Source organism: Adiantum capillus-veneris, chromosome 14 (genome assembly GCF_014529385.1).
Source record: "Adiantum capillus-veneris isolate H3 chromosome 14, ASM1452938v2, whole genome shotgun sequence".
In the NCBI taxonomy this organism is placed as follows: Eukaryota; Viridiplantae; Streptophyta; class Polypodiopsida; order Polypodiales; family Pteridaceae; genus Adiantum; species Adiantum capillus-veneris.
The window spans coordinates 97,341,601-97,413,689 of NC_140944.1; the positions used below are offsets into that span (position 1 = coordinate 97,341,601).

At 41.3% G+C, this 72,089-nt stretch overlaps 1 protein-coding gene and 3 pseudogenes across 1 annotated transcript; 1 reads left to right on the forward strand and 3 right to left on the reverse strand.

The window, feature by feature from the left end:
* Positions 1-2,418: 2,418 nt before the first annotated feature.
* On the reverse strand, positions 2,419-2,930 carry LOC147442802 (uncharacterized). The gene is made up of 2 exons (XM_086529439.1): positions 2,512-2,930; positions 2,419-2,431 (listed from the first exon to the last, which is right to left on the reverse strand). Exons 1-2 carry the CDS (start codon positions 2,928-2,930, stop codon positions 2,419-2,421), a joined length of 432 nt encoding a protein of 143 aa, XP_086385565.1.
* An 8,884-nt stretch (positions 2,931-11,814) lies between these two features.
* Positions 11,815-35,346, reverse strand: LOC147442803 (uncharacterized; annotated as a pseudogene).
* Positions 21,515-34,289, forward strand: LOC147442804 (uncharacterized; annotated as a pseudogene).
* A 3,136-nt stretch (positions 35,347-38,482) lies between the features above and the next one.
* On the reverse strand, positions 38,483-41,522 carry LOC147442805 (uncharacterized; annotated as a pseudogene).
* Positions 41,523-72,089: the final 30,567 nt, after the last annotated feature.

Sequence of the window (72,089 nt, forward strand, 5' to 3'; positions counted from 1 at the left end):
GTCTTAATGGGCTGAACCTTAGGGTCTTTTTAGCCCATTGTTGCACATGGATCTTTTTCACATGGCCCCCCCTTTGGATCCCTATTTTACCTCCTTTGGATCCCTAGTGTGGCCGGTCCGCTAGCTTAACCAATATTCTAGCTTTTTCTCCCCTGGCACTTCCCCATATTAAATGATCAGTTTAACATGAGAAAATCATTTAGGAGAATTAGATATTGATTATTATGACACCTAAATGCCATTCAACATCAAACACCCCACGTCCTGGAACCATGAGATTCTTACCGTTTATTTGAGCTTTAATGACCTTTGTGACCCATGGGATTCTACTGAAAATCCATGCAAGGACTTCATGTGTCTCTTTCGGAACTTCAATTGCACCAAGCCACCATATATCCTTCTCTGATTGCACACTAAAAGAGGGCTTTGTGGCTTCACTCGAACTGCAAGATTGCTTGGCATAAGCTAGGGCTTCATTTATAAGCGTGATGCTCATTCTCTTCAACTTTCTCCCTTTGATAATTACACACTCATCCAACTTCAGCACAAACACAAGCTTGCCTTCAAGAACTACCAACAATATAAAGCCTCAGAATGCATGTTATGACACATCATACAGCATGTAGGCAACCCTAAACTAACCTGTAGCACTCAAATTGTAGAAAATAGCCATGGACTGCTGCAATCGTATCAAGTCCACAAAGATATTGTTGAATTTGGTGTAAACAAACCCTTTGGTCCGCAACACACTGTTAGAAACAGCACCGTTTCCCTTCCCGTGGCCCTTCTTTCCTTGTGATTTTCTACGGAGCGGATGAAGAGGCATCGTGTCTTCAATATACAAGTAGTCCCCTAATCGGTGAACAACATCTTCATTTGACACCCTCTTGGCAATCGCCACTCTATGAGGAAGTGGGGATAGGTTTTCCGTGACTCCTCGACTTCTTAATGCATCTTTTAACACTTGATGTATTGCTTGATAGCGCTTCGTACTAATCCCAATAGCATCACAAATATCATGAACATCTAGATCGTTGACAATATTAGAAAAATCACTAAGAACTGTCTTAGTGATTGCGTCTTTCAAGTGTTTTGCCTCTGGAGCATCAAGCATCCCAATAAAGTCCTCTTTGTTGAGACAAGAGCGAAGTAAAGAAGCCCGAGCTGACGCATTCTCGCCGCCGCACGTTTCTTGGACGAAGTTCCTACCACCCAAAACAACAATGATGAGTGGTATTAGACTTAAACAACATGAGGGGCAGAACATCTTACCTCATAGCTATCACCCTTTGTTTTCTTGCACCACCACGTGGTGCAAGAGTCTGAATTTCGGACAACTCTTGTTTCCTCACCCTACCTCCCATGGCAGTACTCTTCATGTGTGAAAGAGTATCCTCAAGCTTTTTAATTACATTTTCCTTGGTTGTGATGGTGCTCTTTGCCTCCTCAAGCCCACTAGTAGCTGTTTGCATCTGATCTTGAAGATTATGGCAACTCCCATTAAGCAACTGCCAATGACGCAAGTAGATCTCGGACCGCGCAATCTCGTGTCTGTTGAGTCTCTTGCAGTAGCCCAGCAAAGCTTGCTCTCCATTTCCAACCTATTGCAACAGTGATGGAATGTTTGTAAAAGGCGGATGGACATTGAGAGAAGGATTCTTGGGGTACAAGCATCCGTCTGTCCAGAGATCCACATTCTTCTCCCCTTGAGTGCGGCATTTGTTGGCTGAAGGTAATGTACCCAAGCATGTTTTCTTTGTCGGAACATACTCTTGAGGTAGGCGAAGGAAAAGCCCTGGAGACCTACCGCGTGAAAAGCTTGCTGGGACATTGGTCACGTTGTCAAGAGGCATTTTAGAATGGAGAGATGGAGCTTGAAGGATGGAGAGATGGGTGTCTAGGTGTAGCAGCAGGTGTAGGTGCAAGGGGGATGGGTGTAGGAGAGGAGCTTAGATTAGGAGGGAAAGTTTTCAATTTTGGGGGGAATTTCCTAAAAGTTTTGGAGGGAGTCAAAAAATGCTAAATTATGGGTAATTTAACTTAAAAATCTTTTTTTTAATATGTATATATGTTGGGAGTACTTTTTAGGGGGAAATAGAGTTTTTTTGAAAGTCTTTGAAAAAAGTCATTTTTTTGACCTCTTTGACGCACGGATTTGATTAGGTGGCATGGGAGAGTTAAGGGGCCACTTACAAGTTGGCCAAAAAGCTAGAGAGAGAAGACTCCCTACCCCCCTCCTTTTCAAATGGTTTACCCCCCCCCCCCCTTCCCCCTACCTTTTTAGGGGTCAAAGGTGGAGGAGACCCTACCAAAATAGCCCCATTCAAAGCCTTTGTCCCCCTTAATCTTGGCAGGCTTCCTTGAAATTAGGGATTCTTACAAGGCCCATGAAGAGTCCATATTTTTCCTAATGCCTTCTCAGACTCGTGGTCTGCATCACCATTAGATAGAGGGAAAATCTCATCTTTGACACATGACGCCCCGCAATATATCCAAGGGTGCATCTCTAACAGTTCCCACTGAGCCTGCTGTGCCGGAGACAACTCTCCACGGACACACTCCGACTTTGGAACCCGATGCACCTTCGCATGCAGCAAATCATGGTCAGGCTTCCCACCTTCTTGTTTTGACTCACTAGCCTCTGACATCTCTTGGAAGTCTTCAATTGAATTGGGTGCACAATCAGAATATGCACCATCCTCCTCACTGTCTTGCTCTCCTCCAATATGCACTCCACCAGACACTGCATCCAAAATCGTGCTTGAGATTCCCACATCTTCGGCACTATCTGATCTTTTGCCACTACCATTGTCCTCAGACTCGCCCATATAATCGCTATTGGTAGATGTCGATGATTCTCCATCATGAGATACTGTCTCTGCTGTGGGTGTTGATCCCATCAACCTCTTTTGATCTTCACAAAAGGCCATAAGTAGGGCTAGCTTTATTTGGTACCAGCTCCTTTGCTGTATTGTTGAGAGGTTGCAATAGATCCTCCATGCGGCTCCACGAAGCCCTTGCTACACATAATCTACCTTTTCTTCATCTGTGCCCATATGCAACTCCTCTATCTCTAGCTCCACCAGCCATATCTGCCTTTTCTTCATCTGTGCACATATGAAACTCCTCTATCTCTAGCTCCACCAGCCATATCTGCGGTCGAATCCTCTGTCCTGGTGCTCCACTAAAGCATCTGTCGATCTTGGAGTGTGCCATTTGCATCCACTTGACATCTTCAGGACTTTAGCACGATTGAAATTATCCTCTGCACTCCCTTAAAGGCTTATCTAGGACCTTTAAAACACAAAAAGCACCCGTTCCCCAACGGGATCGCCAGAAGATGATGGGGCTCGGGCAAACACACCTAGACAGAATCCTTGGACTCTTTTCAGTTGCATCAAAGCACACACTGGAAAATTCTTTTAGAAGAAACCCCTCTAAACAAAAACTATTCTCACTCGAGTACACATAGGAGTCTCTCTCTCTCTCTCTCTCTCTCTCTCTCTCTCTCTCTCTCTCTACACACTCACATGGTTGAATCATCACCCTTGTGTAGTCCTGAAGGCCATCCCCAAAAGGAAGTTATTTACATCGTTATGCAAAATCAAAGTGCACTTCTCCTATGGCGAGTTTGTCTCATGCACTGAGAGGAGCACCAAAGCTATGATGCCCCTTCCTTATTCACGATAGGGGCTCCTCTGAATACAAGCTCCCTGAGCTCTTGACATCTTGCTCCACACGGTCTCGCTCCTGACTGGCGGCCTACGATGAGCTTTCTCTCATTCTTTGACTACGGCCCCTCGATGCCCAGCTTGAGCATGACAGCCCCTGCACCTTGTGTGCTCCTTCGACGAGCTCTCTTTAAGCTCCACCGAGACTACAAAAGGGTTGCCTCCCTTCTCTTCAAGCTGGCCGCACTGCAGCACTCTCCTTTTATATGGTAGCCCATCCTTCTCAAGGACTCATTATCGATTTCTCATGAGCTCCCTCATAGCCTTTGCAGACGCCCAGTGGTGCTCCTTCTTGTACCGGCACCTCGACTCCACGGCCAAGGCTTCAGCTCCCTGCTGCTCCTCTAGCTCCGGGCGCTCCCTGTCTTGCTCCTCCAGGTTTGCAGCCTTGGAAACCTGGCCACCTTCCTCTGTTTGAACCTAGGCGTGTGCTCCTGTAGCGCCCTCTGGTTGCCTCCCTCTTGACCTCGGCCCAGCTCTTCTGCAATGGAGCCTCCTCACAGCAGGCCGCCCTTCGTGCTGTTCCGGAGCTTCTCGGCCCTCTCTCTGCCTGTCGAGCTGACGGCCTTCAGCCCCTTCGACTCCCTTGATGGCCCCCTGTTCATTCAGCGTGCTCTCCTTTATACGGCTCTGCAAGTGGGAGCCTTCATGAGCATGGCTCACCTCACCTCGCCTCGCGGCGGCTTCCCTTTCTCTTGCTGGCGGCACCCACGTGCAGGCCACGCTCATAATCATTCAATCGAAAACCTACTTCATTTCCCTTTGATATTTTTTAAAAATAGGGGATGACCCCCACCAAGAGAGAGCCTCTCAAGAGCATGAATCCTTTTGAAGAATCCTCCTCTTTTTAGTGTACGGTTCGCCATAAACTCATGGACGGATCGCAGTGGTTTGATTTGCAGGAGCAACGATTTTTTCAACGATGAATAGGAATCATTGCAACCGATTGACCCCGAAACTGAGACGTACGCATTACATCAGATGCGGCAACCACCGAGAGCTGCCATGCTCCGCCTATTTTTTGACTATGTACAACGTGAGAAAATTCATGGCCGTGCTCGATGATGGCTAAAATTCTTCATGCTCGATTGTCATCTTCAACAACCAAAGGATTTCCCCATTGATCTGAACTTCTAAAGCTTCCACTCAGATAAGCTTTGAACTGGCTTTAATACTTGCATCGGTGTTATGGAAGTGGCCGTCCCTAGGATTATCTAGCTCTCAGATGCATTGACTGAGAAGAATCCGGAATCCATCATCGTTGGCACCTTCTTTGGAGCATGCTTCAAATGAAATGAATTTGGGCACTTTGCATGAGTTTGCCCAATTGCACGAATAATGAATGTAGTTACCATGGACAAGGAGAGAGAATCAACAGAATTAGCTTAAATAGATATAAAAACTAAGATTCTTCCGCAGAAGGAAACTCCACAGTGGGATACAAGGGGGTGGCTCCATAGCAATCTTGAAAGCTTTTACCCCATGCAAACCCAAGCAACCTGTGCGACGCATGTCTAACCTCACCATCCTATCTTGTTGCAGTTTAGCGAGAACAACGATTAATTTGTCAAACCATGGGGCGAAGCTGACTCCACTGGTGCATAGAGGCTACAAGAGGTTGTCAATCTCTCAGAAAACAACTAACAACTCGCATCTAACTCAAGCTACACTCAAGTGACTGAAATCACCAAAAATCAATCGCTCATTGGTAAGCAAATCACATCCGTTACAGCATCAAATGACATCCAAACGTAACGAAACTTATAGGACAAGTTTACAAGACTTAAGCACACATGCTTATGGTCTCAAACCCCACTTTAGGCCAAGTTCCAAAATCGCAATTATTAACAGTAATGGATTTTTGACCTAGTCGTTTTTGACCCAGAATGCATCTAAATCCTTAGCAATGATGCCCTAATACACCACCTATGCTTAGTTTTCGATTGAAAAGTGTAAATTCCTAGTTATGATGAAATTAGGTTGCGGGTCGGCGACGCCAAAAGCTATGAAATATTGTGAATGGCTTACATCAATGCGTAGAGCTCTCACCTGCGCAATGCAACAAACGCATTCACAATGTGACAACTGGAGAGGGAGTAGGAAGCATGAGAAGGAGAAAAGTGAGCACCGTTAGCTCACGCTGTGTATTTCTTATCCAAAAACTTATAAAAAACTTACAAAAATTGGCTTTTATACCTTAACCAAAGTTTTTGGGTGGTCAAAACTAATAATTTGAAGTTCTACCAAAGCTGAGAAATGACTGGCTAATACAATCTGGAAGCTTGTAGCCCCGGCTCATTAATTACAGGGTTTATATATCCGAGAAAATAGGAGTTACAATATTTCGGATTTATCAAAATAATAAATTTTTTACAAGGAGAACTCCGAAAAATGGTGCAAAAATGGTGTCCGCGTTAGCTTGCTGCTAACATTCCCCCCCTCCTCGCATGTGTCGTCCCTTGACACAGCTTTATGGATTGAAGTAGTCTTCAAGTGGATGGTGGGCGAGGTGGTCTTTAAATGTGTCCAGTGCCTTCTGGTATTTGATTCTTTTCTTTGTCAGGAACTTGTAGAAATTGCATGGTGACTTGATTCTTCAGCTCCATCGCTAAGTAGACTACAAACTTGGATGTTAGGTTGCTTATCACCAACACAAATATCTTCGTTCGCCATGTGAAAAATCCAGTGTAGAATGCTTCTTTAAAGGCTAGCATATTATTCAAGGGCAAGAACATGCATCTGGCATAGAATCCGTAAAGGATTTCTTCTGAAGGTTGCCCACTCAGATTGTAGCATAAGCCTTTGTTTCCTTCCAAGAATGAGAGCCATGGGGATCCTGTTTGCTCAGGCTCACTGAAAACTTGTATGCATGTGAGTAGCATCGTGAAAATCTTATAAAACATTGCACAGGAGAGATCTGGCATACTCTTGAAGAATGACATGTCGCCCGTTAGGGTTTTCACCATGTATTACTCTGTCGCTTGGCCTCTCTCTGGAGTTGGAAGCCTGGGGAAGTTGAACGAAGTTTGCCTCTTCTTCTGCAGTGCTTCATGCGCTTGCCATATCACTTTCACTTGTAGGTGCTTGAGCCTCATTCCAAATTTTACATAAATATTCATTGGACTCATGTTGGTTAGCTTCATTACGTTCACAAAATCCTTGAATAATGTGTAAACTCTTTGAAGAACCTTCATCATCCCCATAACCTCTTGATCTAGCACGTTGCTTTGTTGCTCGTAGGCTATTACGATTTGGAGGTGTAGGCATGATAACCTCATCAACACCATGTCCTTATATAACAGCAATTGGAGAACCACTGGAAGGGCTATCCATCACTGCATGTAAATATGAACATGAGTTATTTGAAAAAGGAACATTTATATCTATCATAGACTTTTTTTTTAAATTTTTACTACACTATCATTTCTCTCTATTTATCCCATTCTTTCTTTATTTTTGCATTGAGTTTAATTTCTATTAATTTCTTCTTTTTTGCAATGTTTACACTAAAATGGTCATCTATTAGTTCAATCCTTAAAAGTACACGACTAATAGATACTTTTTTTAAGGCATGCTAGAGAGAGAAAGAGAGAGAGAGAGAGAGAGACTCCCCATGCTTGCAGTGTCTGCACACAACAAAATCATAAACTAAAAAAGTCCATAGTACAAACCTATGTCGACAGATACTTTTTTTAAGGCATGTTAGAGAGAGAGAGAGAGACTCCCCATGCTTGCAGTGTCTGCACACAACAAAATCATAAACTAAAAAGGTCCATAGTCCAAACCTATGTTGGCAGCCTCAAAGGTCGAGGCTGGCAGCACTCGAGAGAAAAAAAAAGGCAGTGTTGGATAAAGAAAAAGAGAAAAGAGGATCGGTGCTGCTCGCAAGGATTTATTTGCAGATGGCACTGAGGGGTGCACCTCTTAAAATATTGAGAGTGCCCCTCTCTCTCTCTTTTTCTCTCCCCCTTTATAGTGTTGCTGTCGGTAGAGGTCAATCATACCACGTGTCACTGCCTCACTTGCTGTAGGTCAATAATACTTACCTTGGCCAAAATTAATCATATAGATTGGCAACTCTTCTCTCCCTCTCCCTCTCTCTCTCTCTCTCTCTCTCTCTCTCTCTCTCTCTCTCTCTCTCTCTCTCTCTCTCTTCGAGAGGGTCCTGCAGTGCTCGAAAATAACCTAGGTTTAGTGTAATCCCACCTACAAATTACCTCTAAATTTATATTTAAAGGTGAGAAAACCTACAAAAATGTGAAAAAATTAGTGTAATTTTGTTTCATAGATGTAGGCTTGCCAAGTTTTTCAAAAAAAGTTTTTTTTTGAGCCAGCTATAGAGAGATGCGCCACCCTCATGCTATCGCAGAATGGCTGTGCGCCACCCTCATGTCCCATGCAGGACCGCCCTGGACTCGAATACCTGGTCGTAGCATTGATCGAAGGGAAGGCACTGCACCCACGCTACAGAGATAATTTCCTTCGCGTGAATTCCCTATGCGTCAATTCCATGAGTGTATCTTCTGCGCGCTGTTGCACCTGTATGTCACTGTGTCTGGCCACCCTCATGCTCTTGCCGCAATGCACCCACCTTCTATCTGCTGGGCGACAGCTATGTTGCTGTGTCCCACCCTCATGCTCTCGCATTGCACCCACCTTCTATCTGCTGGGCGACAGCGCCGCCTCACGGTTGAAGGGTCCATCGCCCTCTCTGCTGCCGTCCCGCTTGAAGGGTCCACGCCATTGGGAGGACCCCACATCTACGTTGACGTGACCTCCTCCTCTAGAGGGTATAGTTGCAGAGGGTAGGAGGGCAGCTGGCTCCGCCGTGGGCTCCACACCTGGCACGATCGTCCATCGCCCTCTCTGTTGCTGTCCTAGTTGAAGGGTCCAGGCCACTGGGAGGACCCCACATGTACGCTAACGTGACCTCCTCCAGAGGGTAAAGTTGCATAGGGTAGGAGGGCAGCTGTGTATGTGTGTGTGTGTGTATGAGAGAGAGAGAGAGAGAGAGAGAGCGCTTACTACACGAATCTTCAAGAAAAGCTTGCCCGGCCTGGAAAAAAAGTTGCAAACGGAGAGTCAGTTACCAAGCTCAGACAGACCTCTCTCTCTCTCTCTCTCTCTCTCTCTCTCTCTCTCTCTCTCTCTCTCTCTCTCTCTCTCTCTCTCTCTCTCCTCGCAACACACAGACCTTTGCAACTGGACCACTTGCGCTTTGCACTTCGTTTTGCTTTGCACTTGGAAAAAAACCTTAACTGACCTCTGCCTTTTTATAGCTACACCGTTATTGCAACCCGACATGCTGCCCGCAACCCGACAATCTTTAAGCGCCCGCAACCCGATTCTCCTCGCCCACTGCCTGGGGCAACTCTGCCCGCAACCCAACTCTGCCCACAACCCGACGCTATGCTCCACGCCACGTAGGTTGTGTTGGTGCCATGTAAGCACCCGATCAACTTTCAGGCAGTGGAAAAGGCAGATGTTCATCTCCTGGCTGTGAGCATTTGCAACAACGTGGAGATGACCTCTGCCTTTTTAATATAGATATAAGATGGGTGGTCATTTTGGCTCATACTTGATTTTTGGCATGTAATGGGTGTGTACACATGATAGGTGAGGTGATTTGACAATTTTCAAGAAAAACTGATGGAAAAGTAAATAATCGCGATTATTAACTTTAGTGACAAAAACTTTGCAAAACCCACAAATTTTGACCTATACATGTTTCATACACCTAATACAAGTCCTAAATTGAATTTGGTCAAGTTTGGTCATGCCGGCATCACTTTGTGCTCTGTCGACTCTGAAATCACCATTTTTTTGTGATTATTGTGTTTGTTGGGTTGGTCGATCAACTTTGAGGCTTTGGACTTGTCCGTAACATAGTCGTGAAGCAATTTGTCCAATTCTGGCTCATTTGGAGTCTGTTTGGCCTCGAATGTCGAATTTGACGCTTTGTAACCTTCGAGCCGTTTTCTGCTTTTCAAGGGCTTTGCTTGATGTATTCCACCAAACCAATCATATACATAGTATATGAACCTCATTAGCAAGCCATCTGTGGAACCAGGTCGAAATTCTAGCATTTGCCAAAAACCTAACTTTTCTACTGAGGATCCCCTTGACCCCAACGGGATGGTCATCTGATGGTATAGAAAGGTTCTATTATGTTAGGGCATGCTATGGTTCAAATCCCATCCGAGTTGGTCAAGCTGGTAGGCCGCTATGGTCAGTTTTAGGTCGTAGGTCTTAGTGCACTGCTCGGTTTCTAAGGTTTTTTATAAGGATTTACAATAGCTACCGGCTGTACAAAATGGATCATAATCGAGTAAAGAACTTACCCCTCATGTTTCGTGTGAGATGGTGTCGGGAGATAATTTTTGCGGTTAGGGAGCCGGGTCAGCACCGGACTGCTTACTGTGGGAAACAGATAGAGAGAGATGTACAACACAAGCGAATATAGTACAAAAGTCGCTTAGGAAAACCTTAAACTGAAATATTGAATAAACTCAAAAGCTAAATACAAAAGACTTGACCGTCGCAATACGCCCATTGTGCTCTTAAAGCCGTCGAGATCTTGAACGGAAGCACAAACACCAAAGCCTTATTTGCTTCAGTTTCCTTCCCTTGCTCTTCCCGATTACCTTCACGCGCACTCACTTTGCCGTCGCTTGCTTTGGTCTTCTTTTAACTCAAACAATTCTCTGAAATTGCTAAAAACTTCTTAAAGCCAACTTCTCTATGACATAGCTCTCGTTTCTAAAAACCTTCACCAAGGTATGATTGTCTCCAGCTTCAAACATGTGGTGTCGTTGAGAGAGAGAGAGAGAGAGAAAAAGATCTCAAACCACCTCTTGAATCTTGTCAGCGGCTCCAAATAGTACCCACTGCTCTGCTTTTAACAACTCGCGTTGCTCCTATAGTTGACAACTCTCACTGCTTGAAAGACCTGTGCCCCTAAAACCGCCAGCTGGTTTCCTCCTGCAAGCCTTCTACCATAACGAGCGCAACAACAGCCTGCTCTTTGCACGACTGTAGTGGCCTCCACCTCGCACGCATTCGTGCAGTTGCTTAACAGGGTCAAAAAACCCCCTGCTGCTCCTCGCCGACTCCCCTTGCCAACCTCGTTCGACGACAGTAGAGCCTCCTCGTGCTCTTCGCGTGCTTCTGCTTTCGCTGCTCTCGGTCCTTGGGTCTTGTCAACCTGCACGCCCTCGTCCGCCAAAAACTCCTCTTCTGCTTTTTGGCTCTGTCAACCTGCTACTTTTCTTCTGGCGGCTCCTGGCTGCTCGACGACGACCCTCTCCTCCTCGCGTGCTTTCTGTGAGCCCCTTTTCTGACATGTCAACCTGTTGCTGACGAGACGATTTCCCATGCTTTTAAGTCACCCGACCCTCCCTTTATTATTAGGGAGCTCATCGTTTTCTTATTCCCAAAATAACTTATGTGTTCTATTCAACAATAAGCAAGCCTTCACATGCTCATCCCCTTTCAAGTTGGCCATCGCTGTATTCAATGTATTCGGACCAATTGAAAAAAAAATAAAGCCCATCAAAAACCTTCACGAGCGTACCACCTTTGGCTTGTATAACAAACACTATGGTAGGTACAATGCGCACTGCCATCATTTTTGTAGCCTCCTTGACTTCGTCGATGTCTAGTTTGTAAAACACCACCATAGCCTTGATTTAGCTTAGCTCTTTAAGCACACGTTGTCCGGCACAAATATCGACCAAAGCTTCGCCAAGCACATCCTTATCGTTCATGAGTGCTTCAACCACTCTTGCATCGGCATGAGTGATACCGTTAGTCGAGATCAAATCCCATAGCATAATCTTCACTTCAAAAACTTCTGACATTGACGACTTCAGACTCCAAGTTATGATATAAAAAACTACTCCCACGATAAATGACGGCCATTACAAGCTTGCCATCTATGCTCCCAACCATATTCCGATCACTCATTAAAAACTCTTAATATACGACTCTTGCATGAAATTCTCCATTTAGACGTATGACAACACGACATCCATCCCCTCTGAACCTACACATCCTTCGGCATGTGCCAACCATCTTCATGTTTCTAATCTTCATAAGCAAAATTATCGCCAGAAGCTTCTTCTAGCGAATACATCTCATCATCTTCTTGGCATTCTCCAGAATCTATGTCACCCAGAACCGCTTGTCCTTCACGCTTCTTGAATAATTTGATCCTCTTTCCTGCAATGGGTACTTTAAGCTTGGTGCCATCAAGTTCTCTAAGCTTGTAAGTTCCATTATTATAAACGTGCAGCACAACATAAGGTCCAAACCATCTCTTAACCATTTTACGCATGGCCGAATATTGATTTTCCAACTGCTATCATAAACAAGTATCCAATCTCCATCTTTGATAGTATATGGTCTCAACCTATGCTTCTTGTCAAATGCGGCTTTATTCTTCAATCGTGCCTCCTTGACCTTATCTATTGCTTAATCAATGTCTTCTTGGCATCTTTCAAGCTTCCGAATGCGCATAGCAAGCAAGTCTTTAGTTGACATTTCTGATTCCCATGGCAGTATGGTCCAAGAAACAATCATCTCTTCTATAGGCATGATTGGCTTTTGCCCATACATAAGTTCAAATGGCATAAATCCTATAACTGAGCTATGAGGATTTATTTCAGCCCATAAAGAAAAAGGTAAAAGTTTAGGCCAATCACCAATTCATCCTCTACAAGCCTTGGCCAAAGCTTTAACAATAGGCGGATTTCCTCTTTCACTTTTTCCATTACCTTCCGGATTATATATTGGAGTGCGTTTTATTTGCGAGCTTTCAATTTCGAGCTTTTGCAATCAAATCCAATTTTGCGAGCTTCTTGATTTTAGATTTGGAGCCTTTTCTAACGACAAAAAAAATTAATCCAAAACAAAGACATCAAAATATTATACACGACCAAAAAGATCTATAATCTCACAAAAAATTGGCTTAAGATTTTCGGTCTCTTTTAACGATACACACCAAAGACATGTACAAGATTCCAAAAGCCCTAATTTTGAGCTTGTACAATTGTCTAGATAGATACCACAAAGCATGCTTCTCTTACTAAAAGGAGAAATAAAGTCTCATATGTCTAGAAAAACTACTCCACATCTAATACCATAGAGAAATCTACTTCAATGCATACCTCTACAGGGAAATCTCTAAGATTTAGGCTCACTACACCACAGGCTTTATCTTGCGGGTTTGCCCTAATACAAATGCAAGGTCTGTGGGAGTTAGTGCAGGATGATGAATGACCATGTGCTCTTTTGGTTGAAGCCCTAGAATATGTACATACACATAGTACATGTGCTTACATGCCAAAAAAGATTTATGTGTAGATTCTCTCTTCTCAAAATCGGGACAGGTGCAACTAGGTTCTACCTTAATGTGTACATCATAACAACTCTCTATCAATATTCAAAAAACTATGTGTTGTTTACTTTCTAATTTCTCGTCCAAGAACGTTGCAACCATGCTTGCAGCTGACTCCAATCTCTTTTGCGCTTCTTTGGAAATACCATGTCTCCACTTACCCTTCCTGCTACTACTGGAGCCTCCTTGTGTAAGAGTAGCATTTGTATTGTTCATGCGTCGTAGTGGTGTTGCAAAATCTTCAAATTGAAATCCACTTTGTACCAAGCTGTCACTCTCTTCCTTTGATAAATTGGTTCCAATATCCACTTGCCAAAAAGTAGGAGCGACAGGTGAGAATTTAACTTGCCTCTATACTTTTTATGTGTGGCCTACTTCATAATTGCAGAATCATATCCACTGTGCAATTGTCTTGTCTTTAAAAGTTCTATCAGACAAAAAACAAGGAGCAACCATTCCCACATTACGGCTTTGTAATTTGTTACCACAACTTTTCTTCCCTACCATTCTAAAACATTTCCTCATGCAATTGGCTGGCATCCTTCGTAAAGCCCACTCTTCACTGGCAACTTGGACCTCTTGAATACACCTTGCTAAATTCTTCCCACGCTGCACTGGAATGCTATCTCCTACTTCACTGTCAGTGACAACATATACTTCTTCATTATCCTCTCTATCAAAAATGTATACTCCGTGGTCTCCCTCTGGTTTTTCGTTGTCTTGCTTCCATTACATATCCAGGTTTATGTGAGCTTGTACCGACTTCACATGTTTTCTTCTTCTGTTGTATTGTCTCTTTGTCACCTTCCATCACAGGCTCCTCATACAAAGGACTACCAGCAACCAAGCCTTTTAATGTACTCGTAAAATGATTTGGATTTGGAGATTCTCTGCGTTTGGAACTGGCCATCATTTCTTCTATGGAAGGGCCCGTTCTGACGTATCTGCCTGTGGTGTATCCCAATCTTTTTGCACATTAAATATATGCATTCAAAACATCACTGACACATGCATCATAAAGTGAGATTTTACGTTTACCACCTTCACGTGCCAGCCAACTAGCATGGATACTCTCGGACAAGTTTATACTTGGAATTGGAGCTCTCTCCCATGGACTCTTAGTGACCTATAAATACAAAACAATTAAAACCATATAAATGTAAATCTCTGTTTTCAAGTATTTAATAAGAACCAAAAAAATGATTGATATACCATTGTCTCAGCGCTTCCCCAATGGGCAATCCGTTGCTCCCACCAATTAAACCATCTCTCTAAAGCCTTTTTATTATCCCCTATCACATATTTCACCCACCATTCTCGTATTGTGGAAGCTATACGAGAGGCCTCATTTGTAGTCTTTGCTAAGCGCCATGCTTCACACATTTCAATGTGATGCATTTGTCTATCTGTAGCGACATGTTTTTTTGTATGTTTGTGTAGACTCTGCTCCCAATGGAAAAGACACGAGCGCTCCCTTCCCTCCACCAAGACATTTGTCGTTAGGTCCACCTTGGCGTGGAAAACGACTTCCATGAAAGAATGGAAAAACACACCGTTTTTGTAGCAATAGTATATTGTCGTAACCATCACCAACAACCTGACCCTGTTTAGCTTTCTCATTTGACAAAATAATTTTGAATCCCCTATTTTGAACAAGGGTCATCATTTCCTCAAGAAAATGGTTAAGCTCTACATCACTGGCTTCTAAATCATCTTCTTTAGTCAATGATTGAAATAGCACTTGACGAGCAACTAACATATGTACTTTTCTAGGACCCCCCTTCTCAATCTTTAAAACTGTCTTAACAAGATTGCGCACTTTTTGAAGAGCTGCCCTTCTAGTACCTGGCTGTACATTGTGGTCATGCACTCCCAGATGGATCACCAAACGTGTTATTGTTGTTTCCTTTGGCATCACATAATAGATCATACACTTGCAAACATTTGAACAAGTGACCGTTCTGTCACAATAGTGGCAGGTTATTTTAGATTTACCTTCACTAGCAGGATAGCCCATGCTGATTTGTCTGTCCAGATGTCCATGAAAGAAGGCATCATTGTATTTCATTTCACCAAGGTAAAAAGGGCATGTCACTCTGCATTGAAGGCTTCCACGACAATAACTCAAACGCAAAGTGAAATCTATGGCCATGTTGGTCGATACTGGGCGAGACCAAAGGTGACTGTCGTACTTCTGCTCCATACCGAGCATCCTTTTATTGTTGTGAATTGGAGGAAGCTCGAAACAAAAATTGCCATTATAAAAATTTGGGAGCTCGTCAACCTTTTTGGGAGTTCCACAAATCTCTAAAAGTTTAGACAACCTGCACGATTTACCTTTGTCTTTCATCCATGAAATGATGGATATATCCTTTGAATACTCCTGCATTGTATGCTCCACCCCATCTTGTGTGTCTTGAAAAGGTCGTGGTGACCTGGTTAGTTCCACTGTCTCCAAAACAATTGTGTCTGTACCTTCATCAATATCAACATTTAAATGTGATGGAGTCGTGCTTTTGTTACATGGTGTAGCGAACATAGAAGAATCACCGACTTCTTCATTTGTTTCTAAACTGTCAGCACCCACATAAACATAGCCATCTGAATGAAGAATGTGGTAAGCTGAGGACAGATAATGGTCAAGAAGGTAATGCTTTTGATCTTCATGATCCCATCTAGGCAACACATTGACCTTAGACTTAGAGCTCCCTGTCTGAACGACTGCTTGCAAGCCTTCAAACTGAATAGAAGGAGGCAATAGGCTTTGAAGAAAATATTGACTAAGTAGAAGCTCTCCATTTCTTAATGAGACTCTATAATCCATATGAGCACCATTAATCATCCATGAAAGCATTGATGTAGTTGTAGCTGTCATGGTTGAGACAGACAGGGAGGAATAATACTTGAGGTAAAAAAAATGACGAAAAGAGAAGGAAGAGAATGTGCATAAGGTACAAAGAAAGTGTAAAAGCATGCAGCTGCAAAAAGTTATTGCTGCGTTCATTGAAAACTGTTCGAGATTTAATTCATTCATTGAAAACTGTTCTAAATAGATTTGGAATATTCACTCTTTAAGATATGCACAGTCATAGCCATTAAGATACATTTGAATCAACATGTTGTCAAATCCATCTATTCACCTATCGAGCTTTCAAAATCTCCCCAAATACACGCATATTAAAAAAATGAACATAGGAGTTATAAAATATACGATGTTTTAAAATTATTTATAATATATGTGTATATATATATATATATATATATATATATATATATATATATATATAGTATAGAGTATAGTTTTTTATATTCCCAATTAAGCGCTTTAAAATTAAAATGGACATAGTATAGTATATATAGAATATATGGTATTTAGGTATATAGTATATATAGTTACATTACATTATACCAACACCAATACGGGGCCAGTCCAGTCCAGTAGTAGTATAGTACCTGTCCAGCCCAGTAGAAATCAAGTCCAGTCTAGTAGCTGTCTGGTCTATTCCAGTCCAGTACAATACCAGTCCAGTCCAGTACCAGTCAAGTCCAGTGTAGTCCAGTCCAGTACCAATCAAGTCCAATCCAGTACTAGTCCACCCAGTACCAGTCGAGTTCAGTCGAGTCCAGTCCAGTACCAGTCAAGTCCAATCCAGTACTAGTCCACCCAGTACCAGTCAAGTCCAGTCCAGTCTAGTACCAATCAAGTCCAGTCCAGTAGAGCAGTACATTACCAGTCCAGTCCAGTACCAATCAAGTCCAGTCCAGACCAGTCCAATAGCAGTACAGTACCAGTCCAGTCCAGTACCAATCAAGTCCAGTCTAGTAGCAGTCCAGTCTAGTCCAGTACTAGTCCAGTCCAGTACAATACCAGTCCAGTCCAGTACCAGTTAAGTCCAATCCAGTACTAGTCCACCCAGTACCAGCCAAGTCCAGTCCAGTCCAATATCAGTCTAGTCCAGTACCAATGAAGTCCAATCTAGTAGTAGTCTGGTCCAATCTAGTCCAGTACTAGACCAATCGAGTACTAGTCCACCTAGTACCAATCCAGTCCAGTCCAGTAGCTGTACTATACCAATCCAGTTCAGTTCAATACCAGTATCAGTCCAATCTAGTACTAGTCCAGTCCAGTATCAGTCAAGTCTAGTTCAGTACAGTATCAGTACCATCTCCAGTTCAAATCCATTACTAGTACTAGTACAGTCCAGTACTAGTACCAGTACAGGATAAGTCCAGTCCAAGATAAGTATCAGTCCAGGATAATCGAGTCTAGTACCAATCCCAATCCAGGATAAGTTCAATCTAGTACTAGTCCAGTCTAGTCGAGGATAAGTTCAGTCCAATACTAGTCCAGTCCAGTCCAGTAGCACTACAGTACGTTATATAGTATATAATGTTATACTTACAGTAAAAAGTATATAGTAAATAGACTATATAGTACATAGAGTATATTATATATATATATATATTGTGATTAAACATATATTGTACATAATACAGATTATAGTAATGTTATATAATATTTATCGTTCATTTTATCATTTTCCTCTAACCGTTTTCGTGAAGTTTCAAATTTTGACCCGGGACACCTGTTGGGAGCTAGTTTTGAGGATGCTAAGGTCAAAATTTGGAAAAGTTTTGTATGCAAGGATTGTAGTCCTCAATAGGAGGAAAAATATTTCTTCTTTAAGCTTTTTCAGATTCCTTCATTTTGATGCTCGTTTCAGCCAGTAGATTAGGAAAAAAGTGAGAAAATGTTGTTTTGCGCTGTTTTTGTAGAAATTATCAACTTGCATGTGAATTTTCAGCCAAACTGAGTTGGATATGAATTTTTTGTATCACACAACTGTCTAAGAGCTCGACAAGGCGAACAAATTCATGTGAGTTGGCCCCGGGAAAATTCTGAACCATTTGGGAGTTACAGCTCGCTGAAAATGGCCAAGAATCGTGGACTTCAAAAATAAAAAAATAATAGTAAAAAAAAAAAACTCAGTTGTGGCCGCTTTGCTTAAGACTAGAAAGAGGTCAAAAATAGTGAATGTCAAAGATTAGGTTTGAAGCATTACTACTTCGAGAACCAATCGTCTACCTGCTCGAGCTAACACAGTCCACTACCATCGTGCGCGCATCATGTTGGTGCCTCCTCTCTCTCTCTCTCTCTCTCTCTCTCTCTCTCTCTCTCTCTCTCTCTCTCTCTCTCTCTCTCTCTCTCTCTCTCTCTCTCTCTCTCTCTCTCTCACACACACACACACACACACACACACACACACACACACACACACACACACACACTATTGTCGTTGCGGCGCCGGAAGATAGACCGCAGAGAACCGTTCAACGCGGAAAAAAAGGGAGGCGCAGAGCCCGTCCACGGATGATGGGCGGACTCTGCGTCCCCCTTCTTTTCCGCATTGAACGGTTCTCTGCGGTCTATCTTCTTACGATGACTGGCTTTCTTCAAGTTCTAATTAAAAATGATTTTGGTGTTCATAACAAATCTATCTGATAAATTGTATGCTTTAATCAGAAATTACCAAAACAAGGGGGAGCTCTGCCCTCCCCCCCTTTTTTTGGACATTTTGGATTAAAGCATACAATCTATCAGATAGATGTCATTAAATTTTGGGATTAACTCCACAAAATTAATGAAAATAGCACAAAGCTCACCAAATCTACAAAAAAAGAGAGAGGCAGAGCTCCCCCATCATCCGCGCGCGCGGATGATGGGGGAGCTCTGCCTCCCCCTTTTTTTGTAGATTTGGTGAGCTTTGTGCTAGACTCCACAAAATTAATGAAAATAGCACAAAGCTCACCAAATCTACAAAAAAAGAGAGAGGCAGAGCTCCCCCATCATCCACGCGCACTCCACAAAATTAATGAAAATAGCACAAAGCTCACCAAATCTACAAAAAAAGAGAGAGGCAGAGCTCCCCCATCATCCGCGCGCGCGGATGATGGGGGAGCTCTGTCTCCCCCTTTTTTTGTAGATTTGGTGAGCTTTGTGCTAGACTCCACAAAATTAATGAAAATAGCACAAAGCTCACCAAATCTACAAAAAAAGAGAGAGGCAGAGCTCCCCCATCATCCGCGCGCGCGGATGATGGGGGAGCTCTCCCTCCCCCTTTTTTTGTCAATTTGGTGAGCTTTGTCAACGGTATTGTAGGAAAAATGCTTTTGCTTGAGGTTATTGAAATAAAACCTAAATTATTTGTTCAATAAACACATCAAAAACGCACAAAAAAAAGAGGAGACAGAGCAACCCCATCATCCGCGCGCGCGGATGATTGGGGAGCTCTACCTCGCACTTTTTTTTGTAGATTTGGTGAGCTTTGTCAATGGTGTTGCTGGAAATAGTCTTTTGATTAAGGTTTTTGAGATGTTTTTCCCCCATCATCTGTGTCGACAAAAAAAGGGGAGGCAGAGCTCCCCCATCATCTGCGCGCACGCGGATGATGGGGAAGCTCTACCTACCCCTTTTTTGCATTTTTTATGTGGTCTTATATAAACTAAAAACTATACTATATATATGTGTTGTGTAGATAATGGCACCAAAGAAGGATAGCAAGAAAAGAAATCCTCCAGTCTCTCCTTTTAGCAACCGTCAAGTGAGCATGAAGCTTAGGTCCGGTTGTATACCAAAGGGAGCTATCCATCAGGAGGCATCATCACGAGTCCGACATTTGGACACTCCACCAAATAAAAAGAACAGGATTCTCAAAAGGTGTGTTTTTATTGATGATGAGACTCAAGTTGATGAAGACTCCAACAACATCGAAGATGACGTAGAGATCACAGGTAAATTATGAGTGTATGCTATAATTTTATGTCAATACGTAGTTTATATTATAAATTTTTCAATGGTAGATTGTTAAATTTGATGGACGTTTTTTTTTGTTTGGAAAGTTTGGTAATTAATAACCATGTGGGAGAGCAAGAAAGGGTGAACCATTTTTTATATACATACCATTGATAGTTGCTAGAGAAAATATTAAGTATTGTTTTTGTTTATGTTGGAGAAAAGGTCCTTAAATCTCATGTGAGAGCCCTATATAGGGTGTGCAGTTTTTTTTTTTAAAAAGTTGTCTCCGTACAAAGGAGACTCTGGCAAAATTTCTGTAAATTAAATACTTTATACTATCTAATCCTAATTGCATATGTTTTTGGACAATTGAATGTTTGTCACTTGTTATCTCTATGCAGAGACCAATGTTCACATTGAAGATCATTATGACAATGAAGAAGATAGTGATCTTGAACGGGATGAGGAGAATAAGCATTCCAAACACCTAGGCAAGCAAATTTCGCTTGGCTTGATGAAAGATGTTCTAAGTCAGTTTTATGTAAAGAAGAAGACACTACCTCCTCCGCGGTTCCACTTTGTCGACTCATGGTGCATGAGGCTGTTAGGTTTGCTAGAGATGATGTAGAATGGCTCATTTTCTCATTTGATTCTGCTGGGTATTTGGAAACTATGGGGCATTTCCTTGTGTCCGTTGGGGATTCTAGAGGAGATATCATTCCCATGACCGCAGCGGATTTGGAGGAATGGGGACCACTTTGGCGGGAAAGAAATGCTGAGTTCGAGAGATCACTTGGTAGAGAATGGCAGGAGCTCAAAGGAAATTTTTTTTTGGTATGGGATGAAAACCATAGGCTAAAAACATGGTGGAAGAGAATCAAAGATAGTAAGATCTTTCACCTTTTTCACTCTTTTGTTGTGAAGCTTTGTTTTTACAAATGATGATTTTTTTGTGTGTGATAGAGTACTCGGACAATGGTCAATACCATGTTAGTGTTCATTGCCAATTCCTTGAGTTGTCCAGAGCAAAAGAAGCAGAGTTGCTTCTTGCACTTGACACTTCCAATGCGTAAGTTTGTTAATGCATGTTGACTCTCATTTTTTTGCAAGCAATGCTTGTGTTCAACTCTTTGTTTTTAATTTTTCTGCAGCATTTCCAGGGCACATGTCATGCCAAACATCACTCATGAAGTTTATATGTTTCAAAGATTTGGCATGGCAAATAAAGATTCAATCCTTCAAAAATTGACACCTGATATGAGAGAATGGGCTAGGGTGGAGATGACTGTGGAGGCAAGGTATTACCATGGTGCTGCACCATGATACAGTAATTAATGTAAAATTTTATTATGGTTTCAATATAGTGTTTTGTATTAGGATGAGTTCACTGCATTTATGTCCAAAGAAAGAGCAAAGCTAGATGCACTTGGACTTAATGATGTTGAGAAGAAGAAGAGACTGAACAAGGCCACAAAGGTAGAAGAGGAACGGTTGAAAGATAGGGGCTACAAGTACTTGTCAATCGCCAATCCTCTTAATGGTGATGAGTTCTTCAAGTTGCTTTTTAGCATTAGATGGGATGAACCTGGAATGCTAAAGATCACTAGAGATAATCTCTATTGTTTGACAAGCTCTAAAATCACTCCTGAGAGGTATTGAAGCTATTAGTTTCTCATTTTTAATTGTATTCATTCCATTTTGTTTTTCTATATGATTAAGTGGTATGTTGTTCTTATTGCTTGTAGAAAGAAGATAATTTTGCATCTCATGAGCCTCACTAAGTCTAAGGATCCACAATATCTTCATTTTGGTGATTACAAGGCTTTTAGAAGTTACATGAAAAAGGAGACTTATTGGGCTCACTTGCATGGGGAGGCTACACTTATGATTGAAAGGATGCAAGTAGAAGCTCCACACTTTCCTAATTCTTTTGACCTATTCTACAAGATGAGCATGAAGAATTATATTTTGTAGGTAGACGTTTGACCATTGTTTTTAAAAGAATATAGACATGTTTTAATTTACACAAGATCAAGTTGAGTGCGCTTTTTGATTGTTACTATGTATGTAGGCTTTTATTTATCTAATGGATGCGGTGAAGTCTTCCGACTCTAGTGAGAAGATGCCAGAGCTTTTGTTGTCGGCTAAGAGAGTGATTTACAGGTTTGCATCTTCCACTTGTACTCTTTGCAAAAAAAGAGCATTTCATTTTTTTGTCATGGTTTGGTGACAGTAGGTCATTTCCAGAATGATGAAATTTCATTTTTTGTTTACAAAAAACCCTTAAATTCCCTGTGGAAGCCCTGGATATGGGGTGGATGGTTCTTTTGACAATATGCGTGTGTATAATGTCTGTTGAAAACACTTAAATCCCTTGTGGGAGCCCAAGATAGAGTTTATGGTTTATTTTGAAAAAGTATTCTCCATACAAAGGAGACTCTGACATTTTTATTTTGGATACATGACATTTATTATGACATTGTGTTTATATGCTTTTCAAAGTGGATGATGCTCTAAAAATTGTGTAGATGGGTTATGCAATGCGTTGAGGCGCAGGAATTGAATGAAGCCCCATTATTCACTAGAGAGTGGATTGATGTACGTGATGAGAATACAATGTTCTCTCCCTCTTTGATTGAAAGGAATCTAACAACATGGGAAGCCAAGGTTTGTCCTTGGTGGTTGGATTATCCACTAGGAGTTATTCCAAAGCAAGAGTTGGAATTACGTAAGAGTAAGTATCTTAACACTAGTGGCTCTTTTATTTTGAGAATGTATATGTCTTACTTTAGTACTAATTTATGTGATATTGTGCTATACGGTTGTTGAGTGAAGGGTTTCAAAATGAGAGTGATGAGTACTTACAGGAGACACAAGAAGAGTCTCTCCCTCCCGTTTCTCAAGGAGTTACTCAAAACACCATTGAGAGTGGCTCTCAAGGTACTCCACTAGCAAGCAATGTACTCAAGAAGGGTAAAGGGAAAATGGAGCCTCCAAGTACATCAAGGAAATCCACTCCTTCTTCATGCCTCCCATTGTGCCATCTGTACAGCTTGGCATGTCCTCTTTGGGAACCACTATACCCCATATGGCACCCTCTTCTAATGTGCCCACTACATCCTCATTGGTGCACACTACTTCGTTTGTTGCAGAGTCTTCACTTGGGCGAGAGGCTTGGGAGAGAAGGCCGATCACACGATCTTTGGTAAGTTTAAGAAAATAGTTAGCATATCTGTCTTCCATATTTCCTAATTCAAAGCTAATTTGGATAATGCTTGCAGGGTTCCATTACCAAACTATTGTAGATGTTTTGCTTGTGGATATATCACAAATTGATAAGTTTGCCCTTGATAGGTAGATTTTCATAGTGCTTACTTATTTGCATTTTCTTCTTGCATTGTTCTATGATTTTGAACATAATTCATGTTTGGTTTTTTTTATAGCATCAACAAATTTTTTGCCACACAGAATACAAATCTATATAGCAAAGATGGTGTGCCATGTCGTGAGGTTGCTAGGCTTATCTTTGCAGATTTTCCTACAAGTTTGCTTGTGGATAGTGAGGGCGAGCTTTTTGCAATGGGGCCTCTAAACCCAAACCAATGGGCCTACCCTCACAAAATGTTCGTAAAGAGGTACGCACACTACTTGGGGAACCACCTTCTTTTGGGAGTGGAGAAGAAAACCAATCAAAATAACATTTGCACTCACCCACTCAAGCAACACACTTTGAGAACCCTTACTCTATGTACACTTTGGACACTTGACACCATCAACGATTATGCAACCCAATGCCGTGCATCAAATGTAAATATGCAATTTGTGAAATAGCATTCACCTTCTCCCCATAAGAATACCCATGATACATCCAAACTCCTCTTCTCTCAAGGACTCATAAAAAAATCATGCACACAAGACGTGCCTCTCAAAAAACACACAAGAGAATCACCTACATCGAACTAACACACTTTGCATAGAGAGCTCATCTCCATCTATGCAATGCCGTGACACAAATAAAATCACCATGAGAGGTAACCACATGCATATGTAATGAAGCAAAAGAGAGTTGGAGTGAGAAATTCCTTTAGACCAATTGAATAAGTGTGGAGAAAACAAACCAATGGTAAATTGAGAATAGAACACTTACTTGATTTCTTGCACACCTTTTAAGGGGAGGACAGATGTTGGCTAACCATCACGAATTGAGGCACTTGAAAGTTTTGAAGATGATTTAATGATCACTAACATAACCATGAGAGAGATCATGATGTATTTACAAGTTATTGAGGTGCTACAAATGATGTTATTGGGTTGATGGAATAAGAGATTGTAGAATAGAAAGAGTGGACGATAGAGTTGCACTTCCTCCAAAGAGGAGGGTTAGGAGGGAGGATGTGAAAGAGGGAGAGTTGGGGTTTTCTCTACTATTGTTCAAGAAACAACATGAAGTTGAAAATATAGGTGTGTGTCATTGAGTCTCGCCAAGGGGACTATTTATAGTTGTGTAGGAGTGGGATTATGCTACACTTAATTAGGGTGAGTGATTAGTCCTAATTAAGTGTCCTTTGACCACTCATTGAATATTGGACATAAAAGGGACTATTTTTTCACCAAAAATATCATTTTTGACCGTGAAGGCTCCATAGGGGTACATATTGTGGGTGGGCCCCACCATGAGGCCCTAAGGGTGGCTCCTGCGGGGTATCTCAACTTGTCTGTCTTGGCATTTAGAAAGCATCTTTAGGTTGGTCCCATCACATGCAAGTGACCTTGAGCACTCATTTCTCTTCTAGAAGATGAGTAGGGGAAAAATAAGATCTCACTCTCTTGATTTACTTGATTTAGAGTTCCCTTTTGCTGCGAATCTGACAGATTTAGACTATTTTGACCATAACTTTTTACCTGTAGCTCGGAATGACATGCTTCAAAAGGCAAATTTGACCTTCTCAACATGTTAATTTGATATGAATTTTTACTATTATTCATGCCCATGCACCAAGGAATTTGGTTTGGAAGGTCCACACTAGGCTAGGGAACCTTTTGCTTCCAAGTCTTCTTATATGGGCCCTTTGCTTGTATGCATCCAAGGGGAATCATGCTTTTTCAAAAGGCTATGATGCTTAAACAAATAGAGGAGGGCCCAATATTATTTTCTTGTGAAAAGAATATACAATTGGAGTCTTTTTGAAAGGAGAAAAACTATATGTATATTCTTAAGAGATATTGGGCCACCTATGTAGGGGGCATAGAAGACTTGTAGAGATGGACCATAATCTTTGGTAAAGACAAGTGGAGAGCTGATTTCCATGGTAATTTATCTATATGGGATGGAAGATGGATATATTATTTTTCTACTACTGATTCACAAGAGGTAAGAAAGTTTGGGGGTAGATAGTTGGTTATTGTATGCTTACTTTTATTTACAAAGAAAAAAAGAAAAGGGTGGTTATATAAATATATGACTAAGGTGACATTTTTGGGAAGAGTACAATGTATGTGTCGCCACAAAGGTTAAACGAAGAGGGGGAATTTACTCTAGATAACTTAATAGCGTAGAAAAATATATACACATATGAGGAAGAGGACGTTGAGTAGGCTGAAAAATGTTGCAAAAAGATGGTTACCATTTTATGCCACTCATATTAGCCCTCCCCCAAGCCTAAAGATATTCATATCTTTAGGAGGACGGTGTTGCTGTTTTTTCTTTCTTTTTTTTCTCTTTTACTCTTTTACTCCATTAGACCTGCTTTTCATTACCTCAATCCCATAAATCGGAGATGGGAGGGTTGCCTTGGGTATGTTCAGATTCCAAGGCTGGTTCTTCTTTGCACATCAAAGCTTTAAAAATAGGTGGAGCATTTGCCAAGCCGAAGGGAGCCATGCCAATTTGGAGCTTAGACGATGTCGGTAGATGACTACCTACCAACGGATTGATACGTTGAAAGTAGGGCTTTAATCTCCATCCATTGACTCTGGTCTTGTGGAGTTTTCCTGATAAATCTGCTAATCTGTAACTACCATTCCCAAACTTTGTTTTTATCATGAAAGGTCCCTCCCATATTTGCAAAAACTTTTTGTCAAGTCGAGTATCACGTCGGTTATCATAGCGAAGAACCAACATACCTTCCTTCAATCCTTTCCCCTTGAGCTTCTTGTTGATTTTGTCCCTTTGGCTTGTCGCTTTGGTGATGTAGTGATCAATGGACTCTTCTCTATCTAGCTCAAGTCATTGGAGATCTAAGATCCTTTCATGTAGAACCTCTTTTGGTTTTTTGCAACTGTTGCAAGAACGCGCAAGCTTGAGAGCTCTACCTCAATGGAGAGAAGTGCCTCCTGTCCATAAACTAGATGAAAAGGGGTGAATTGGGTAGATACCTTGAAAGATGTCCTATACGCCCAAAGAGCAGCCGTCAAATGGCGATCCCAATCATTAGGTCGGTCCACAACCTGCTTAGAAATGATCTTACATATCATTCCATTCACTTTTTCCACCAATCCATTGCATTGAGGATAGTAGGGTGTGGAATGCAGGTGTTTCACTTTTAACCTCCTCAAGAGATCATTCAGAAGGTCAGCCCTAAAACCTGGGCCTCGATCTGATAAGATTTCTAGGGGTGTTCCAAACCTACTACAAATATGGTCAAAAATAAACTTTGATACCTCTTCAGCTGTGATTCGGGTTGTGCTTGTTGCTTCCGCCCATGTAGTCAACACCCATGATGATGAAAACCTTCCCTGTAGAAGTACGAGGTAGGGGACCTATTGCATCCACACCCCACTTTTCAAAAGGGCCATAAGATATTATTGGGACTCGAGGCTCATATGTTAGTCGTCTATCCCCAGAAATTTGGCATGGCTTACATGCCTTACACCAATATTGGACATCACGATGTAAGCTTGGCCAAATAAACCCTGCTTGTAAAATCTTCCTACTTGTAATATCTTGAGAAAAGTGACCACCACAGACATCATCTGAACATGAAAGAAGAATTTTCTCTATCTCTTGCACACCCGGTACTCTCCTCAAGACCAAATCTTTCCCTTTGTGATATAAATCATCCCCGATCAACTGGTAAGGTGTGGCCTTCTTAACTAGTCTATGTCTTTGCACCTTGTCTAAGTGTTTGGGACACTCACCTGCTTGTAGAAAGAAGATAATGTCTTTTATCTCCTCTTGACCTTGATATTTGGGTTCATATAGTTTCACACCTCCTACCGCCATTTGAAGCTTTTCATTTGCGAGTAAGTCTGCTTCCTTGTTATGAGTTCTCACAATGTGTTGTACCTGTGTTGCTTTAAAACCCTTCATCAAAGCTCTTACACTACTAAGCCACTCAAACAATGTACGATTCTTGCACCTCCAAGTCCCTTGGATTTGCCTGAACACTAGCAAAGAGTCACCTTTTATAATAAGTATTTTTATGCCTAATTCTTTGCATTCTTCTAACCCAAGGGTTAGAGCAGCATACTCAGCCTCATTGTTAGAGTGAACATTGGGTAGAGTGATAGATTTTCTAACCATTACCTCCTTTTGTGGGTTTAAAATGATGATCCCCCCTGCTGCTTTGTCTTGTTGGCATTGATAAGCTCCATCAAAGCATAAAGTATGGGCATTATCAATCTCCTTCACTTTGAACTGTTTTGAGCCTTCCTCTCTTTGTAGTCGTGATCCTTCCCTTTCTCTCACTTTGTAGGTGATAATGTCTGCAAGTCCTGCTCTTGTGCTATCTTCTACAAGGAAAGTGTATTCAAATTCCTGGAGTTCAAGCACCCACTTTGCTATTCTAAATGAGAGGCTCATGTGTTGTACTACATATGGTAGATTGTGCTCTAAGGTGAGAAAAACAAATGGCACAGGGAGAAGATACGATCGAAACTTCCTTACCGCAAACAAGATTGCAAAGACCACTTTCTCCATTTCAGTGTATCCCTTCTCGGACGGAGTCATCACCTTGCTTGCAAAATAGATCGGCCTCATGTATGATGTTTTAGGATCTTTTTGCATCAAAACAACACCAATTGCTTCGAAACCTACACTTGGGAGTGACATAGTAGGTCTCCTTTGGATCTGGTGGCATTAGGATTGGGAGAGAGCTAAGAATGCCCTTCACTTCCTCAAAACATTTTGCATGTTCCCTCCCCGATTCAAATGTAGATTGGCTTGCCAACCTATGCAAAGGGGCGATGGCTTCTGCTAGGAGATGGATGAAGTGAGACATGTACCTCACTTTGTGGTTGAAGGTCATTAGCTCCTTAGTTGTTGTTGGTGGAGATAATGACAAAAGGGCCTCTACTTTAGAGGGATCCACTTGAATTCCTTGTGAAGAAACCACATGGCCTAGCAAAACCACCTACGATTCACCGATATGACACTTCTCTAGGTTGATTTGTCCCCCAAATTGATGGAGCCTCTTAAGCCCCTCTTCAACCTTTTGGCAGTGAAGTGATCTACAACTATAAATACAGAAATCATCCATAAAGACTCTTATAGATTTTCCAAAGAATGGCTGACATACAAATATTGTGAATCTCATGAAGGTGCTAGGAGCATTGGTGAGCCCAAAAGGCATTACTCTGAATGTAAAACATCCCCAAGGTGTGATGAAGGTGGTTTTTGGTTGGTCCTCTTCTGCTATTCTAATTTGAAAATATCCTGAATACCCATCACACACAGTGTAGCATTCGTGACCTGCTACTTCATTCAAAATTTCATCTTGGAAAGGGAGAGGGAAATGGTCCCTCTTTGTCGCAGCGTTGAGGGGTTTGTAATCCACGCAGACCCTCCACTTACCATTCTTCTTGGGAGTGACTATAATAGGTGATACCCATTCGGAGTTGGATACTGGATAGATGCAGCCAGCCTTCAAGAGTTGATTCACTTCTTGTAGGAGAGCCTTTTGTTGCACAGATCCTAGTCGCCTTAACTTTTGAGCCACGGGTTTGGTCCCTGGTTTCAATTCAATTCGATGCTCTATTACATCTACACCTCTTATTTGTGAGTAGTCTGTGATAAACAAATTGGGATACCTCCTTAACATATTGATGTAGGACCTCTTCTCCTCACAAGTAAGATCTTTTGCAAGCATCTTCTCAAATCCTTCTTCAAGGTGGTGTCACCTTTCATCCCCTCGTGTGTGATTGTCTGTTGGCTTTTCTTCTACAGAAACATCTTGGGTGTTGGCGTTGAATAAAATTCCCATTACCTCCAGAGAAGACTCCTCTTCACTGGCTGATGCACTGGTTGATGCTTCCTCATCACTTGAGTAAGGACTCTCCTCCTCTCTCTCTTCATCTACCGTGGTTTCATAGTTGATATCTAGTTGCTTTCCTTCTCGCCAATCATACACCACCGGTTGACCCTTCTTAAGAATCAAACGACCACTTCCCCATTTTTGATCTGCATTCACAGCAATGAGCCAAGGTCTCCCTAGGATGATTGGATAGCCCTCCCCCTTAGCTGGCATGACATACATATCCACTCGTGCATCTATGTTACATACAGAGACTTTTACAGTTTCAATGATCCCCAAACACTTCACACTTGAGTTGTTGGCTAGCCTAGCTTGACAATTAGAGGACTTTGTAATTTCAAGCCCTAACCTGTTCATTGATTTTTCCGTGATCACACACATTTGAGCTCCACCATCAACATATACATTAGACTCCTTTTTACCCCTTATGTAAGCATCCACAATGGGTTCCACATCTTTTTGTAGCTTTGAGGCCACAACCTTAATGGAAAGATTTTCTTTCTTTTTTGGAATTCTTGTACTTACCAACTTTGGCCATTGCCTTCTTACTTTGGCTGATAGGTGTAGAAGTTGAGGCCATGAAATGTTTGGATTTTGGGTTTGTAAATCCTCCAGGATGTTGTAGGGCTCTAGCTCCTTTCCCAATGAGAAGTCGTTGATACCAATTTCCCTTCGCCTTGATCTTTTCTTCCTGCTACTTTCAGCTTCTTCCATCTTTGACTTCTTCTTGTCCCTTCTGGCTGAATTTGTTCCTTCACTTCTCATGTCTTCATCCTTATCATGTGCTCTTGTGCGTTTTTCTGCCGGCATAACATCAAAGTTTAGAGTATGCTCATCTATTACCTCTTTTAGCTTGATGATGTTGACTCCTCTTTCTTCCTCCTCATGTGGGACGAGAGGTATATTTGCTAGTGGTGGTGGTCGACGAAAGATTTGTGGGCCTTGAGCTAGTTCTTGCTGCACAGTGAGAGGAGGCGGTCTGGGGGGATATATGTCTCCCGCAAGTCGCCTTGGATGTGGACAATTGTACATGCCATGGCCCATTTCATTGCAATTCCAACATCGCAACTCTTGAGCTTGTCTTCGTTAATTGCGATTCCCTTCTCTTGGTTGTCGTTGTTGAGGTAGGCCCTGTACTAGATTCAGAGTGAGGTTCTCAAGTTGTTGAGTTAGCCTTTGTAAAACCTCTTGTTGAGAGTTATCTCCTATTTGTGAAGATTGTGCAAGAGGGGCCCTAATTGGTGCTTCCATGGTTTGTGAAGACTCCCTCTCACTCACTTCATTCAAACCCCTTGCTCTATGTACTTGGAAGTGTAGTTTTCTAAACTTGATGATGGCTACCTCACGTGCTTCTTCGAAGGTGGATGGGAATTTTAGCTCTACTTTAGCTTGTAAAAGTGGATACAAGCCAACCATGAATCTCTCTTTTTTTAGAAAGTTAGGTGCACCACCGTGATTTTCTAATGTAGCCTCCCACCTACCCCATAGATTGACAAAGGTTGCTTCATAAGAGGGATAGTCTTCAAGTGATACCTGCTTATGTCCAATAAGACATTTCCATAGTCCTTCAGAAGTATCACCTTGCCCGAACTTGGAGAGGAAGCTTGCTCACAGTCTTTCCCAGTTGCACTTGATTTGGGGTTGAAAGGTCTCATACCATGCTTTAGCTTCTGCTTTTAGAACCAACGGGAAGGCTCGTAGCTTTACTTCCTCTTCATCTCTCCCGGATATGAGATGTGCCATCTCCAAGTTGTTAAGAAACTCTTGCGCATCTTCCCCACTTCTTGCATAGAACGTGGGAAAAGAACTTGACATTTTGTTTAGACTTTTTGAAATTTCTTTTCTTAAAAGAAACTTTTCTCTTACGGGCCGCACAAGATTGTTGACACTATAAATCTGATTACATTAAAATGAAGATGTACACATCCATTGTTAATTCGTACTTTATCATAGGTAGAATAAATGGATTAATTGAAGCATTGATTTCATTGAGGCGAGTGGATCCAAATATCCTCCTTATGATAGATTGAAACCTAAACTTAGTTGCAATGATTATATGAATGGATTGCCGAGCAATAGGCCTAAAAGGTTCATTGTTTTGATCGTGATTCATGTGCTACTCCTCGTTGTTGGTTTGAAGACCTCGTTCCTTCATATGGCCCTTGAGCACCCCTTCACCACTCCTTGTTCCTTCCTTTAAAACAAAATGAAAATGTGAACATCAAAAGAAGTTTCATAATTGATGATTGGAAGTATAATTGGATTGGGTGATGCCAGTTTCTCTAAGTATTTCTGCACCAAACATAAAAACAATGCATTGCTTGAAAAAGACTTTTCTATCTATGTGAACATTTACTCTAATGTGTTGTGCAAAATGAAATGGATAGATGGGAACTCCATTGTTCATCACTAAAAAATTTGAAGGTAACTTGGAAATATGTTCCTCAGTGGGGGCACCACTTTTATGAGGGCGAGCTTTTTGCAATGGGGCCTCTAAACCCAAACCAATGGGCCTACCGTCACAAAATGTTCGTAAAGAGGTACGCACACTACTTGGGGCACCACCTTCTTTTGGGGGTGGAGAAGAAAACCAATCAAAATAACATTTGCACTCACCCACTCAAGCCACACACTTTGAGAACCCTTACTCTATGTACACTTTGGACACTTGACACCATCAACGATTATGCAACCCAATGCCGTGCATCAAATGTAAATATGCAATTTGTGAAATAGCATTCACCTTCTCCCTATAAGAATACCCATGATACATCCAGACTCATCTTCTCTCAAAGAATCATCAAAAAATCATGCACACAAGACCTGCCTCTCAAAAAACACACAAGAGAATCACCTACATCGAACTAACACACTTTGCATAGAGAGCTCATCTCCATCTATGCAATGCCGTGACACAACTAAAATCACCATAAGAGGTAACCACATGCATATGTAATGAAGCAAAAGAGAGTTGGAGTGAGAAATTCCTTTAGACCAATTGAATAAGTGTGGAGAAAACAAACCAATGGTAAATTGAGAATAGAACACTTACTTGATTTCTTGCACACCTTTTAAGGGGAGGACAGACACTGGCTAACCATCACGAATTGCGACACTTGAAAGTTTTGAAGATGATTTAATGATCACTAACATAACCATGAGAGAGATCATGATGTATTAACAAGTTATTGAGGTACTACAAATGATGTTATTGGGTTGAGGGAGTAAGAGATTGTAGAATAGAAAGAGTGGACGATAGAGTTGCACTTCCTCCAAAGAGGAGGGTTAGGAGGGAGGATGTGAAAGAGGGAGAGTTGGGGTTTTCTCTACTATTGTTCAAGAAACAACATGAAGTTGAAAATATAGGTGTGTGTCATTGAGTCTCTCCAAGGGGGCTATTTATAGTTGTGTAGGAGTGGGATTATGCTACACTTAATTAGGGTGAGTGATTAGCCCTAATTAAGTTTCCTTTGACCACTCATTGAATATTGGACATAAAAGGGACTATTTTTTCACCAAAAATATCATTTTAGACCGTGAAGGCTCCATAGGGGTGCATAATGTAGGTGGGCCCCACCATGAGGCCCTACGGGTGGCTCCTGAAGGGTATCTCAACTTGTCTGTCTTGGCATTTAGAAAGCATCTTTAGGTTGGTCCCATCACATGCAAGTGACCTTGAACACTCATTGCTCTTCTAGAAGATGAGTAGGGGAAAAATAAGATCTCACTCTCTTGATTTACTTGATTTACAGTTCCCTTTTGTTGCCAATCTGACAGATTTACACTATTTTGACCATAACTTTTTACCTGTAGCTCGGAATGACATCCTTCAAAAGGCAAATTTGACCTTCTCAACATGTTTGATATGAATTTGGAATATTCTTAATGCCCAAGAACCAAGCAATTCGGTTTGAAAGGTCCACACTAGGCTAGGGAACCTTTTGCTTCCAAGTCTTCTTGTATGGGCCCTTTGCTTGTATGCATCCAAGGGGAATCATGCTTTTTCAAAAGGCTATGATGCTTAAACAAATAGAGGAGGGCCCAATATTATTTTCTTGTGAAAAGAATATACAATTGGAGTCTTTTTGAAAGGAGAAAAACTATATGTATATACTTAAGAGATATTGGGCCATCTATGTAGGGGGCATAGAAGACTTGTAGAGATGGATCATAATCTTTGGTAAAGACAAGTGGAGAGCTGATTTCCATGGTAATTTATCTATATGGGATGGAAGATGGATATATTATTTTTCTACTACTAATTCACAAGAGGTAAGAAAGTTTGGGGGTAGATAGTTGGTTATTGTATGCTTACGTTTATTTACAAAGCAAAAAAGAAAAGGGTGGTAATATATATAAATATATGACTAAGGTGACATTTTTGGGAAGAGTACAATGTCTGTGTCGCCACAAAGGTTAAACGAAGAGGGGGAATTTACTCTAGATAACTTAATAGCATAGAAAAATATATACACATATGAGGAAGAGGACGTTGAGTAGGCTGAAAAATGTTGCAAAAAGATGGTTACCATTTTATGCCACTCAGTTGGTTTAGGACCAATCCCATTGGGTAAGTAACTTTTGTTTGGACTAGTACCTACAACTAACTATGGTTGTATGCTTACATGTCATCATTCACTTTTGTAGAGGGCATGAGTGTTCCCAAGTGGAACACATTTTCCAGGGGTCTAGTGACAGGGTGCATGGATGTTGCTCGTGAGTTTTTGGCCAATGAGGGGTTTTTAGTGACTTGTGCTCTTACGTACATGGACTCTCATGTGTAATAAGAAGGGATATCGGCATCCACTCACTAGAGAGGCGGTAAGATAACAAACTTAGTTTCATAGTTTAATTTCCTAACTAAAAACATTGTAGCTATGCCATTCATTCTTTGAGTTTTTTTATTCATGCAGGTACTTGATCTTACCATGTGTATTTGGTATCGTATTGGCCATCCTGTGCCACACTATGATAGAGAGGCAGGGGACAAAATTGCCGAGAGATTGTTTCCAGCAGATTGTAGCTACATCATAGATGATGTAGTCTTCCCCATTGAGATTGATGTTGCTATTCTTAGAGGCGGGGCAGAGCGGTATTCTTTGTTCTTTCGGTAAGACTAGTCCAAAGTATAATACTAGTGAATGTTATGGTATATATGTGTTTGCATTCGGTTTCTAATTTATTTTTTATATGGTCAGGTGGTTGCTGGCAACATTTACTGAGCCTCATGATTATGTTTTGGACTTGTTTGTGGGGTGTGGTGGTTTGGGCCGAGCTTTTGCGGAAGATATGAGGCATTGCATGTGTCTAGAGCTAGATCATGTGCTCTATGAAAGATGTTTGACCGATATTGCATGTGGACCTGTGAAATGTTGATTGTGGATGCACATTTGGTTGAGGAAACTCTATTCTGACAGTACACATCTTCATGTTTTGATTTATGTTTTTATGTACATGGCAGTCATATGACATCGACATGGAATTTTGGTATGCTCCATAAATTTCATTTGGATATTTCATTTGTGTTTGTTTGGTACATGATCGCCACATGATGTGGAGATGACTTTGATTGGAGCTTTCTTTTGTAGGTAGATTATGTTAACACCATTGGCTTGTGTGTTGATTTTTGTGAGATAACAAAATCATTAAAGTGATGGAAATAAGAGTTTATGTGAAAGAAATCCCATGTGGGAGCCCACGTTTTCAGTACATCCTCAAAAATACATACAAATGGTGCTTTTTATAAAGTTTCATTTTGCATAAGCATAGACATGCTTCCATATTTCGTAAAAGTGTTTTATAGTTGAAGGATTGTACTGTAAGGTTTTGAGTTTTTCCACTATACAATGATATTTAAAGATATCATTGGTGTAAAATTTGGGTTTAAAAGCTCGAAAAAACATTTCCAATTGTAAAAGCTTGAAACCGAAAGCTCGCAAAAATAAAACCCCCTATATGGTGTAGTAAGAGCCAACTTGACCGATCGAAGAACTCATAAGCTTCATCTACATCTAATTCTCCTCTATCTGCAGTAATCTTCCCAATGCAACCACATCGACAAATCACATCCTCAAGCCAAAACTTGCATACTAAACTTGTAGCTTTGGTACGCAAATCTCTTCCTTCCACGTGGTTAGTGAGATCCTCTCTGGCAAGAACAATATACCTCATTTACCAAATACCGACTGGCATAGTAATCAAATCTACAACCCACTTATAATGCATAGCCAATGGATAAGTAGGATGTAACTCATCTCCATGTCTCACATTTGAATACTGTTGACAAACCATGCAAGTCTCCACAAATCGAGAAATATCTCTGTACATACCTTTCCACCAGTAGCGGTCTTTAATCTTGGCAAATGTTGCCCACATTCCTCTATGTCCTGCCCATAAATTCTCATGAAACTCTTTTAATTACCTGTTGTTGTTTTACTTTGTCACATACTACTCATTGTGGTGATCCTCCTGGACGTTTTGGCTGCTTCCACAAGTGCCCATCTTTAAGGAGATAACCATAAGCTTTCTTCTTGATCCTCCTGTATTCTTAATCACTCCATTCCTCTTGCTTGGTGAGAGTGTTAAGATAACGGCCTATCAAAATCCACTCTCCATCGTACATCTCATCTAAAAAAGATTCAAAAACACGAGCAAGAACACTACAACTTGCATGCAAATGAGAAGAAGTATAAAACTTTAAGCCCACATCATCACTCTCTGTAAGCATTTCCTCCTCATCTTCATACCTGGCTCTTGATAACATATTTGCTACCGGATTGTCCCTTCCTGCAATATGAAAGAATTCAGGATTGAGAGACTTAATGAAAGCTATCCATCGTAACATAGCAATGTCCGGAGTGGAGCAACTCGTAATCATTCCTATCAATGGCAAGCAATCAATCTCCACTACAACTGAAGCTCTAATAAAATAATCCTTGTCAGACTTTAGAGCAGTAGAAACACCCCAAAGCTCTCTCTTAACCTGTGGGTAACTTCGTTGACGAGTGTTAACACCTTTGCACCAAATCGAATAGCATATCTATGACCATCCTCATCATCTTGACCAATAGCCCAACCAATGCCTGTAGGACTAGTGTCAACCGTCAAATAGCCCAACCAATGCCTGTAGGACTAGTGTCAACCATCAAAATCACTGGCCTTCCACATTTATAATCAACCTTCCGTAAGGTAGGAGCATCCAAAAGCATATTCTTCAATTTTTTGATGGCTTTTGTATGAGCATCTTCCCACACAAATCTTTTCCCTTTTCTTAATAATTGGTAAAGTACTTCTGCAACATGAACAAAGTGAGGTAACCAAATACGATAAAACACACAAGCACCCAAAAAACGACGGACTTCAGTAATTGATGTGCATGAGTTCTTCATTCTTTGTATTGATTCCACCTTAGCTGGGCTTGGGCGTCTTCCATGTGGCCCACACATATGTCCAACAATCAATATTTGAGCTTTGGCACCAAAAATTGGATTTTGACCTGAAAGTGTTAGATTTACCTCTTCAAGTTTAGATAGAATAGCTTCACAATCTGCAATATGTTGAGCAACAAAGCTTCGGCACCCCCTCTGATCTTTTATCTCGTCTTTCAAACCTTGTTCACAACCCTTGATTGGCAAATCATCAATAAAAGGCATATTAATGTGAGGAATGAATTCTCTTAATACCTTGTTCATGCCATTCATCATGTGAGCAACAGAATTTGTGGCACCTTGTGGTAAAGTACACATCCTTACCAACCCAAGTGGAGTACGCATAGTAGTGAGATCCCTACTCTCCAAAGCAAGCTGAAACTGATCATAGCCTGAGTAAAGATCACCCATGGAATATATAGCCCTACCTGCAAACGCTTCTGCAAACTCGTCCACAATTGGTCCAATGCCAACATTACGAATTGTTACCTTATTTACTAGCTGCATGTCTTGAATAAATCGCAGGGCTCCATTCTTCTTTGGGACGGTGAACCATCAATTAGAATAAGGTGCACAAGATGGCTCCAAAATACCCATACGTATCTTTTCATTTAACAAGTCAATAAGTTGTGGTAGATGGGCTTTAGGAACAGGAATAGGACGCAAATTAGCATATGTGGAATGGTAAAGATAATCATAGGTGCTACAACATTTGGATCTACACATCCAATCTCACTAGGCTCAAAAGCAAAGGCTTTACCATGTTTTGCAAGCATCTCTTGAAAGCACTTGGCCTACTCATCAGTAAGAAACCCTTCTTCGCCGATGACTACCTGCTTCAAGGTCTCTTCAGTAAATTTGTGGCCAATGTTCTTGGGATCCCTTAGCTTTGGTTGGTGTGAAGCTTTTTCGATAACCTCCTCACTCTCCCTTGGGAGTGGGGTAGCTACAGGCCTGACCTTCTTTGCAACAATCTTGTACTTTGTATCCACCTGCACTTCAAAAGCACCACCCAATTCTTTACTTACGTACCTCCATTAGAATGTCATACATGTCCATCGAATGCACTCGCACAAATTCAGTCTCACTTTGCAACCTACACTTCTTGATAACTTCAAGTTCTGACATCGTATCAACATACGAAACTTCTTCAAAGACTCGTGAGATAAACATCATCATTTTCAAGTACATCACATCCCTGAAAATCACTTTGAACACTTACCACATATTGCTTCTCCCACTTAGGTAGCTCCATGAACTTCTTATATGAAACTGAACCTTCAGATGTTAGTCCCAGAAACCCCGAAGAAAAAGTCTCTTCTTGCGAGAACTTCTTCTTCCCTGTACCACTATAGTCCCGCTCTATAGTGGCACCTGAAGAAAATCCCGAGCAAACCTGTACTCTTTAAACTCTTTTTGAACCCTTGGCAAGGGTTGTTCTCTTAAGCTATCTTTATTCCTGACATGATCAACACAAACAGTCAAAAATTGAACTGCTCTCTTACCATCTTTACTTCGAATCCTTGCATATGCTGAACCATCATCCAAAACCTTTGTTTCCATATGCACATCTGTGATGTAAGGTTGCCCTAGGATAAGTGGATAAGAGGAATGTTCCTGTATAAAAGAGTTATGCTCATCACAAACATCTCCATTTGTAACCTTGACATTTGCACATGCACCATATAAATCGCCAGGCTGGGTGTTGGCAGCTCGAATCCGCCAACCATGATCCATATCGATAGGCCATTTCCCTCTCTGGTACAAGCTTTTTGACATCAAATTAATTTCTGAACCATGATCCACAAGTGCTAGAATAGGCTCATCAATATCACCAATCTTAAGAATTGTCTCTGTAGTGGCTCTCGCCCAATGTGTTTTGGAAAAATGACTCCTAGGTACTGTTTCCTCACCATCATCATTATTGAAGTGAAAATGTCTTACCGCGGGTGTAACTTGATTGGAGATCACTGTAGACTATAAAATTTCTTCTTCAATCTCTGACTCGTAAGCATCCAAAATCGATTCTACATGTTGAATCACTTGGCTCTTGACCGCATGAGGTTCTTGCTCAACTAGTACTTGTCGCTTTCTCTTTATAATATCAATGATCTCCTCATGAAATTCACGTTTAGCAATGCCCAAGACATCGCCCAAAGTAAGTTCCACCTTGCTATTGAGAATGCATTCCTCAAATACCTTCTTCAGATCTGTAGCCAATTCAATATCAGATTTTAACTTGTAAGAAGTCCCTTTTGGCTTACCTTGCTTTTTATCTTTTGATGCCTCTTCCATAACCACTTCAGGTGTAGGAACTGCTTTAGAACTTGCACCTTCTTCCTTCTTGCCGCTAGTCCTCGTAGCTCGTTTTGATGAGCCCACAATGTCTTCATCTCTCTTGCGCTTCTCTTCCACCATAGCTTCATTAGCCTCAGATTTTGGCAAGAAAGGCATACACAGAAAGAGAATCTATAGGATCTGACCACCCTGTAGTTTGTTGAATGTAATTCCCAGCTTGACTTAATGTGTCACGAGTTATTTTACCTTTGTCAGCTGTCCTCAAAGCATATGGCCATAGATTCCCTTTAGCCTTGATACTTTCCTCATCCTCCGCACTGCATACCTGTAATCCATAAGTTGTTGCATCAACCCTAGAGGCATTGTGCTGCATCTCCTCCACCAGCTTCTTCATACCGCCCTTCCCATAGTTAAAACGTAGACGTTCACCAGTTTCTTTAAGATGCAGCTTGCCATCCTTCCAAAAAACTATGTTCTTCTTATAAGCTTCATTAAAATCATCACAATTTTTGCGTATATGATCTAAGCCATCACACCACATGCATCCTTTATCCCAGTCTTGTTGTGGAGAACGTTGTCTGGGTTCTGAAGATGATCCACTTGCACTCAAACCGTTTAACATCTTTCAAATTCAAATTCAACTCTTCTATACCTTTTGCCAGCTCATCAAGGACTGGCTCTTCCAGCTTGGGCTTCGGGTTCTCCGCTAGGTCCTCTTCGAGCGCTTCCATAGGATCAGCCACTATGAACTTGTCCACCCTCTTTTGTTGCTTTACAATTATATTAACAGCTTCTGTAACTAGTTTCCAATCAGAAGTTAAGCCCAACTCACCAGATGGATCCTCGAGCAAGTGTACCAAGCTCTTCTGAAGGCGCGAATCTGCTGCTTGAATAAATAGCTCGACCTTTTCCGATTGCATTGTTTTCTGCTTAGCAGTAGATAAATGTTCAAATTTCTTTTCAAAAGCTCGTAGCAATTCTCTCGCAGATAAACCTTTATCCTTCTATTGTATCCATTTCAAAAAGCTTTTCTTGGTAACCCGTTGAGAATCTTTGAGAAAATACTCTTCTTGTAAAGCCTTCTTAAACTCTTGCCAGTTTGCACCATGTGTTACCTGAATTTCTTCAATTCGAGCCCTAAGTTCAGGAGCCGCAATTAAGTGAAAACCTTCCACTGAGTCATGATCATTAACTCCATAATCCTCCATAGATTGTTCATAAACACTACAAAATTTTGAAATATCACAACCTTCAAATCTTTGCAGCTTTTCAATTACTGTATACCTCGCTTGACGAATACGTTCACTTTGTGGTACTGCTGTTGAGAAGCCTGTTGTGTTTTTGCATATAGGCTGCAAACTGTTGCATCATCTGTTGCATTGCTACTTCCTGTGGTGTCGACATCTTCTACTACCAAGTCCCACCCCGGCTCGCTTTCGCGTCGGGTTCACTAAAGATGTCGGGGGGTAATTTGTGCGGTTAGGGAGTCGGGTCAGCACAGGGCTGCTTGCTGTGAGAAACAGATGGAGAGAGATGCACAACACAAGAGAATATAGTAACAAAGTGGCTTATGAAAACCTTAAACTGAAATATTGAATAAACTCAAAAGAGAATACAAAAGACTTGACCGTCGCAATAGGCCCACTGTGCTCTTAAAGCCGTCGAGATCTTGAGCGGAAGCACAAACACCAAAGCCTTATTTGCTTCAGTTTCCTTCCCTTGCTCTTCACGACCACCTTCACGCGCATTCACTTTGCCGTCCCTTGCTTTGGTCTTCTTTTAACTCAAACAATTCTCTGAAACTGCTAAAAACTTCTTAAAGCCAACTTCTCTATGACATAGCCCTCGTTTGTAAAAACCTTCCCCAAGGTACGATTGTCTCCAGCTTCAAACATGTGGTGTCGTCGAGAGAGAGAGAGAGAAAAAGATCTCATGTCGTCGAGAGAGAGAGAGAGAGAGAGAGAAAAAGATCTCAAACCACCTCTTGAATCTTGTCAGCGACTCCAAATAGTACCCACTGCTCTGCTTTTAACAACTCGCGTTGCTCCTGCAGTTGACAGCTCGCACTGCTTGAAAGACCTGTGCCCCTAAAACCGCCAGCTTGTCTCCTCCTGCAAGCCTTCTACCATAAGGAGCGCAACAGCAGCCTGCTCTTTGCACGACTGTAGCGGCCTCCACCTCGCAGGCATTTCTGCAGTTTCTTAACAGCGTCAAAAACCCCCCTGCTGCTCCTCGCCAACTCCCCTTGCCAACCTCGTTAGACGACAATTGAGCCTCCTCGTGCTCTTCACCTGCTTCCGCTTTCGCTGCTCTCGGTCCTTGGGTCTTGTCAACCTGCACGCCCTCGTCCGCCAAAAGCTCCTCTACTGCTTTTCGGCTCTGTCAACCTGCTACTTTTCTTCTGGCGGCTCCTTGCTGCTCGACGACGACCCTCTCCTCCTCGCGTGCTTTCTGTGAGCCCCTTTTCTGACTCGTCAACCTGACGACGATTTCCCATGCTTTTAAGTCACCCGACCCTTTATTTTTAGGGAGCTCATCGTTTTCTTATTCCCAAAATAACTTCTGCGTTCTATTAAACAGTAAGCAAGCCTTCACATGCTCATCCCCTTTCAAGTTGGCCATCGTTGTATTCAATGTATTCGGATTGATTGAAAAAAAAATAAAACCCATCAAGAACCTTCACGAGCATACCACCTTTGGCTTGTATAACAAACACTATGGTAGGTACAATGCGCACTGCCATCATTTTTGTAGCCTCCTTGACTTCGTCGATGTCTAGTTTGTAAAACACCACCATAGCCTTGATCTAGCTTAGCTCTTTAAGCACACATTATCCGGCACAAATATCGACCAAAGCTTCGCCAAGCACATCCTTATCGTTCATGAGTGCTTCAACCGCTCTTGCATCGGCATGAGTAATACCGTCAGTCGAAATCAAATCCCATAGCATAATCTTCACTTCAAAAACTTCTGACATTGACGACTTCAGACTCCAAGTTATGATATAAAAAACTGCTCCCACGATAAATGACGGCCATTACAAGCTTGCCATCTATGCTCCCAACCATATTCCGATCACTCATTAAAAACTCTGAATATACGACTCCTGCATGAAATTCTCCATTTAGACGTACAACAACACGACAACGAAGTTGAAAATGGTCAACTGCGGGCTCCGGAAATGTCGCGTGAAAGAGGTCGAAATCTCTCTCTGGAAAGGTTCCAAGTGGAAATGAGGTGGTTTTAGCCTACCATGGATATCTATACCTGGACTTCCCGAACCAAATTTCCCCAGATTCCCCTGTTAGTCCTACTACGCCGTGAAATCCATGTTAGACCTAAAAATTTCCCTGATCAGATTCTTGTAGCTCATTCTACAAGTATTTTGCAAAAGTAGGCCTGGCCGCCTAATTTAGGCTTCCCGCTTCCATCTTCTGATTTCATTGAAAATTTTTGTGCTTGTCCGCCTTGTCTTTCTGATGACTATCGTGTCTTTCATTTTTCCATCTGAGCTTCCTTGCTATTTATTGTTAATTTTGACCTGTTTATTTAAAAAAATCAAAGAAAATAGCAAAATGCTCTAAAAAAGTAAAGTAAAATCCCAATAATTAAGAAAATCTCTTCAAAAAACGCAGCTTTATTTTTTTTTGTTGGATTTTTCCATTTTTAAGCCTCCTTATCAACAAAAATGATGAAAAATATCCAAAAAAGGATTATTTTTTATGATTTTCTGATAGTGTATACACTATTTACACTCATCGGGAAGATATTATCAGAGTTTTTCCTTGATGATGAATTATAAGGGCATTATTAGGTAATTTTGCAAAAAATCACATGTTAACATAGAACTTGTTCTTCCTCTTCAAGCATTGCCCTTAATTACTTAGTACTTAGTGCCCTTCCACCCCTCCTGGATGGCGTACTCCGGGACGACTGTGTGCATGGGTTGAACAATTGTGTCTATGCATACCCGTGATTGGCTCTACCATGATATAAAGATCAATGCAATTCAAACCAATATGATGTGCAAGAGCTGGGTCTTGAGTAATTAACTCAAGGGTTTCCGATGTCGAGGTTTGCTGCTGATGTCTTCCAAAGAGAAAACTTGTAGCTTTTGTGCTCTCTGTTTGATTGTACCATCAGGGTGCTTTAGCACTCTGATTGCTTGAGCTGTTGCTAGCACTTTCGACTGTTGTCGAGATTTTTCTCTCCATTGGTAGCTCGATCGGCTTGGTGCTGCATAGTATGGTGGGGTCTGTTGAGACTTATCTTGCCATTGCTTGATTGGTTTTGCAGGTTGTGGAGAAGACAAGTGCTCTTTTTTCTTCCAAACCATTCTCATATTAGGTTCCTTGCTCGGAGATGCTTGATCCTGTGTTCAAATCCTTGGAACCTTCTTTTGTTTCGTCGATGAAGTTTTAGGTACCCAGATCTGATTCGGTTTATCCGTAAGCTGTGCTTTTGGTACCCAAATTTTCCTAACTCCTTGCATGCTACATATAGCATTTGATTGTCGAGGGGATATAGAAGATTGGCTTCGTGATTGGTCTGCAGATTGCTTCTTTTCCATCTTGGTGCAATTGGAACAATGAGTTGCCCTCCTTTAGGTGATAGCTTTAGTTGATTCATATCCCAATCTGGTACTGCTTTGTATGGCATTCAGAAAATTCCAAGAATCATCGTCTCATTCACGCGTTCATCTGGCAAGCATACAAACTGATATGAGGACATGAACATCTATGTACTACGACGTTCAAGTTGACTACTCCTAATGTTGGAGTTGGATTCTTGTTGCATCCTTTGATTGTCGCTATTCCTGTTGTCAATGCTTGACTTGTTGTCTTCTTGTATATGGAATGACTGAATGCATTCACTCCAGCTCATGTGTCTACCAAAGCATTGGTGCTATGATTGTTGAGTTGTACTTTGATGCGCAAATCCATTCCATCTAACCAATCATCATCTGTTGAAACTGCATCTTTAGGTAATTCCCATTGTCGATCATCTATTTCCAAAGTGTTGATGGAAATCGGTATCCGTTGATTCTTGAGAGTAGCTTTACGCTTGAGTACCTGAAGTCTAGCTGCCTCTTTGGCTTCATCAATAACTTGCTCTTGCTTGATCTTCCTTTGTTGGGCTGCATGCATTCTCTCTAGCAATTCATTGGTTAGTGGCAACGCTCTGCTCTTAGCACTTTCTTAAAGCTTGCTAAGTGGTCATATGGATCCCCTAATCCACTGTATTTTCTGACCCATTTTTGAAAATCAGCTGGTCTGACAGGTCTGTTTGGTTCAACTCCAGGTCTTCTGGGAGTTGGTCCTCTTCCGAGTCCTTCAAACCAGTCTATTGGAAATAGTGACTCATGTAGCCCTGGACTGGCCTTAGTGTCACCCGGTTTTCTACGTGATGAGGTGGTTTCTGGTTTCTTCACATTACTCTTAGATGATCTCTCACGGTGTTCATCTCTTGAAATTGTTTCTAGTCCTTATCTCAATATCCAATCCCGTATGGAATACCCTTAGTATTTGGTTTGTTCTACCTCCTCAGGAGTCATCATAACAAATTTGTTGCTATAAAAATCCCTATGATAGGTAGGTTGGTAGGTTTGTTGATCCCTTATCTTTGATCTTGAAGATATAGATGATCTTCATGGTCGTTAATTGTCCTGGGTTTGGCATGAGAAATCCACAAAAGATCTTTTATGTTTCTATCTTCCCAACAATAGACTCTGATCCTAGGATTATATGTACTAAGCTGTTTCAAAGGCTTCAAGTCTACTTGATCGTATCCCTCGAATTCTAAAGTTGGTGGTTCTTTTTTTCTGACATATCAGGGATTATAGAGTTTACTTCTAATCCCATTTGTCTATCACGTCAGGGTTTTCGACCTGTAAATACTGAGTTCCGTTTCGATCCATGTACATTTTTCCTTGTTTGTTTGCCCTAACATCTTCTTCGAACTCAATACCATGGTCATCAATGCGAATAGCATACTCCTCGTTAGGGTCCAAGTAAACCTGGGCTCCATGACAATTAGTTTTGTAAAAAGATAGTATATGCTTATAGCGCATTGTTGTTCCGGTTTCCGAGTGAGTCAAGTAAGAAGACATTTCGGATGTTGAATATGAAAAAGTGTCTAAAACTTCTTCAGGAATTGCCTTGATTCACGCTTTCTTCGGTAGAAACTCTACTAGAGGTTTCTCCGAGTATGCCCTGATTTCCTAGTACACGACTACATCTAAGGTTCACATAGACTTATGAAGCCTGGATAGAGTACTCACCTTTGGATTGACTTGTCGTCAATTTCCACTCAATTCAATTGCGACTTTCTGTCAAGCCACTGATTCCTCGTCTGTAACCTGATTCTTGTACAAATTTAATCAAGTTAGGTATTCTTCTATAAAGACAGTAGAGCTCTTGAGAACTCTCGTAATTGGTCTCTATGTATCACTTCAAATCAAGCTATGGGAGTCAAAATTTGACTTTCAAATTCGAATTTAGCAGAATTCAAAGGTTTGATTTGCAATCTGAAAACTGAGTGTATCTGTACCAATTTTGATCCGATTGAACCCAAAATTTCCATGTGGCTTTATATTAAGTAAAAAATGATGTCTCAGGATATCAACTATACAACTTGTTAGAGTCTCTGGGCAAATTTCAACCAGTTTGGACCAATTCGGAAAACGTTTATTAGTTGTTTGGTGTCTGTAGACTCTCATTTTGAGAATCTAGCCTAAGTCTCACTTTTGCAATCCAAATTTCACCAAAATTGATTTGTGAGGTCTACTTGATGTGCTTGACCTTGTGATATACTCAAATTTGCAAAATCATCAAGTTTTGAAGCAGATGTAAATAATCGCGATTAGTTACTACAACAATATTTTTGCAAGGTTTTGTCCAAACTTTGACACAAATCCGTTAAACACCTTAAGTTAAGGTCCCTGGGCAAGTTTGATCAAGTTTCGACAATTTTTGGTCAAATGGTCATCAATTATCTTTTTGCAGATTAACTTTGCAATTTTAGTCACAAATTTCACTTCAGTGGTCCAAATCTTACCAAATCTGGTTTGTGGGCTTATTACAACATGGTGAAGCTAGTGGTATGCAGACTTAGTCAAAAAAGTTGAAAAATAGGATAGATGTAAATAATCACGATTATTTACTTCTGACAAATTTTTACAAATTTTTGGTCAACTGAGCATATACACATAAGCCTATGAAACAAATTTCAACAAGTTTGGATAAATTTTTTCCAAATTTATACTCAAGATTCAAAAAGTTAGTACAAACTTTAATTATACCCAATTTTTTGTCAGTTTAGTGATCCAAATCTTTTGGGCCTTTACAAAAGTTATTTGTACACATGCAATGAGTCAATGGTATGAACCTTGGACAATTTAGAGAAGAAAGTTAGTAATCGTGATTATTAACTTTAGGCTTGAAATGAGCTCTTTTGTGCAATTTTCTCAAAAACAGTCTTTACATGATGTATTTTAAGACTATGAATCAAGCCAAAACTTAATTTGGCCTAAAATGTCAAGAAAAAGTAAATATTTTGAGTTTTGGCCAACTCTTGAAACTTTTACCTCGAAGTGTCTTTGAGCTTACCCACTGGTTTGAACAACTCTTAGGCTTACTCTCCAGTCGGATTGAGTGGATTCAAGTCTTTTCAAGCTATTTCTAACCGTAGATCTGAAATTCTGCAACTTCCAATAACAACTCACATTTGATCCTTTCAGAGAGAGCAATGTTACGAGATCCACCTTGGATCCTACTTACCCTACTCCTAGATTCTCATGCAATGGGGTTGTGGAAAGTGTCCACAACACTCGTTTTTTTGTGTTTCTAATGTTTTTTAGAGTCTTGACCTTAAGACTTGTCTCGTCTACCAATCATTCTCCAAATCCTAATCTAAATCTACAATCCTACAGTCCTAAAGGTACTCAGCAAGTATGATTACTTCCAAGCTACCTCTACACAACAAAAGACGACAATCTTAACACTAGAATGGTAACAGGACACTTTTATGTCCTTGGACACTTTTGTGTCCTGTTAAGTGACCATTTTGCTTGAATTATTTGAAGAGTATGAAAATGAATTTCTAGGTTCTATATATCCATAAAGTTGCCTTAAGAGCTGAAAAAAACTTAGCATTTTTTTGGAGTATCGATCTCACCATTAACCTTACTCTTGCACAACATTTTTGAACCTAAATTGTGTGAAAAAACAGGTCCTGTTTTTGGCTTTTCTTCAATTTTTGGCAACTATACCACTCTAAACTTCATGTTTGTGAGGTTTAGATGGCTAGAGGTTAGGACTTCATAGTTCTCAACATGTTTTGATGCTTGTAGGGAGAGCTAAGTGTTAAAATTGAAAGTTATGACCAATTTACAAGAATTGCATAATCCTATTTTTTGGCCAAAATTAGCACTTTTATGATTTTTTTGGTGGCTTTCTTGATATCCATATTCAATTTTGATTGTGTAAGTGTAATGTATAACATAAAGCTAATCTTCCTTGAGTTTTGGGGGACCTAATATGCTATATGGCATAGTATATGATGATGGTTGAGTTTTTTGAATGCTGAAGAATACGATACATTTTAGAGTAGCAAGTATAACTTTCTCAATATTGCTAGTGTCTTAGGCCAATTGTGTGTATTTTGTAGGTAGTAACCATATCTAATCATAGACTACAAACTTGGCTAGATATTGAGTAGTTTCTATGGGTTTCTAGAGGTCATAATGCTAAACCCAGTTTTTTCATGTTTGCTGTATTTAGCACTTTATCATTGCCCCCAAGGTTCCAATTGTAAGAGATCCATTATCCTTTTGATATGATCCATGGCTCCTTTTGAATACAAAGGCCCAAAGGGAACTAAGAAAACATGTATATAGTATCTGTATTGAGCGTGACTATAGAAACTTTGATGATAGGTCCGCAGAATGGCAAAAATGCAACTTTTTTGTACCTTTTTTTGGCCCAAAAAAAAATTAGTGAGGTAAAAGCAACCATATGTTTTGGTCACCAACCCATTGAAGTTAATGGGGCATTTTATCTCATGTCCTACAAAAATCCCCACTCTTATTTATATGCAATCAACCATAAGAAATTGTTGTTTTGGGCAAAATGCACTGGTCCATCAACTTTGGAGGCTTGTAGTGAACAAGGGATGAGAAAAATTACAAGTTTCTCATTTTTTCCATATGTAGTAGTTATTGAACCATAAGCTCATGAAAGGATTTTTCAAAATGAGTGGATCTACTATGGTTTTGGAATTTTTTCCCAAAACCCTGAAAGGACACTTTTATGTCCTGTTAGGTTACCATTCTAGTGTTAAGCAATGTGGTTTCTAAAAGAAAGTTTCAAACTCTAGACGCACCTAGAGGAAGTTAAAGGACAACTACACAAAACACTCGTGTTTTTCCCTAGTTTAGGTCTTTTCGATCCCCGGCAACGGCGCCAAATGTGGGATGCATGTCTAACCTCACCATCCTATATATCTTATTGCAGTATTAGCGAGAACCACAATTAATTTGTCAAACCATGGGACGAAGCTGACTCGACTAGTGCATAGAGGCTACAAGAGGTTGTCAATCTCTCATAAAACAACTAACAACTCGCATCTAACTCAAGCTACACTCAAGTGACTGAAATCACCAAAAGCCAATCGCTCATTGGCAAGCAAATCAAATCCCTTACAGCATCAATTGACATCCAAACATAATGAAACTTCTAGGACAAGTTTACAAGACTTAAGCACACATGTCTATGGTCTCAAACCCCACTTTAGGTCAAGTTCCAGAATCGCGATTATTAACAGCAGTGGATTTTTGATCTAGTCGTTTTCGACCCAGAATGCATCTAAATGCTTAGCAATGATGCCCCAATACCCCGCCAATGCTTAGTTTTTTATTTAAAAGTGTAAATTCCTAGCTATGATGAAATTAGGCCGCGGCTCGGCGGTGCCAAAAGCTACGAAATATTGTGAATGGCTTACGTCAATGCGTAGAGCTCTTACCTGCGGTTGCAATGCAAAAAACCCATTCGCAATGTGACAACCGGAGAGGGAGTAGGAAGGACGAGAAGGAGATAAGTGAGCGCCGTTAACTCACCCTGTGTATTTCTTATCCAAAAACTTATAAAAAACTTACAAAAATTGGCTTTTATACCTTAGCCAAGGTTTTTGGGTGGTCAAAACTAATAATTTGGAGTTCTACCAAAGCCGCGAAATGACTGGCTGATACAATCTGAAAGCTTGTAGTCCCAGCTCATTAATTACAAGGTTTATCCGAGAAAAAAGGAGTTACAATATTCCAGATTAACCAAAAAAATAAATGTTTACAAGGAGAACTTCGAAAAATGATGCAAAAATGGTGTTCGTGTTATCTTCGTGCTAACACAACCCAAGACACTCTCCTAGGCCCAATAAAGTGGAGTAAAGGCTGCCTCAAGTTTTCACACCCCCACCACCAAAGACTTCTATCATTGCACCACCCCCTTGGTTTTTCTAAGTGTTACGCTATTTCTCAACTGAGAATCAATGTAGCTCAAATCGTGGGAGTGAAGAGCAAATCGCATTTGAGACTTTTAAGTGATTGTCACTCAACCTTTCCTTTTCTCCCAAGGAGTGCGACCACCTTCGTCTCTCTCTTCGCTACCCCTTGGTGTAACTTCGCTGTTAGGTTTGGCCCCTCACCCCCCTTCCATGCTCAGACAATCCCCTTGAAATTTTAACAATTCAACATCTTTTTTTAATATTCACCAATTAGCCAAAATCTTTCAAGATTCCTTTACAACCTGGTGCTACTCCAAAATGGGCATGTACTTCTCAGTGTTTAAGCTTGTGGCGTGACGACATCCCGCTTTAGAATCTATTCTCCACCCTTAGCTAGGGCTCCCTCTTCCGTAGATTAGCTTGGGAGCATCAGGAGAAGGAAACCCTCAATAGTTGTACTATTTGTGATCAGCCAAGAAAGAAATACCAAAAGGAGCACTAGTCTTTATGGTGAGTGCATCTAGAAGCAAAAATCTTCCTCTTCTCTCTCTCTCTCTCTCTCTCTCTCTCTCTCTCTCTCTCTCTCTCTCTCTCTCTCTCTCTCTCTCTCTCTCTCTCTCTCTCTCTCTCTCTCTCTCTCTCTCTCTCTTCTCAAGTTCAATTGTTGCAGTTTTTGTTTGTGTGTTATTATTGATTTCTTGCATGGGAGAGAAAACTAAGGGGGAGAAAGAGGGGGGAATCAGAGAGAAAACTTTAGAGAGGAATTAAAAAAAAGAGAAAAATTAGGCATACCACTGTAATCATCTGATGGACACACAAAAAACTATGATAATCTGCAAAATTTCAGAGCATTTTATCACTTCATACAACTAAAAATAACTAAACTTGAAGTAGAATGAAGATGGCAGAGTGGGATGCCCCTGTACAAAGTCAGTGGCCTTGAATTGCCACTATCGGTTGCTTCTTTGGCCTCTAAAACTCCAAACACGATCTTATTGGCCATGGTATGTAGGCGGGAAACAGAGATCATGAAAATGGTCAAGGTGAAAATCCACAGAGTCCTTCTAGTAAGAAATTTTGAGGAGACAGATGCTTTGTACTTGCTCTGGTAATTGCTCTATTCGGCGGAGCACCAAGGGCATAATCTCATGTGGATGATCGGATTGACATGGAGGCTATGCGCAAATTCTTGGGTTCTTGTACCAAGAGGGCATGATGTGCCAATTGAAAAGAACAGACATGAACAGACGTTTAGCACTTCAAGACAACTGAATTGAGAGAATCCACACGAGAGACACGGAGTGGCGGAGTTCCACTCCTAGAGTGCATTGGCCCCAAAACCTTGGCGCCTGTCACAAACTGCTGTCGTGTCAAGCCAATTGTTGACGTGGCAATGTTGTACGGATATTCAACAATTTACGCTGATATGGTGATGTGGTAGACAGTACGGATTTCCACATTTGGTGCTAAGTATATTGATGTGGTAGCTTACGGATTTCCATGTTTTGTGGGCTGGAAACTTTTAGACAACAAATGGTTTTTGAACTTGAATCTTTTTATGTAATTGCTTTGAAATGGCCAAGGGCCTTTAAATATGAACTATGGCTCTCACTCTGGCATTCTACTGCGGGCAGATGCAGAGCAAGAGCCACAAAGTGTACCTTGTTCAATCAATATAAAGAAATAACAAAAGGGGCGCCACGGTTTGAGGCCAGTGCTCTTTGGGGGTAGAATTTAGCCACTCCGTGTTGTGTGTGCTCTTTCTCTTTTAGTTAGTTGTTTTGAAGTGCTAAAAGGCTATTCAGTCTGTTCTTTTTTGTTGGCACGTGGTGTCATCTGGTGACAGTGGTATCAGAGCTTTACTCGTGTGCTTTTTTGAAAGGTACCGATCCTTCAAAGAGCAGACGGAGCAAGAAAGTGCTTCCAGATTTCACAAGAAAGTGGTTTATCAAAGAAGCTTTGTGTCCCTGTCTCGGACTTATTAGCCACTCCCACCCTTCATACAATAGGCATCGGGCGTGGTCCCAACTTCATTGCTCTATCTTAAAATGCATAAGCCATAAAGAAGACCACTTGCAAGAGAAGGAGGAGACAGAGTAGATTTCACAGAATTATTATTTTTCCCCTTTATCTGGAGAGAAAGATACAAGGAAAGATTTACAGTTTTTGGAGCAATTTGACAACATCTATGCCATGGGGACTACAGAGAAGAATCAAAGATTTATTGAGCTTCGAGACTTCTCAGAGATAATGCTATGTAGTGGCAGATGTCTATAGCTTCCAAGCCGCACACTCCAAGGACTTGGCAAGCTTTGAAGAAACTTTCCCAAAGTTACATAACACCTTCCTTCGAAGTGCAGCTTTTGGCAAAGTGAAGGCATCTTGAAATGCTTGCCACAAAAATCCTGTCAGATTACAATCGAAAATTTCTAGACATCTACTCTTAGGTGTCTCTCTTGAAGCTGATAACCTTGGAGCCCCAGTACGACCACTATATCATTAGACTACCATCACCGTTGCGGGAATACTGTTTGTCCAAGCCTGTTTTGACTATTTAAGAGTTTATGGACCATGCTGCAGTCAGCTACAGTCTGATGAAAGGAAACTAACCCAAATTTTGGTGTAGGTTTTAGGATGGAATGCCACTCTTGTTTTCGAGCTCAACTGATGTCGAGAATGCTTTTTAAGTTTGAACTTTGTTTGGAAACACTGTTTGGAAATTGTTTGAAATGGATTTTAATTTGTTTTGAACCTATCTTGGTGCCGATTTGAGAATTCTTTGATTATGGTTTTAATACTGGTTTCAATCTCTGTGGAAAAATTTTGGATACTCATGGCTCGGGATTTCCCGAGAGGGGTATTGAAGAAATTTAATGCTTGATAATGCCTGCACATACTCATTGCCCAGACCCTTGAGGTTTTATGCATGGGGAGTATTGCATGTTTGAAAATTGTTGTTTTACCTCATGGCTCGGACCTCGATGGTTATTTACGAGGGGAGTACGGATAAAGTCAGAGTAGTGGTTGGTCTCAGCACATATAAATGGCACAGTCTGTAGTCTGGGGAGCGTTTGGTTGTAAAAGGTCTCTATATCTCATGGCCCGAACCTTTTTAGGTTATTTGCAGGAGGAGTGATGAGGGAGTCGATGAATATCTCATGGCCTCGACTTGGATGGACGTTATTTGCAGAGGGAGTGTTCATCGGCAACTCTATGTTTCTATGTTTGTAACATGCATATGTAAGCGTGTGTGTTGCATCATGATGTGTCATACTTTGCATATTCCTATTTGGATGAAATTGGCGTGGTAGGTGAAGGAAATTCCACTGCCCAGACTTTCAAGACTTCCAACATGGAATGAGAAAATACTACTAATCAGATGAAATGTTCTAAGTAAGTGATGGAAAGTCTATGACCCAAGATATCCAGACTTCTGCTCTGGAATGAAATGTCCCTCGAAATGTCCCTCAAAATTTTTTTTGAGCTAACTTGAGTTGTTTTGCAAATATAAAGTAATCGCAGACGACTACCCTTCTTTTAAGCGCGAGGGATGGCACAATTTGCTGACATGTCATGTGAGTGTGTGTGGAATAATGACTTGCAAAATCAGCCCTCTCTCTCATCTTGGTCGACACCTCTTGCTATTTCCTCTTGTTGGGCTCTCATTGGACCTTGCCAGGCTTAGCAAAAAGGAAGCTAGGGGCTGAATGAAGAGGCTTTTGACAAGTGTCCCTCTTTCCCCTTTAGTGAGAGTTTGGCTAATTAAATCAATCCATTTAAATCCCCATTGGGCCTTTTCCCCTTCTGGCCAATAGGAATTAAGCAAGCCATTGAGCTGCTTAATTCCTATTGGACCCCTTGGCAAGCTATACAATAATCATCCAAGAGACTTAATTTTCATTGGTTCTTTTTATAAAGTGTTTTTAAATTAATCTGACATGTGTCCATTATGCCCTTTGTGTAAAAGGGAAGCCTTTGAGTGTGTGTGTGATCTCCCACCTCTTTCTCTCTCTTTCCCTACCTTTAGGGATTGCCCCCTCCTATGTAGGAGTCTTTGAAGACTTTTTGACCACCCACCAAGCATCCAATTTTCCTAAGCTTAACCATCTGGACTTTACCTTTGAAATTTTCCTAAGCTTAACCATCTGGACTTTACCTAACCTTTTGGAAGCCTTAATGGGCTGAACCCTAAGGTATTTGAAGCCCATTCTTTGCACATTGCTCTTCTACAGATGGTCCCCCTTTGGATCCCTCCTGTGACTAGTCTGCTAGCCTTACTTGTAAGACAAGGGTGACTAGATCTTGAGAGTCCACCACCCAACCACCCTTTTTATAGGCATGCCCCTGGCCCTTTGCCCTAGTTGGACTCCCCGTCCCACACTGCCTAGCCCGGCCCTGCCTTGTCTAGTCCGGCCTTGCCGGTGTCCTGACATTACTCCCCCCTTAAGAAGAGTTTTCGTCCTCGAAAACAAAAGTGGAAAACTTCTTCTTAAGAACACTAATGTTTTCCCAAGTGGCACCTTCTTCAGGTCGGTCTTTCCACTTGATCAAGGCTTGTTGTCGTACGTGATGACCTGTACGCAACTCATGATAATCAAGAACACGTTCAGATTCATGCGGTAAGGTAGGAGGTTCAATGTAATCAACCAAAACTTGCTGGTCAATGACATTGTTGTCCCCACATAATCGATTTCGTAGACGGCTTACATGAAACACCGGATGAATGCGAGAATGTGAAGGTAGTAATAGTTTCTAGGCACGATCACCTACTTGCTTGAGTATTTTGAAAGGCCCACAATATCGGGGAGATAATTTAGGTGTCGGTCTAGTTTTCAGGCTTTCTGAATGTTTTGACACACTTAAAAATACTTCCTCCCTTTCTTCGAAGGTAACTTGCCGACGTTTCTCATCAACGTATTTCTTATATCGATCCTGTGCTTGCCGGACATTTTGACGAGCAAGTTTCAGCATATCCATGTGGTCTTGGAGAATATCGTTAACCTGTTGGAGTTTTTCGGTTGCCAACCCCACCGTAATTGGTGACCTAGGTTGAAACCCGTACATGAGCATGAAAGGACTAAAACCTGTTGTGACATGCTTATCATTGTTGTAGGAAAACTCGTGAATAGGTAATTATTCTTCACAGTCTGACTGTTTTTTGCTGACGTATGCTCTTAGCATATCCTTTAGCACCTGGCTAACCCGTTTCGTTTGACCATCCGTTTCTGGATGATCAGCTGTACTGAGGTATAGTTGTGTACCCAATCGTTTAAATAAAACTCTCCAAAAGTGGTTGTTAAACTTGGGATCACAGACACTAACAATGTTACTTGGAAAACCATACAATTTGTATAGATTGTCCACAAATAACTTGGCTAGTTCTGGTGTCTTAACCGTTGATTTGGTCGGAATAAACTTACATAGTTTATTCAACCTATCTACGACCACCCATACTGAGTCATGACCTTGTATAGTGGTTGGTAAACCCACAATAAAATCCATAAAGATACTTTTCCATTTTCCATTGGGAATCTCCAAAGGATGTAAGAGTCCTCCTACTTTCAGGCGCTCTGCCTTGTTAGCTGACATTTTTGGTAGTACAAGACATAAGCTTGCACAAAGCCATGTAGACCTGGCTAGTAAAACTATCGTCGTACGAGAGCATACGTTTTTCTAATCCCGGGGTGCCCTTCACTTGGACTATCATGACATTCATAAAGAATTTGGCGCCGAATGTCCGTGTCCATCGGTACACAAACTCTCCCCTTGTGGAGTAGGTACCCATTGTTGATGGTAAAATGATTCTATCGTTGTAGTTCATCACTTGATAAACAAGAACTAGGTGTGGAGGTTAACCGTCATTGGAGTGAGAAGGATACCTCTTTTGAACATGGCTCCACACTTTGGAATATGATTCATCATGCTCATATTTTCCCTTGAGAGAATCTAAAAATTCACTACTACGAAGTTGCGTGAATAAGAGCGAATTGATCTCTGACATTCGACTTAGAGCGTCTGCCACTACATTGTATCCGCCTTTGCAATACCTTAGCTTGGCGTCATATTCCTGAAGGATCTCTGCCCACCTGGCTTTTTGACCCTTGAAATCTGTTGTTGTGTAAACCATTTGATGCTTTCATGGTCAAACACAATCTCGAACTGAGCACCATCCTGATAATGCCGCCGTGTTTTTAAGGCAGATACTATTGCATAGAGTTCGCGTTTGTAAGCAGAATAGTTCTGCTGAGTTGCATCAAGCTTCTTTCTTTCAAATGCAATCGGCCGTCCATCTTGTAACATGACTACTCCAATAGCACGCTCATTGGCATCCATTTCCAAAACGAATGGTTTCAAAGGATCTACAATAGCCAGTATAGGAGCTGTAGCTAATGCATCCTTGAGCGTTGTCGAGAAATTTACGGTCTTGCCAGGAAAGCACCGGGCTTTTGGCTATGAGAGTTTGTGAGAGAACTCCAAAAGCTATATGGAGTACCATAGATGCCATGAAGTATAGGGTTTGGAAGGAAGTGCAATCAAAGAAGCTTTATTCTTTCTCTCTTGTACTCACACACACAAAGAAAGAACACAAATGAGAATATCAAAATAACATAAAGATGAAAACATCAAGGCTATGGTCATATCGTATCATGGGTAATATGAAAGGGTTAATAGATGAGTTAATGGCGTTCAATCTTTACTGACCAAACAGGCTGGGAATTGTTCTTTGGAATTGTAGTTTTGTGCTCATCATAATATATATGTTTTGTCTAATGATTGGGATTAGTTGTGTGTACAAATCCTCTTGGTTCATAGCAAGATAACTACACTTACATCAAAAGAAAAGTTATAGTCTATAAGAGGTAGTATGATGGGATACGGTGAAAGAAGTATTTCATTGAGCCTTTCTGGGCCAAAGAGAAACACTATACGTTGTTGAAACTTTGTATTTTACGGCTAATCCACACGTTAATTCTAATAGATCACATAGAGTGGAAGCGATAGAAATTCTCATCATGTGGATTATTAATCTAGGATAGTATGTGAGAAATGTAGATAGAGAAGTGAAGGGATGAGAAGTTTCCCTCCCAAGCCCTATTCTTGCATGTAGGCAATAAGGATACTGCGGGGAGAGATGTACCTGTAGCAAGGAGAACATAGAATTTGTAGAGAGAATGAATTTCTAAGAGTGAGAGAGATAAGTTTGGTTAAGGAGATGAGATTAGATATATATATGTTGCATTAGAGATGAAAAAGAAAACAACAAAATATCAATGTAGAACACATCTTACTTGTCAAACCCTTCGGCACCATTTTTGATAGAGAAAGAAGAAGAGGGAAGAATTCAACTTTGATTGATATACCAAGTCTAAGACCTTCTTCGATTAGAGTTGATCTTCCAAGGATAGTATAGAAGAATGGCTAGTCTTCCTCTAGGAGAGAGTGTAGGCTTAGGCTTATGTTAATGGCTAAGTACAATTAGGCATTACTACTCACTCCCTCATGAATTCCTCTCATCAATGGCTTGAATGCTTCAATGATTTTCAAGGAATAAGATGTCTCCTTTTATAGTTGAAGGGGTTTACACAAGAAGAGAAGAGCCAGTGTGAACAGAAACTGGAAAAGTTGGAAATGAGCTGTCCCTGCATGATGTGGGCATACAGGGGTCCAGTATTTTGATCATATCTCCTCAATCGTGGCTCCAAATAAAAAAGTAAAAATATGTCAACTCATTAGCTACGACTCCCATTTTATATACTTTTTCCAATTCAGATTGGAACCTTGTGTAAAAAAATCATCAAAATAGGGTATAGTTTTGGCAGCAAAAGTCTTCTTGTGGTCCCCTTAGCTTAGACTTTTATTTGATTGCAATGGACACCTCATGCCACATGAAAGCATGAAATTGCTCCTTGACAATGTTTTGTAATCATGCTTGCAATAATTCATTAAATAAAGTGTATCTTTGAAATCGTGCCACCTAGTGTCCCACTAGGATTTGACTCCCTCCTAGTAGCTATTTGAAAAGAAATATAAGAAAAATATGAAAAGTACATAGAAAATATATATATTGGAAGTTACCCTAGATATAAGATCTAGCTAGGGTGTGAGATAATAATGAGAGAGTAGAAAGAAAAAAATCAATGCTTTTTGCCCCAAGTTAAAGAGGTGGAACTATTGACGCTTTTCCCATATTACTTTTTGACGGTAAAGTAAGAATATGTTACCCTTGAGATAATAGGATGAGATAGAAAGCTTATTATTATACTTAGATATGCATATGTACATTATAGGAAATATAATTATGTATCTAAAAAATTACAAGATAACTCTTGTAGCATGCGTTCCCACTGTGTACGCATTGGGAAAAGTTTGGACTCAAAAATGGGCCTTGTAAGAATTGTTGATGTGGCATAGCTTTCAAAAAGTGGGGATCGGTATTTTTTTTTCAAATAAGATCCAAACTTTTCATTGGTTGGATATTTAGAATCTACTCTTCAAATGCTATCTAATTATATATAGCATGCATGTATCGGACATTGCCTTCATGTAGATCTAGAAAAAGGTGATTTTAGATTACCGTAACTGTAAAAAAACGTGGCTGATTGAAAAAAAATGGCATAACTTTCATAGAAGTCATCCAAACTTTTCGGACCTTGGCTCTTTAGAATCCATTTTTCAAGAACTTTCCAATGATAGGTCATATCATGGGGTTCTAAGCAATATTTAGAGGGTCTACCAGGTTGCTTTCTTTTGTACAACTTTGATGATGTGGCACTCTTAAAAGGCCCAAAAATGAGTTCAAAATTTTCCTAATGTGTCAGAGCACGACATCCACCCCCTCTAAGCCTGCACATCCTCCGGTATGTGCCACATTTTCTCTTTGTAAGATCATCCCTCTTGTACATCTTCCATGTTTTCATCTTCACTTGCAGATTTTAAAGCTGCATCTTCTATTTGATTGTCACCTATGTTTTCTTCTTGCTCAGCATCTTCGGGATCACTGTCTCCTCTTCTCTTAAACATTTTGATCCTTTTTCCTGCAATGGGGATCTTTACTTCTGTACCATCTAGTTCTGAAAAGCTGTAAGTAGCATTTTCATGCACATGCTTTACAACATATGGTCCAAACCATCTTTTTGAAAACATAGGCATGACTGTGTGATGATTATCAAGGCTAATATCATATACTAAAACCCAATCACCTTTGTCAATTGCTTTTCTCCTGAGCCGATGTCGCTTATCATAGTCCTTATTTTTCAACCTTGCATTTTTTAGTCGTTCTTTTGCAACTTCAATGTCTCCAGGTCTTCTCTCTACTTGTTTTATGCACAACAAGGAGATCTTCCCTGCTAAGCCCCTCTTTCCAAGGTAGTACATTCCATGTGGGAATTGTATCTTCAATCGGCATCACTGGCTTTTGACCATACAGTAGCTCCGCAGGCCCATGTATCCAGTTACTGAGCTATGTGTTGTACGATCAGCCCATAAAGCATATGGTAAGAGTTTTGGCCACTCACCAACTCTTCCTTAGAAAGCCTTGGCCAAAGCTTTGATGATAGAAGGATGCCCTATTTCACTCTTTCCATTGCCTTCAGGGTTGTAAGCTGTAGTAAGAGAAAGCTTGATTCCTAATCTCGAAAAGAACTCCCTTGCTTCCTTAGCATCCATCTCACCTCTGTCTGCAGTGATCTTTCCCACACAACCATAACGGCAAATCACCTCATCAAGAAGGAATTTGCACACATCTTCTGTGGTTTTCGCTCTTAATGCTCTTCCTTCAACCTAGTTAGTTAGGTCCTCTTGTGCAAGAACCAAGTATCTCATCTGCCAATGTCCTAGAGGCATTGTGACTAGATCCAGAACCCATTTATAGTGCATGGCTAGTGGATATGTAGGGTGCAATCCATCACGATGTCAAACATTTGAATACTTTGACAAGTTACACATGTCTCTACAAACTGAGATACATCTTTATACATACCCTTCCACCAGTGTTTTTCTTTCAACTTGGAGAAGGTTGCCCACACACCTCTATGTCCAGCCCATAGACTCTCATGAAACTCTTGCATGAGCTTTACTTGAGTCTCTTTTTTACATATAACCCGTTGTGGTGTAGCACCCTTTTGTTTAGGATGCTTCCACAAATAACCATCTCTCAAAAAGTACCCATATGCTTTTCTGCGTATCCTTCTGAATTCTTATTCAGACCAATCATCCTGTTTTGATAGAGTACTCAAGTAGCCTCCAATAAGAAGCCAATCACTTTCATAAAGCTCTTTCAAGAACAATTCAAGTGGATTAATCTTTTGCAGATATTGTTACCTTTGACATGAGAGATAGAATAGAACTTTGTGCCTATCATCTCCCTCGTCAATCATTTGTGACTCATCTTCATACCTTTCCCTTGAAAACATATCCCACTGTATTGTCTTTACCTGCAATGTGCTTAAACTCAAGGTTTAAGGACTTACTGTAGGCAATCCACCGCAACATAGCAATGTCTGGTGTTGAGCAACTTGTAATCATCCCAAGAAGACAATCTGTTTCTACAACCACACATGCACCAATTAGGTACTCTTTCCCATTTTTTCAAGACTGTAACCATACCCATAACTCTCTCTTTATCTGTGGATAGTTTCTTTGACGAGCACTTAGTACCTTTTTGCTTCAAATCTCACCACATACCTATGTCCTTCTTTGTCATCTTGCCCTATTGTCCATCCAATCCCTGTAGGACTGGTGTCACTGTCACAATTACTGGACTTTGACACTCATAGTCTACCTTTCTCAAAGTTGGTGCTGGCTAGAGTAACTTCTTCAGTTTTTTCATGGCTTTTACATGTGCTTCTGTCCATTTAAACTTTTGATTCTTTCTAAGAAATTGATAAAGAGGATCAACTACATGCACATAATGTGGAATCCAAATAACATAAAAGACACATGCTCCCAGAAACCTTCTAACCTCGGTGATGCTAGTGCATTTTCATTCTTTGGATGGCATCTACTTTTGTTGGAGAAGGTTTCCTACCATATGGCCCGCACATGTGCCCCACAATGAGCACTTCATTGACACCAAACATAGACTTTTTCCCAGACAAATTAAGATTTACTTCTTCCAACCTAGACAAAATTTTATCACAATCATTTATGTGATTTACCACAAACCTGCGACATCCCCTGAAATCCAAAGATTCATCTTTCTCACTTTCTTCACATCCGTTGATAGGCAAATCATCAATGAAAGGCATTGTGATTTGAGGAATAACGTAAGACCTTATTCATCCCATTCATCATATGTGCAACCGATTTGGTTGCTCCCTGTGGCAAGGTACACATCCTTTCCAACCCAAAGGTGTCCTCATGGTTGTTTGTGGGTCGCCACGACGGACATCCATAGCATAGCTCTCACGCATCAACATAAAATATCAATACAAGGGAAGCGACTAGGATGAGGCATGGAAACTCACTAGGGTGTCGGTCCTAATGAAGTGAACTCGAAGAGATGAAGCTACTAACTCTACAAGTAAATTGAACACACTAAAGCCAAGTAATCTGCCTATGTCGTTCTACACAGCTCTACAGTCATCACGCCCATTTATCATGAAAATCATGTCGGATTCCCATGAAACTTGAAGGGAAGCTACAGAGGACTATCAGGAGCATATCCTATCTCTGTCACAGCATTCTGAAGAGGTACAACGATCACGATCGTTCGTCCCAAAGTCAGCAAAAACAGCGAACAGGTGATCCTAATGGGTCGTTTTAGGGTCCCTAAAGCCTCTCCTAGGGTCAAAACAACATACTATACGTGTATAAGCACTCAAAACAGCGACTTAAGGTTTCAAACTCTTAGTCCAAAACCTACACCGAATCTTGAATGATTACACTTGAATGGAAGAGCAAAGTAAGAGGAACACAATGCAATAAACGAATTTGAATTTGGATTACAGTAGCCACAGTAGCGAAGATTACAAGTTGAAGCAAGAAGAAGCTCTCAAAACGTACATTGTCTTCTCAGTTTCCCATAAAAAAAGATAATGTTGAAACTTACAAAACTGACCTTTATAGTTTAGGTCTTTACAAATGGCTTGTCCGGCCAAAAAGCTTTTAAACTTCTAGCTGGCTCTCTACTATACAATTTCTCCCCGAAACATAATCATAATTTCTTTTTCAAGTTCTCGGCTCAGAGAAGCTTTTTTACAAGGGATGAGATTTTCGAAAAAATGTAGATTCCCTAAAAAATGTGACTCTTTCTTTGGAAACCGCAGCTTCGTCGGTTCGTCCGCCAAACACTCCCCCCTTCCTTATCCTTACACGCCCCCGTGCATGTTCAGAGCTTCGGTCGTTGGTGGGGCTCCAAGGAAGCAAATGTTGCCGAAAAGCTCCGTGTTCGGAGGACAACTTCCAGGGCTTTTTGATGTTGTCTGAAAGGATTTTCACTTAAAGTGTGCTAGTATGCTACGTACCATGCCTTGAGGTCCTTCGCCATAGGGTGGAAGATCCTTGAGTCGATTTGGAAGAAACCTGTGACGAAGGCCTCTTCAAAAGTCTACAAGTAGTGTGAAGGCAGGTACATTAGCCTTGAGTACATTAGCCTTGAGTACATTTCCATCAGTATATGTCGTGGCGGAAAATCTTGGAGATTCCAGGAGATCCCTCTATGCCCTTCCAAGAATAGATTCCACGGGTGATCCTCTCCTTCAGTGTCTTTGAACACCTGGATGCAGGTGACGATCATCCGGGCTTCTTTACTAGCATCTGACAGGCCACATCGGGGACATCCCGCAGTAAGGTGATTGTTGAATTCGGTGTGTTGACTACATATGCTACTGTAGGAGGATGCTGCGCTGTTAGTACTGGGTAGTTCAGCTTTTGCTGCCTTGAGCCTTTCCATGTGGCAAAATCCTTCCACGTGCGTCTTCTGGGACTGGCAGAAAGTAGAATCTATCTGAATGTGCTGAGGAGCGTTGTGGTAGTTGGTTAGATCCTGTGGCTGCTTGTCCAGCCACTTTTGCCTCCACTTTGGGTGATCTTCAATGAGAGCCTGAGCTTCTTCAGCTGTGAGTGCTACTCCTTCGTAATATCCGTCTTTGTTTCGTGGCAAGGTCGGCCGCATATTTTCTTTCCATAGGATTGCTTCGTTGCATATCAAGGGAAAAGATAGGTATTCATGGCCAAACCCCTCCACCTCCTCTTCAGGTTGTAAGAACTCCAGGGCCGCTGACTCCATTATCTTCTTTTCATACATCATGTAATCTTTTGCTGGCCCTCCAGGCATGTCCTTGATGCTTTCAGTGAGCTCATCTCTAATATCTAGGCCAACCTCGGCCGATCCCTGTCCTTGTTCTCCGTGGTGGGATGTTTCTGGCAAGTCTGGCATTTCTCATTCCGAAAGCAGGTGTTGCACTTGGGCTGCGTCTCTTCTGATTTTCTGTTGAGAAATCAAGTCTTCTTTTTTCTTCAGCAGTGTGTCGTTGATCTATTTTTGAGTCTCTAACTCGGCCCTTGCTTGTGCGAGTTGCAGCTCCAGCTCTTTTACCTTTTGTCAGGCCAAGGGCAAACGCAGGCGAGTAGGACTCGGGCCATAGGGCCAAGGGCCGGCCGGCTGCTAAAGGCGGATAGGGGGATTCTGTTACAGTGGCCAAGGGCTATATAAACGGGGGGTTGGGTGGAGAATCCTCATAACGCAGCTCCTGGGTCTTACATTGGTATCAGAGCAAGGTGGAGAGGAAGCAGGGGGGAGCCATGGAAAAAGAGAAAGCATGGCCTTCTCTCTCGCTCTCTCTTTCTCTTTGGGCGAGCTTCCAAGGAAGGGAAAAGCCTAGCTATGGCTACATGTTTAAACGTGGCATCTCTTTCTCTATCTCGGGCTTTGAGGAAGGAGGAATGAGGAAGGAGGAACGAGCAACATGCAAAGGCATGCAAAGTCGGGGTTGCTCAACCGAGGAAGGGGCAATCGAAGGCAGCGTGTGTATGCCATTTCGTCTCGGGAAGGGGCAGATTTTCGACCATCTCAGAAGCGCCTGGGGTTTAGCTTGATGGATGAGCGCCGAGATCCGTATTGTTTTTCGCTTCTGCAGCACTTCTCGAATCTGGCCCATGCACAAGTGGTGTCTTCCTCTGCTCCTACGCAGTCGGCAGCCGCCATGGCGCCACAAGTTTCACATGCAAATTGTATTTTTAGTTTTTTTTTTAAAAAAACAAAAAATTGGCACCTTGTTTTGGCCGCCCAAGGGAGGGTGGCCTAGGGTCATCCTAAGCACCCCCTCCCATGCAGGGAGGAGGTTGCCTGCGATGTGCGGATTGCACAAGATCGCCATGATGCCATAGGTTTCAGAGATTGTGGATTTACGTGGGATGAGACCCGTCAATTTCCCGCTTGGCAAGTACGAGTTTCCCGTTTTTTGGGAATTGAATTTTTCCACAAAGTCGTGGTCGTCAGCTACAATCGGCAAGGTGCCAAAGGCCGAAAATCCATGTAGCCGACAAAGGGAATTGAAGTCTGCATTCCCTCAGCTATGGCCTCATGCATGCTCTTGCAAGTGGTGTGGTATGCTACCGTAAGAGGAAGCTACTGCAACCATAACGCTTGCAAGGGGAATCCAAACATGCACAAAGACAGACATGGTTTTGCGTGTAAGTTATGATGGCATGGACGCAAAGCTCCAAGGCAAGCTATATCTTGGCATGCATGATATTGCAGATTGACACCGTGGTAGTACAAGTCGTCACGCAATTCATGAGGTATGCAATTGTTTTGTGTTTTTGATTCGGATGTGATTGCTCATTGTGCCATGCACACGAGGTGTGTGCGCTCTAAACACTCAAAGTATTTAAGCATTGATTTTGTTAAGCATCACTGATTGGTTGGAAGACCCAGTCAAGCAGGGCTTGAATACAAAATCCTTTCGATCAAAAGCCATGTTGCAGGGATGGCTCCTTGTCGCCACTTCTAGCAGACGGCGAATAATACTTACCACGCAGTGGTATTTGCAATTCCAAGTACACCTTGCAACTGCAATCAAGTTACATATCTATTGCAGGTACTTTCATGATTCTCCATACGATGTCATTTTCCACACGGTCGATTCGTTGTTGCCATGATAGCTATATTATGGCAGGAACATACGTTGGCTATGAGCACAACAGCGTGTCTGTGAAGCAAGGCTTCAATTTGTGGGGGGTTTGGCATGGCCGACTCCTTTTCACTGTGTCTAGAAGCGGACAGAGGACGTTTGCCACACATTACTAGCTAATTTCAGTTGAACTCCCTCGACAAGGTCGACTCTTTTTGTCCTGCTATCTGTATGTCAACAACCGCTTCAGTTGGCTATCAGCAAGGCTTCAATTTACGCATCTTGCATCGCAACTGCCCACGCTTGGTATATGCTATGAGCATACAAACTTGGGAGGGATTTGACACTATGCAAAGCTTCAATTTACGCATCTTGCATCGCAACTGCCCACGTTTGGTATATGCTATGAGCATACAAACTTGGGAGGGATTTGACACTATGCTTGAAGGATCTTTCATGGTGTACATGATACAAGAGGGCATACGATCATACGCGACAACTCTCTCTCCCAAGGAAGATTTGGCTACGAGCCACCTTTACGCGAGCTTTTCCTTTGGAATTTCATGACGACTGGTTGCACCAACAACTACCAGGTTAGCCAAGTTTAAGTTTTTCTTGTTTTATTTTCCATGTTTACACTTTACTTGGCAATTACTGTCATTGTGCAAAGCAAAGTGCTTTGGAAATTTTACATGAAGCACGCCTTCTCCCTTGTGCCGAGATACTGCCATTGACTTGGAGTCAAGGGCATTGGCACACAAGTTTGAGGAATTGGCAAAATAGGGAATATTAGCTCACACAATTCCTACCAGTTTACACTGTGCAAGGCACTTATGGTTTTGGTTTTCATGTTTGAGGCCATCACTCTCGGCAAGGTATGCTAGCGAGATAGATTTGATTCTACCGCTTCACGCATTACACTTCCGCTAACACACTCCCAACTCTGTCAAGGACAGAGTACGGATGGATTGGTTGTTGTTATCAACACTCAACAATACTAAACAGAACCTAAAATTTTGACTAGATTCACCGGCAAGGTGCCACTTTCAAGTCATCCTCATACAGTCACGACCCTACATGGTAGATGGTCAATATTTAACTTGTGTTTTCTGTTGCCTCTCTCGATGAGAGCATCGAACAGGAAAATTGTGGAATGCTTATAGGATAAGCTGAATTTTGGGCATAAGATGTCTAAGAGCACACATTCTAGGCACACAGCCACTAGAAATTTAAGGAAATTTCCCCAGCCCAGCATGCTCTTCTTTTCGTTCTCTCTCTCTCTCTTTATGGGAATAATGAAAATCTTCTAAGAAGATTTTGATACGTGTTTTGCTCGTGAGTCAGCCTGAGCCAAGGTGCCCTAACTCTCAGCTAGCGCGTGGCTAAGATGTTACTCAAAATTAGTCTTCATCGGTTCGTCCATTGAACACTAATTTGCACACGGGCTATGAGCCACGCAGGCTAAGAGCCATTGTTAAGCCAAGGGTAAGACCCAACTATTGGCATTCTTTGGGTGATTGTTTTCACAAGTGAACAGATCTACCCAGGGAAGTATACATCGACGTTAATGGACAAGCAAGGGTCTTGTCATTCAGGATGTCTCTAGTGTCATTTTTGCACTACATGTTTTCAGTGTGACACTCCAGTTGGGTTTTGGATAAATCTTCAACTCACAGCAGCTGCTCTATACAAGGAAGTATAGATGCAGCAATCAGTTGCGACAGCATGGCTGTCCACAAGCGCTAGGCCGTTCACTTGTGTGGATTTCTCGCTCTCTCTCTAGCACTACGGAGTGTCTGTGAACCTATTGTTTGGGGTACGACCCATAGGCATTGAGGATCACAGTTTGATCTCTTCCATTTAAACTTTCAAGGAAAGAATTCCACAATCTACCACACGGTAGTGGACAAATTCAACTTTTCAAGTTCATTCCAATCATTATGTACACGGTTAACTATGTCCAAACAAAGAAGGGACACCTATGTCCAATCATCTGAATGAATTCAACACAATCTATAGTCAGTTGTCAGCTCAAGGTGTCAAGTTTGATGAACCTGTTAGAGCTATGTTCCTGTTGATCACATTGCCGGAAAGTTGGGACACTTTTCGCGCAGCTTTGAGTAATTCTGCACCTCTAGATGGTTTGAACATAGCAAGTGTAGAAGGAAGTCTGCTTACTGAAGAAACCAATAGAAAGACAATGGACAAAGGCAAAGGAATAGCCTTAGTTGTCAGGGGAAGGACCAAAAAAAAGTACAAAGGTGGAAAGAGGAATCAGTCTCGTAGCAAGTCCCGCAGTGCTAAAGGCAAGAGTGACATAGAATGCTACCATTGTGGCAAGAAGGGTCACATGAAAAGAGATTGCAGAGAATGGAAAGCAGAAAAAGGCAAAGAGAAAGCTGAAGAACATGGTGAGAAGAACAAGTCCTCAGTGAAGATTCAAGAAATAAATGTGACAAACACTGTTGCAGAGGATGATAGTCTAGTGTCAGGAGACATCTACTTCTTGAAGAATACAATGGACTCAGCTCTTCTTATAGCATCTGATGAAAATGCACTGAGTGACTGGATTATAGACTCAGGGGCATCACTTCATGTGTCTCAAAACAAGGAGTGGTTTACTTCTTATGTGACCACTAAAGATCATGTTCGGCTAGGCAATGGGCAGACATGTGAGATCTTAGGTGTTGGAGATGTTCAATTGAAGTTTCAGAATGTCTCTTCTTTCACGCTGAAGAATGTGAGACATGTTCCCGCAATTACAAAGAGCTTGATCAGCACAGGTTTACTTGATGATGCTGGCTACGTAACCACTTTTGGACAGAACATGTGGAAGATATCCAAGGGTTCTATGACAGTAGCACATGGAATAAAGTCTGGAGGACTTTACATGATTTATGTATCAAATGTCTTTAAAAATGTAATCAATGTAACCGAGCAGCCGAATGTTTCTTTGTGGCATAGCCGGTTAGGACATATGTCCAAGAAGGGAATGGAAATCTTGTCTCGTTCTGGTTATTTGCCTGGCTTTTCATTTATTGATTTTGAATTCTGTGAACATTGTCTGTATGGTAAGCAAACACAGCAGCCACATAAGCATAGAAGCAGTAGAAGAGATACACAGTTGGCACTTGTTCATAGTGATTTGTGTGGACCTATGCCTAACCTATCTCTAGGGGGAGCTTCTTACTTTATGACATTTATAGATGATTACTCGAGGAAAGTATGGGTTTACTTTCTCAAGCACAAGGATGAAGCGTTTAGTGTTTTCAAAACGTTTGTGACATTTGTGGAGAATCAGAGTGGCAAGAAGCTTAAATTCTTACGCACTGACAATGGTGGAGAGTATGTTTCAAACGCCTTTCAGGACTTTTGCGAGTCAAAAGGTATAAAACGTGAACTTACTCCTCCTTACAATCCTCCTCAAAATGGTGTTGCTGAGAGGATGAATAGAACCATACAAGAGAAGGTGAGAAGTATGTTGTCTAATGCACAGCTGCCAAATGGGTTTTGGGCTAAAGCTGTATCAACAACTGTTCATCTTGTAAATAGATCTCCTAGCAAGGTTTTGCAGAAGGATTCAGTGCTAGAGATGGTATGGTCAGGCAAAATGCCCTCATACAAGCATCTCAGAGTCTTTGGCTGTGAGGCATATACTCACGTTCCAAAGGAATTTAGGAACAAACTTGAGCCAAAGAGTAGAAAGTGCATCTTTCTAGGCTATGGTAATTCTGGTGAGATGGGGTACAGACTTTGGGATCCCGAATCCAGAAAGGTTTTCCGCAGCAATGATGTTCACTTTAGAGAATCCAAATATCATTCTAAACCAGAGAGGGTTGAGGAGATTAGAAGAGTTGTCTTCCAAGAAGATGGACCTGCACGTGCAAGACAAAATGTCAGGGCTCAAGAGGAGCAAGGACAGGATAGAGTGGAACCACAGGTTGTGGCTGAGCCTGAGCCACCTATTGTGCGTAGATCTGGACGTGTCACGTGACCTCCTGATAGGTTTGTTCCATCTATGAACTATGTCATGTTGACTGATTGCAATGAGCCTTCATGTTACAAGGAAGAAGTGCAAATGAAGGACTCCGGGAATTGGCAATTGGCCATGCAGTCAGAGATGACAGCTCTGCATAAAAACAAGACATGAAAGCTAGTTAAATTACCACGGGGCAAAAAGGCTCTACCCTGTAAATGGGTTTACAGGTATAAGATCACCGCTCATGACACTCAGCCAAAGTACAAAGCAAGGCTTGTTGCCAAGGGCTTTAAGCAAGAACAAGGCATTGACTTTGATGAAGTCTTCTCTCCGGTGGTCAAAATGACTACATTGAGATTCTTTCTTGCATTGGTTGCCATATTAGATTTGGTGTTGCACCAAATGGATGTCAAGACAGCGTTCTTGCATGGTGATTTAGATGTGGAAATTTACATGCAGCAGCTAGAAAGGTTTGTTGAGAAAGGCAAGGAAGATTGGGTATGCCAGTTGTTAAAGAGTCTTTATGGCTTAAAACAATCACGGAGGGCATGGTACCATAAATTCCACAAGTTTATGCTTTCTCAAGGCTACAAACGTAGTGAGTTCGATCATTGTCTATATACAAAGAAGGCTAAGGATGGCAGTTGGCTGATCCTTATTTTGTATGTGGATGACATGTTGATTGCTGGCAAGCACTTGGAAAAAATTTCAGCTTTGAAGTCAAAGATGGAAAAATCGTTTGACATGAAAGACATGGGTGAGGCAAGTCATATACTTGGTATGCGCATTGAGAGAGACAGATCAAAGAAGTTGATTTGGTTATCTCAAACAGAGTATATTGACAAGGTTTTGCAACGTTTCAATATGGAGAAGGGAAAGGCATTGAGTGTTCCATTGCCACCATATGCGAAACTTAGCAAACAAGATTGTCCCGTGTCTGAGGAAGAACAGGCTGAAATGGATAAGATTCCATATGCGTCTGCAGTGGGTAGTTTGATGTATACAATGATTGCTACTCGCCCAGACATTGCATTTGCAGTGGGAGTAGTAAGTCGATACATGTTAAACCCAGGCAAGAAACATTGGGAGGCAGTGAAAGGAATATCGAGATACCTGAAAGCTTCAAAGAGTATGCGTATATGCTATGGGAGTCAAGAGCTAAGTGTAAAGGGTTTTACAGACTCAGATTATGCAGGTGACTTAGACAACCGAAGGTCTACGTCAGGGTATGTCTTTACATTGGCTGGTGGAGAAGTATCATGGCGTTCTAGATTACAAGATTGTGTTACTCAGTCTACTACAGAGGCTGAATATGTTGCAGCATCAGAGGCATGCAAAGAATCAATTTGGCTTAATCGACTAGTAATAGATTTGGGAATCAAAGAAGAGATGCCTGTGTTATATTGTGATAGTCAAAGTGCTATACAATTGGCTCGCAATCCAGTTTATCACTCAAAGACAAAGCATGTGGATGTGAAGTATCATTTCATCAGGGAAATGCTCGAGGATAAGCAACTTCATCTTGTCAAAGTTTACACCACATAAAATCCTGCTGATCTACTTACAAAAGGACTTCCCTCAGAGAGCTTTGCGCATTTTCGCAAGCAGTTAGGTGTAGGGTAGTACATCACTTCTCTAAATCTCTTGCATATTAGATTGTATAGTAGCTTCTCTCACACTTAAAGTACCACATTGGACTTTAAGTGGGAGGTTGTTGGGGTATAAAGCCCAATGTGGTCGCCCAGGTAAGTGGGTGGGCCGCTAGGTATGTACACATATTCTTTTGTAAAAACCTAATAAGAACTCACTATGCTCTACACATTACAGTAGAGCGAGTTCACCATATCGTCGTGCTCTTCTTCTCCCACTCTCTCTCGCGTCGCACTTCCACTCGTACTCCTTCACCTTCTAGCTGCTGCATGTAAATTTCCACATCTAAATCACCATGCAAGAACGCTGTCTTGACATCCATTTGGTGCAACACCAAATCTAATATGGCAACCAATGCCAGAAAGAATCTCAATGTAGTCATTTTCACCACCGGAGAGAATACTTCATCAAAGTCAATGCCTTGTTCTTGCTTAAAGCCCTTGGCAACAAGCCTTGTTTTGTACTTTGGCTGAGTGTCATGAGCGGTGATCTTATACCTGTAAACCCATTTACAGGGTAGAGCCTTTTTGCCCCGTGGTAATTTAACTAGTTTCCATGTCTGGTTTTTATGTAGAGCTGTCATCTCTGACTGCATGGCCAATTGCCAATTCCCGGAGTCCTTCATTTGCACTGCTTCCTTGTAACATGAAGGCTCATTGCAATCAGTCAACATGACATAGTTCATAGATGGAACAAACCTATCAGGAGGTCGTGTGACACGTCCAGATCTATGCACAATAGGTGGCTCAGGCTCAGCCACAACCTGTGGTTCCAATCTATCCTGTCCTTGCTCCTCTTGAGCCCTGACATTTTGTCTTGCACGTGCAGGTCCATCTTCTTGGAAGACAACTCTTCTAATCTCCTCAACTTTCTCTGGTTTAGAATGATATTTGGCTTCATTAAAGTGAACATCATTGCTGCGGATAACCTTTCTGGATTTGGGATCCCAAAGTCTGTACCCCATCTCACCAGAATTACCATAGCCTAGAAAGATGCACTTTCTACTCTTTGGCTCAAGTTTGTTCCTAAATTCCTTTGCAACGTGAGTATATGCCTCACAGCCAAAGACTCTGAGATGCTTGTAAGAGGGCACCTTGCCTGACCATACCATCTCTAGCACTGAATCCTTCTGCAAAACCTTGCTAGGAGATCTATTTACAAGATGAGAAGCTGTTGATACAGCTTCAGCCCAAAACCCATTTGGCAGCTGTGCATTAGACAACATACTTCTGACCTTCTCTTGTATGGTTCTATTCATCGTCTCAGCAACACCATTTTGAGGAGGATTGTAAGGAGCAGTAAGTTCACGTTTTATACCTTTTGACTCACAAAAGTCCATAAAGGCCTTTGAAACATACTCTCCACCATTGTCAGTGCGTAAGCATTTAAGCTTCTTGCCACTCTGATTCTCCACAAGTGTCACAAACGTTTTGAAAACACTAAACGCTTCATCCTTGTGCTTGAGAAAGTAAACCCATACTTTCCTCGAGTAATCATCTATAAATGTCATAAAGTAAGAAGCTCCCCCTAGAGATAGGTTAGGCATAGGTCCACACAAATCACTATGAACAAGTGCCAACTGTGTATCTCTTCTACTGCTTCTATGCTTATGTGGCTGCTGTGTTTGCTTACCATACAGACAATGTTCACAGAATTCAAAATCATTAAATGAAAAGCCAAGAAAATCACCAGAACGAGACAAGATTTCCATTCCCTTCTTGGACATATGTCCTAACCGGCTATGCCACAAAGAAACGTTCAACTGCTCAGTTACATTGATTACATTTTTAGAGACATTTGATACATAAATCATGTAAAGTCCTCCAGACTTTACTCCATGTGCTACTGTCATAGAACCCTTGGATATCTTCCACATGTTCTGTCCAAAAGTGGTGACGTAGCCAGCATCATCGAGTAAACCTGTGCTGATCAAGCTCTTTGTAATTGCGGGAACATGTCTCACATTTTTCAGCGTGAAAGAAGAGCCAT

What these genes read in the sequence shown, in the direction of transcription:
- LOC147442802 (XM_086529439.1), bottom strand. Translation starts at nt 2,930, where the DNA reads ATGGCCTTTTGTGAAGATCAAAAGAGGTTGATGGGATCAACACCCACA.